The sequence below is a fragment of the Mercurialis annua genome, linkage group LG1-X (genome assembly GCF_937616625.2).
Source record: "Mercurialis annua linkage group LG1-X, ddMerAnnu1.2, whole genome shotgun sequence".
Taxonomy (NCBI): domain Eukaryota; kingdom Viridiplantae; phylum Streptophyta; class Magnoliopsida; order Malpighiales; family Euphorbiaceae; genus Mercurialis; species Mercurialis annua.
In genome coordinates, this window is record NC_065570.1 from 67,745,543 (window position 1) to 67,800,701 (window position 55,159).

General features: G+C 30.8%; 6 protein-coding genes and 1 long non-coding RNA gene across 14 annotated transcripts in view; 3 read left to right on the forward strand and 4 right to left on the reverse strand.

Moving 5' to 3' along the window:
• LOC126665202 (pentatricopeptide repeat-containing protein At4g30825, chloroplastic) overlaps positions 1-977 on the reverse strand; it is a 3,207-nt gene extending 2,230 nt beyond the window's left edge. The window contains exon 1 of the mRNA XM_050357924.2: positions 1-977. This exon is cut by the window's left edge and continues 2,230 nt beyond it. Within this exon, the coding sequence (XP_050213881.1) occupies positions 1-790 (790 nt within the window). The 5' untranslated portion in view covers positions 791-977.
• Positions 978-2,337: 1,360 nt separating this feature from the next.
• LOC126664697 (serine carboxypeptidase II-2) lies at positions 2,338-8,709 on the reverse strand. The gene is made up of 10 exons (XM_050357207.2): positions 8,219-8,709; positions 7,955-8,062; positions 7,380-7,475; positions 7,151-7,243; positions 6,646-6,731; positions 6,285-6,548; positions 4,176-4,309; positions 3,417-3,512; positions 2,986-3,091; positions 2,338-2,643 (listed from the first exon to the last, which is right to left on the reverse strand). The coding sequence occupies exons 1-10, from the start codon at positions 8,508-8,510 to the stop codon at positions 2,482-2,484; spliced, it is 1,437 nt and encodes a 478-aa protein (XP_050213164.1). The 5' UTR covers positions 8,511-8,709; the 3' UTR covers positions 2,338-2,481.
• A 2,544-nt stretch (positions 8,710-11,253) lies between these two features.
• On the reverse strand, positions 11,254-17,038 carry LOC126664528 (mRNA cap guanine-N7 methyltransferase 1). 3 transcript variants are annotated; one of them, XM_050356955.2, is made up of 14 exons: positions 16,937-17,038; positions 15,918-16,370; positions 15,272-15,396; positions 15,123-15,191; positions 14,955-15,026; positions 14,557-14,658; positions 14,259-14,315; positions 13,507-13,645; positions 12,725-12,792; positions 12,598-12,648; positions 12,361-12,423; positions 12,063-12,186; positions 11,887-11,948; positions 11,254-11,764 (listed from the first exon to the last, which is right to left on the reverse strand). In XM_050356955.2, exons 2-14 carry the CDS (start codon positions 15,991-15,993, stop codon positions 11,669-11,671), a joined length of 1,104 nt encoding a protein of 367 aa, XP_050212912.1. In that variant the 5' UTR covers positions 15,994-16,370; positions 16,937-17,038; the 3' UTR covers positions 11,254-11,668. The 3 variants fall into 3 exon arrangements, with proteins under 3 accessions (XP_050212912.1, XP_050212911.1, XP_050212913.1); XM_050356954.2 differs by having other exon boundaries at positions 16,822-17,013; XM_050356956.2 differs by lacking the exon at positions 16,937-17,038 and adding an exon at positions 16,466-16,740.
• A 9,872-nt stretch (positions 17,039-26,910) lies between these two features.
• On the forward strand, positions 26,911-39,342 carry LOC126683445 (autophagy-related protein 11). Of its 5 annotated transcripts, XM_050379385.2 has the most exons (7): positions 26,921-27,069; positions 27,656-27,709; positions 27,795-28,785; positions 29,959-31,627; positions 32,937-33,157; positions 33,598-33,811; positions 33,930-34,492. In XM_050379385.2, the coding sequence occupies exons 3-7, from the start codon at positions 27,842-27,844 to the stop codon at positions 34,344-34,346; spliced, it is 3,465 nt and encodes a 1,154-aa protein (XP_050235342.1). In that variant the 5' UTR covers positions 26,921-27,069; positions 27,656-27,709; positions 27,795-27,841; the 3' UTR covers positions 34,347-34,492. The 5 variants fall into 5 exon arrangements, with proteins under 5 accessions (XP_050235319.1, XP_050235342.1, XP_050235327.1 ...); XM_050379370.2 differs by having other exon boundaries at positions 26,921-27,709; XM_050379354.2 differs by having other exon boundaries at positions 27,656-28,785.
• A 2,263-nt stretch (positions 39,343-41,605) lies between these two features.
• On the forward strand, positions 41,606-42,536 carry LOC126683482 (uncharacterized). Its single transcript, XM_050379395.2, has 2 exons — positions 41,606-41,669; positions 41,771-42,536. Exons 1-2 carry the CDS (start codon positions 41,646-41,648, stop codon positions 42,296-42,298), a joined length of 552 nt encoding a protein of 183 aa, XP_050235352.1. The 5' UTR covers positions 41,606-41,645; the 3' UTR covers positions 42,299-42,536.
• A 2,727-nt stretch (positions 42,537-45,263) lies between these two features.
• On the forward strand, positions 45,264-46,995 carry LOC126665005 (uncharacterized). The gene is made up of 3 exons (XR_007637501.2): positions 45,264-45,409; positions 45,882-46,091; positions 46,654-46,995. It is a non-coding gene; the product is annotated as an uncharacterized LOC126665005 (long non-coding RNA).
• A 4,333-nt stretch (positions 46,996-51,328) lies between these two features.
• On the reverse strand, positions 51,329-54,860 carry LOC126664578 (uncharacterized). 2 transcript variants are annotated; one of them, XM_050357039.2, is made up of 6 exons: positions 54,537-54,860; positions 54,034-54,315; positions 53,758-53,931; positions 53,545-53,651; positions 52,933-53,267; positions 51,329-52,292 (listed from the first exon to the last, which is right to left on the reverse strand). In XM_050357039.2, the coding sequence occupies exons 1-6, from the start codon at positions 54,690-54,692 to the stop codon at positions 51,679-51,681; spliced, it is 1,668 nt and encodes a 555-aa protein (XP_050212996.1). In that variant the 5' UTR covers positions 54,693-54,860; the 3' UTR covers positions 51,329-51,678. The 2 variants fall into 2 exon arrangements, with proteins under 2 accessions (XP_050212996.1, XP_050212995.1); XM_050357038.2 differs by having other exon boundaries at positions 54,034-54,318.
• Between the last annotated feature and the right edge of the window lie 299 nt (positions 54,861-55,159).

Genomic DNA, 55,159 nt, shown 5'->3' on the forward strand with positions numbered 1-55,159 from the left:
GGTAAACCCCCATGAGCATGCCAAAGGTAGCAATGTTGGGCTGAACACCAAGTTCCAACATCATCCGAAACCATTTCCCGCTCAATTCCATGTTCCCTCTTTTAGAACAAGCATAAATAAGAGTGTTAAAAACTCGAAAATCAAGCTCACTACCTAGGCTACCATAAACTTCCCTAATCAACCTCTCAGCAGTCTCCCAATCTTCTCTCCTACCAAATACTCGAAGAACCACATTATAAGCAACCACATTCTTTTCTAACTTCCCATTATTCCTCATCCACTCGAAAAACCTCAAAGTTTTACTATCACCACTACACTTCTCAAGCCGTTTCAAAATCAAGTTACAATGTTGTAAACTCAATTTAGAATGAACAACACAGTAATTAACATCTAATTCGCCATCATACACTAAAAACTCCTCTATTTCTTGCTCAATATCATTCATTTTATAACTAAATTTAAAACCCACTTTTCTATTTACCCATTTCTTCAAACCACCCCTAGATTTCTTCCTAGTCTCATCTTTTGAATGCTCAATCAAATTCTCATGAACCGAATCATCAGTTGCTGATAAAACAATATCATCCTCAAACAACTCAGTGTCTATCCTAGAAACTTTAACAGGGCTAAATATATTAAAAGCAGTGACTACACAAGCTCTAGGTGAAGATATAGAACTAGAAATTGAAAAAAGTGAGGTAATAGTGGGAAATTGAAGTGGGTTTATAGAACAAGCTGGTTTGTTTGAATCAAATGAATGTAGAGTTATGGATAACGTAATTGAAGCCATGTGTTAAAACAATGGCCTGAAATGGAAGATTGTTGCATGTAGTAAGTGCTAAGATGAGAAAGCTAATACCTTTGTGACTGTAATTCTTGAAAGAGATAATGAAAGTTGAAGCAGTGGAGGAAAATCACAGTTTTTTTCTCTCTTCAGTTTTGTTTTTTTTATTGGGTGTAAGAGAGAAAACAAGAAATTTTAATGGGCAGATTTTATCTTTAAATGGTTGTGTTTGCTTGCTTAATAATTGACTACAATAAACTTGAAAAAAAACATGGTGCTAAGATTTATCTCAAAAATAATAATAAACCAAAATTGTGTTTGAAATATATTTTCAAATTTTTTGAAGCAATTTAATTATGTTCTACTTTGAAACTATGAAGTATTAATTCAACTAGTTGTAAGACCGTGCATTTGCACAGAATCTAATTAATAATTATTTACCAAATAATGACTAATATCTAATATCAACTAATAAATAAATATTTTCTTCAATTAAAAGAAATAATATGAATTACTTATTAATTATGACTTGTAGAATCTAAAAAAGTATTTTATTTAAATTTGAAATTCATAAAAATATTTATTTAGTATAAATATTTTATTCAAATTGGAAAACTAATGAATCTATCAATAACAAATTTTAAAAATTAAATAAGCGTTTTATCTAAGTTGGAAACTCATGAGAGTGCTCGTTTGGTCTTCTCAATTATATAAGTGCTAGTCGCAATCCCGCGTATTTGCGAGAAGTTACATTAATACTTAATTTAAATACTTTTTTTGAAAAAAACAATTGATGCAAAAAATATTCAATAAATCCTTATTTTGAAACTAATAAAATTTAATAAAATAAAAAATCTACCAATATTCTAACAATAAAGTTTTAAAGTATTGATATTTATGATATATTTTTTATATTTATCATGCCGGAATTTAGTCTTTTTCTCTCCTATAATTGTTTTCTACGTTTTCTTGCAAATTTACATGCATTTATTTATCATAATGAATTGTGAACCGGATAGCATAATTTTCCATATTTTATTACCTTCATAGAATATGCTTGTGTGATTACTTTAAAATTATTAATAAAATTAATGTTTCTTTTATATTATAAAGTACTAAAAAATTGGGTAAGCTTATCCTCTGTCAATTAGTGGAGGTATAGTTATGTAGGAAGACCATTCTTTCAAAGCAAAATAAAACGTATAATAATCAAATAATAAAACGTATAAAATAAAAGCACCTCCAGGAATGAATTGTGCTGGAAAGTGCAACTGTTAAATATTTTTAGAAAAATTACTTCCTTAATGAATAGAAATTGAAATTCAACTTTGAGGAAAATGGATGCAAAAACTGAACCAAACAATTTTCTATTATTAAAAAATGGCATTTGGGCGATTATTTGATAGCAATTAAAATCGATGGGAAGCTTAATGTGAGATTAATTTAAAGAGACCTGTTAATTTTTTAAAATCCACAGTTTGATTGTTAGAATTGTCAATATAAAGTGTCGAATGACATTTTATGGCTTGTTTGATGCTTAGCAATCCTAAAAATATTGTTTAATCTGAAAAATAAGATAGATTGAATAGAGATACAAAACCTTAACATTACATATTCAAGATAATGTAGTGATTAAAAATGTCAAGCAATGCCTATCAAGTCTGGAAAATTAAATTCCAAGGATGAGAAAAGAAACATCATGAGGAACTAACTAGGTCAAGAGTTGGCATTGATGTTCCTGATAAGAAAGCTTTGACAAGGGTAAGCGCAAGTTTAGGTTTATGAAGCGGGACTTCATGTCCTGCTCCCCTCACCACAACAAATGCAAGTCCAGCATACTCTTGGCTCCATCCACCCACCTGCATCATACATATTACATTTGTTACTACACGTTACCGTTTGTGTTGCACGGAAGTTCTCGAGTCCTAAGTTTCGGTATTTCATTTCTATTTCCGGAAACGCCTCTAAAACTCCGAAAACATTATACTTATAATCTATTTTCGTAAAATGTAATCTCATCATTTTCCGTTTTAGCATTTCCGTTTCCGTGCTACATTGGAGCAATATTTAGCAACACATGTTATGATTGTATGATCACAATGCTCAAGTAAACAAAATTCTACGACTACAGCATATTTTTCGTTAGAATGTCCATAAAGAGGAAGATTGAAAGTGATGTGCATTTTCTCTAATAAACTCACCTGTCCGTCATCGTACCAAGCATGCCAAGGCTTTGTAGTTGTGAGGTTGAGAGCATCTATGCTATACCGAGTGGACGTTACTGGGATAACAGCATCTGTATCGCCACTGTCATACACGGAGATAAAGAAAAGGAATACAAATATCATGTAACTGCCGTTGTTAAATGATTCTTAACACTGTCTGTGGACGAACAAAGAAGAAACTGCATTTTGATGGTGCATTACTAACTCATGCTATTCAATTATGTTAATGCTTTCTTGTAGCACATGGACATACTTGCAGTCATGTTCACGCTCAGAAAGAGGTGAAGCCATGTTTTCAAGTAGCATAACATCATTATTAATTTCCCATGCTCAATAATGACTCGTGACAGAAACTAGAAACAATAGATTTTATGATGAATCAAAAGCAACTATTTTGCAGTGAGTACCTGAATACCCATATACGAAGTCCGGATTCTATAAGCTCATGATAAACGTCCAGCACTGTCCTTGGAGAATCTTTCCAGTTGGTATTTATAAGTCCACTGCAAAGAGGGACATGCATTTATCGTAATTCAATTAAGGTAATCAAGTATGCAATGATGATGTACTATCCCTATATTTGAATTTAAGCTTTACACCGGTTTTCAAATTCCACGTTCCAACTTAATCTAAGTAATCACAATTTCCTCCATGCTATCCAGGTGAGTTCCAAAACTTTCCCTTATATTGCAGTCATTAGGGCTTGAAATAGAAATTTTTTTTTTTTAGTTTTGAGTTCCATTACTCGAACGCATTTACTGCAGTAAAGAAAGCACAAACACTTACCGTTTCGGCGCTTTATTTCCATTTCCATAAACACTTCTGAAATTTTGAAACTCAACTTTTATAACATATTATTGTGAAATATATTATTTCGATTCTGTTTTTCATTTCAGCATTTTTTGTTTCCGTGCTACATAGAAGAAATCTGGAAAACCTATGTAGTAAGAAAAATAAGCACATTTAAATTATTGAAGTTCACAATTAGTAGATTTCAACATAGTATTCTACCATCATATTTAATTCATGTAACAATAAAATCTAGTACTTGATCCTGAACCGGTTTGATGGCTTATTCCTTCCAATCACACAAACAGAATGCAAGTAGGGATGTTTCTCAGTGACCAGTTTGTAATATTTATATGAACAGATATAAACAGATATACCTGCAGGTCTCCCATTTAGATTCTGCAAATTCTGTTGAAACATGTAGTGCCTTCTGAACCTCGGGCAAATTGAAGTACATCCTTGAATGTGCCTCAGTGCATGGATCATACTTCTCACTGACATGACCAAACCTCTGTCATTTGAAACTCCATTTCAGTGATGGATGATGCAGAGAAATTCTTCTGAAATGAAATTATAAGACACGGAACACAAACCCAGAAATTTCAATTACAGAAAATACTCCATGGAGGAAAAGGCGATCCCCGAAAGTAAACAAAAAAAGACGACTTTCTTAATCGCTTAGAAAAGGTGTCTTCCAAGACAGATTAGAACAATCTATTTTCATAACTTCTTACGAATTGATGGGATTTATCAAAATTGTCAATTGCTCTTTTTTTTGAGTTGGGAGGAATACTAGTGTGAAAGATTTATGATTATCTGGACAATCGTTATCCTATAGATTGCTTCATTGTAATGAAAAACAGCTCTTTAATCAATGACAATAATTCTGCTTTCATTGTTATACAATGAATATAAACTAGGCATGAATTTTAGACTCATTGACTTTTAATTGACAAATTAAAACATTTCTGACCCATTTTAAAAGAGCCTGAAAGTAAGATAACCCTGCATCAATAAGATAGTTCCATATAGAAAAATTGATCATAGTTAAACCACATAGATTTTGACAATTTGTCGAATTACATGCCATTTAGATAAAATATTAGAACACCAGTACACTGGAAACATTTAAGATGAAATAAACATTTCTAAGACCAATGTCATCTTATGTCACACTTAGGGTTTAAACAGTCCTGGTTTACTCTTATTGACAAGAAACAATAAAAGCAAAATTTCATTCAAGGATGACGAAATTAGTTTCTTATAGACAGGCCATATGTAGCACGGAAACAAAATGTTGAAATGGGAAATATCGAAACAGGAAATGAGCGAGACAGTATTTTGTACAAATATAGAATTTCAAAGTTTCAGAAATATTTCTTGAAACTAATCGAAATACTGAAACGTAAAACTCAAAAACATTCGGGCAATATTGGTCCATATTTGAACATACTAGTACTTAAAAAAAGTCTTGTAGGCTGCAGCCTCAAATGCAGCATATTGAGTATGTTTTAAATTAGGTCTAATGCCTCAAAAAAAAAAACCCGACCTTTTTGCCCCTTTTTTATCCTACCCTGACGTTGAAAACTGGTCAATTTTACCCTATTTTACATTTTTGTGTTTCAATTGTACCCTGAAATATAAAAGTGACGTTTTTTTCGTTTGGAAAAAATCAAAAAACATTCTCCATATCTAGCATATATTAATTGTATATGTTGAAAATTTATTTAGATTTAGTTAAATTAATTAGAATTTAAATTAGTTTTAATTTGATTATGATTTTTAGTTAGTTTTTAAAAATAAAAGACTTATTTGTACTTTTTTGAATGGAAATAAATTTAATTTTCTCTTTAAACTTAGTTAATTAAATGATTTTATCATTTAAATAAAAAAATTGTGAAAAATTAAAAAATTAGGGTACAATTGAAACGAGAAAATGCAAAATGGGGTAAAATTGACCGGTTTTCAACGTCATGGTAGAATTGAAAAGGGGCTAAAAGGTCGGGGTTTTTTGAGGTATTAGGCCTTTAAATTATGTTAGAAATGAGAGGCTCTGTGGCATGTCAAACAACAAGTAATTGAAGGAAATTCTCAGAATCACCACTGCCACCAGCATACAAAGAAAATAATATCGCTACTTAATCAATAAAGAGACAGCCACTCAATTTCTGAATTTTTTTTATGCAAACAAAAAGAAGTAGAAAAAGTATTGTCCCTAAATGAAAGACTAGAAGCCAGTTTTTCTCATTCCCCATATTACGTTTTATCTATGTAGCAATGCCGAAACGAGAAATGATGAAACGATATTGTTTACAAGAATAGATTATAAATATAGAGTTTTGGAGTTTAAGGAGCGTAAGTTTCTGCGCAACATAACCATTTATCGTACACAAATATGTAATTATATTTTGGAGATGATGGAATGCAGACTCACATAAAGAGGCAAAAGTAAAATTCAGCGGGGAATTCATGAAGAAAGCACTTACATGCATCTTTTTCAGCAATTGATTAGACCCACTGACATTTCTAGCGCAGGAAGGAGTGTATATGCTATATGGATCAATGTTTCCAAGTTCTTTACTAGCAATGTCTAAAATATCTTCACATGCATCTGAATCGTGGATAAATGATTGATTACCACATAACAGATTGAGTTTCTTGTATGTTTGGTCAGAAATCAAACCAGATGTCCACATAAATTCAAAAACCCCCAAGCGATCATGGTAATCGTCAGTCAGAGCATTTCCCACCTGCATTAAAGATTTCTCAGTCTTTTAAGTTCCTTTTTTTAAATGATTAAAATTACAGGTAAGCAATGCTATTCCAAGAATAGTTTATACTTCATACCATGTAACCCCTTAGATTAATTGTCCTTCCTTTTGTTTCTTTGTTGTGCCTTACAATGGCTTGGCTTAGCTGAGGAACATAATGTCCTGGAACATCATTCCAATATTAAGAACAATAATTTGTCTGACCCGGCCTCAAAAAAATAGAGAAAAAAGACAAAAGGAAACTTCTTGAGCTTGAAAGAATTTTGACCTGCACGGTTTGATTTTTTCCGGATTTAAGTTATCCAATTTAATGGAACAAGACATTCAATACTACCATTTGTACATAAGGTTTCATTTCAAAATAAAAGCGACCCGAACACATAAAATCAGATTCAGTCCAAAATGGACCGACTGTGACCCTTTTACAGCTTACAAACCAGAGTTACTAAGTGAATTTCTAATTAAACCAAAGGCACTTATATTCATTAACAAATGAATTCCACAAAATTTTCTGTAAATCATTTGAACCAAACACGGCATTAGAATGAGAAGAACAAGAGAGCAATAAAGTGATCACCTACCAGCATAGCTCTCCCCTGTGATATAGAAATCCCTTCCTTTAAATTGAGGGAAGCGATCAAACCACCTAAGCAAAAATGCAAGCGAGTCTGCAGCTGCAAGAAGGATAAGAAGGAATAAGTGGACAAGCAAGCAAAAATTATCAAATATTTTACAGGTGCAAAGCGGTGCAGACCCTTGCTACTAAAGTGAAATATGAAGATACAAATTGCAAAGTGGTTCAAGTAGTACCGGTTCTTTTATCACCATTATTCAGCAAATCGGATGAAGTTTTTGAGTATGAATAACCAACTCCAACAGGGGAATCAATAAACAAAATATTAGCAACTGCAAGAGAGCAAACATGCTTAGATGGGATCGCCATGGCCCATGATTATAATTGAATTTATAAAACTTAAATTCCAAAATCCACAACAGGATGATATGATTTAGATTATAAAAACCAACAATAACTTCCTTACAGCAACTCGAGCATAACGAATGAGATCATAGCACTCTATTTCAATTTGACAATCAACTACAGTATGATTAGCGCCAAACAAGGCCAAATTTGGTGAATGCCAATAGGAAATATCTTGTAGATTGATGTGTTTCAGTTTCTAATGTACTTAATGCAAGTTTTCATATGTAGACTCTGGTAGTTTCTCATAGTAATACTCATATACATAGGCTTTTATCAAACTTAGTTGAGAAATGAGAACAATCACTGATTACAAAACAAAGGCAGGAACCATGACCTCAACACTGTATTGATTTAGTATATGATGCAAAAACCGAACCAAATCGAATGAGAAGGGTCATTATACCTTGATTCCAAGAATAAGGATTCAAATAAAGAGTCTTGCCATCTTGCTGAATATGAAATGGGCCTATTTCTTCTGCCTCTCCATAAGCAATGGACGAACACCCAGGTCCTAAAGAAACATTTTTGGGTCAGTTAATCAATTCAATAGTCCATAACAATGTTGGACAACAAAACTGAGACAGAACTGAACAACAAAAAAGCAAATAACAGAGTTAGACAAATTAATATGAACAAAATAAAAAGGTAAAATTGTCAAAGAGCAGACCTCCATTGAGCCAAAGAATAAGGGGCTTAGAATGAGGATCAGCAGCAGCCTCAAAGAACCAGTAGAAAAGATTCCTCCCGGATTCTTGATTAACAGTGACATAACCAGAATAATGCGCAAAGCTAACATTAAACGATTGACCTGGCAGCTCAACAACTCTGTCTAATTGCTGCTGAGCAACTGGGTCAGTCAAAGTTGAGGCAAAAACACAAGTACCCACATAAAGCTGGATGAAGATGAAGATGGTTATGAAAATCTGAAAATTAACCAATCCCCGTTTGAGTCTGGCCATTTTTTGGGGATTCGTTTTGCTGTAGAAATGTAGTTTAAATAGAGAGAGAGGGAGAATGATGACGCATTAGCTTCAGTGCTTTTTACTTGTCTTTCACTTCAACTTGGAAACAATGATGGGATGCTCTTCTCATTTGTTTACTTTCAGTTTATAATGTGTTGCTTAAAATCAGGGCATGCTGTTTCTACACACCAACAAAAGTTCGTTACTTATTTCGCCTGCTTCTTCTTTACCTCAATAATAGTTCTAAAGCACTAGTAGTGATAAGCTCTTTTATTAATAATTTAAATAATAATTTATGGTATACTTTTTTTTATTTATTATTAAATTTAAAAATCATATGAATAAAAGTAGTTTATTAATAGAATAATTTTATTATTATGAATCATTTTATTTAGTATTCTAATTTGTTCGACTTTAAACCAAAATTAAAATCTTAATGTAGCGATTTAATCTCGTTCTATAACATGTCCAATCACACATTCTAATCTTTTGCGCTTTTGCATTGTGTAGTGTATAGTCGTTTTTCAGCAAATATACAACTAAAAACGACGTAACAAAACGGAAATACAGCGCCACTTTATATAAAACGACGTAACAAAACGGAAATACAACGCCAAAAATTGAAAAGCTGGGATATGCAATTCAACGTATAAAAATAGGATTAACTCGTTAGGATTCAAATAACCCAATTTTTTTATACTTATAGAACATGAGTAATAGGAAAAGTTCAGTATTTAGATTGACAAGAAAAGGATAGTTGTAGTATTTTTAACCAATTCTTCATTTAGAAATGACCAGTTAAAGAGTTTTTCAATTGAAGAATTCCTTTGTTAACGTGGTTTAGATTTTGAGCTTTTGTAAGCGAATATACATTTATAAGATAGAACAAAATAATCTATACTATACTATAAAGCTGAGCTCTAAAAAAACTATCAACACAATTTTGCCAAGTGGTTTTCTCTTTTTAAGCCACGTGTACTCTTAATTTTAGTTTTGATGTCTAGCCTATGAGGATACCTCTTGAACTTCTATTAGATGTTACTTAATGGTCATCAATTCATAATAAACTTTTCATTTTTCTTTCATTAATAATAACAAAAGTTTTACATAATAGTAAACCCTTGCTCTTCTTTTCATTTATTTTATTTGATTGGCCATCAATTTACATCTACATTTTAATCTCTCTATAAATAATTTGGATCTAAAGAGCAATTTTTAGTTGCCTTCTTCTACACATATAAGACAATAAAGATGTTTTTAATTACAATCACAGATCTCTTTCTAAGGTTATTTGTATTCTCTATTAGATTTCAAGTGGCTGGCTTTATCTAATCACAAACTTCTCCCTTTTGATTTTTTTTTATATGTAAATGCAATCTTTATATGAAATGTCTATTTATGTAATGTATTGTATAGTTAGCTTCATTTCATGTTTTCATTTACAACACCTAATATGGATTTTAGTGGCTATTATATCCGAGCAGAGACTCGCATTTTAATAAATATATATAAATTTTTATAAGGACTTTACTTTTTGGATGAAGCCATAAGCTTTTTCGCCAAAAAGATTTCTTGTAATATCTTCTCTTCCACAATAAGTTAACTTTGCATTATGAAAGAGTAAAAAAAGTTTGTGAATGCAAAATTGATTCAGTTATGATGAAAGAAAAACCATATTTAAGCACTGCCTTAAAAATAAAAAATTTATGAGAAAAGCATCTCCATGGCTATGTTGATTATCTGCAACATTGAATTTGTTGCCATATGAAATTTGAAGAGTTTTAACTCATATTTAATATTTATAAACTATTTTAAATATTTAAAAAGTTATTCAATTGGAAAAATCTATCAATTTAATATATTAGAATGATTTTCTTCAATTATTTATATGCTTAATTATTATTACAAATTTATTTTTTCAAACTTTTACCATCGGTATCATTATTATTATTTGATTGTGCAAAACATTTGTCCTCGTATGATTATAAATACATTTAGTTTAATCCAACTATTGTATTAAATAAGACTATAGATAAATTAAAATAGCAAAATGAAAATTAAAAAAACTATTTATTTTCGTCCGCGCAACGCGCGGGTATCGACCTAGTTATAGTATATGGTAGGGGAAGGATGTGAATTGGAGTTCAGTCATCAGAACTAATTCATCAAACTTTAATTTGTTTTTTTAATGTTTCTTAATCTTATCATAGCCAAATAATAAAATCAAACTAAAATAATTGTTTAGTTCGATAAATTATTCAAACAACCAAATAACGGAATTCTAATAACATTATTAAGATAAAGGCAAAAGATACAAAAAAAAAAACCCTCATAATTTTCACAAAAATACAGATGATTCCCTTAATTTTTTTTTAATACAATTGAGCCCTCTTTGTTTTCAAATAAAATAATAATCTCTTTCGTCCAACACCATTAAAAACACTCATTACTAGCTGACATGTCTCTTGCAATCATAAAAGAGAAAAGTTCAAAAATAATTTTAATGTTTAATATATTTACCAAAAGTTTAGGAAGTAAATGTCCAAAAAGTAAGTTAAAAGGGTTTATTTGTTCAATTTTAAAACAACGAGAGTTTAATTGTTCGATTTTAAAAGCACGAGAGCTTAATTGTGCCAAAAAAATAAAAAATCTGAAAAAGTCAATGATTTTTTTGTACCTTTTGTCTTAAGATAATAATAAAAACATAGTATTAATTGTACATTACAATTTACAGACAATGTAAAGTATCAATTAACACACCTCTAGGCTGTGCTGTCATTTTTTTTTTCCATTTTTATTATTTTAACTGTTCTGTTACAAGACAGAAGATTACTGACTGACTTTTGATGCTGATCACCCACCAACTCGGTGCCAACAGAATAGTGTTATACTTCCTCAACTATAAATATTTCCGATACCTGGCAACAGAGCAGAGTGTGCAACCGAAAATGACGCTTCTCAAGCAGAGAGAACTGCTATACGTAACAGTTATTTAAATCTACAAAATTGAGTACCCCGACTATTTCTGGGGCTCAAAGAACAACACGAGTTACATGACTATTTTAATCGTTCAGCTCAGAGTAGTCTGCATTAGCCTCAGAAAACACTTGTTATTTCATTTGAATCCCACTTGTTTGGTCATTTGTTCTGTAGACTTATACATTATTAATGTACAAGATGTCCTCCTTTAATATATGCATCTTCCCTTTGTCCCGTTTGTTGCTAGATTGTTTCCGATCTGGTTGGCCACGCTGAGGAAACACAAAATTTAACTCTATTTATAAACAAACTTGAAAAAAAACATTACCATGTTAGTTAATACGTGCATGCGCTCCCGATTAACTGATACAAGGCTATTTTGAAGTAAGCTCACCTTCCTCAATACAAATGCCAAGTACAAGTAAGCCGCTTCCCATTCATCTGGCGACAGAGTGCCTGAATAGCAATGGCACAAAAAGATCAAAATTTTAAAAGTAATTACAGTGTGAGAAATAGGCATATACTTGTGCAACTCGATGAACAGATAAAAGTAAACAACAAGAAACTTACTCTGGTCTTGGTTACCATCACCCAAAGCACCCAGTCTTCGCATCAAATCAACATATTCTGGTTTTTTCATATACTCGTGAACAAATTCGTGAGCATTCTTCACAAAAACCAACTCTAAATCATACTGTCAAAATTTAGAAAGAATAAGGAAATTAAATTCTAAAGTCTACTGTCCAACAAATGTGCTGTTCACGCATTATAACCTTTCATCAAGCAAAACAAATTCATATATTGAGCTTCCATCAAAACTAGTTAAGATCACAGACTTTATTTAACGCACCATAAATCAATATTATACCTCTTCCGCCAATGATTTGAAAATATGGAAAGGGACAATCCATTCGGGACAATCAACAGCATCCTGCAATCGCCCAAAAGAAAGTCGGAAACAATCAGGACTTTTCTACATATTAATCAGCATCCAAAAAAGGATAATAAACTTGTACAGTGTGCATTTGTTATGAGATATAGGAGGAAAACAGTAGCAGTTCAAAAAGAAGCGTCCAAACAATGAGAGAAGTCCATAGAGGGATACCTCCAAGTGGAACTTATACTTGATACCATAAGGGGCAGAGTACTTAAATTTCTGATCCAAAGGAAAAAATAGTTGTCAGGTTACAAATTATTAGGTGGAACATAGGCAACGATAAAAAGGAATTCACCTTTTCAGAGTATCCTTCATCAAAACGTATCCAATAAACACTATTACCAAAGGCCATCCCGTTAGTAGCTGCATAATCAGATAACATTTGTCTTTTGTGTCAAAAGTGGTCTAGCAAGGTTGTCGAAAGCAAACACAAGAAAATCACTTACACATAGATCAGATATAATAGAAACTAAACCAGACAATTACTTGACACTCTTGGGAATTTAAGACTACAATTCAGCTTCTACAAAAATGAGCACCTCTCGTTCCCATATCAATCTTTCAGATTATTAAACTTTTCTTTTGCTGTTCGAGAATGATCTTTCATTAAAATTTTAAATTTTTACATATAAATCCTGGTATCATCAGATATCATATGGAATAGCTATAAATGCCAAGAAAAAACTTTATTTAAGCTGATTCAAATTGAAGAAAAAGATTCACGGTTAAGCCTCATTACAGCTAATTACAAACTACAAACAAGTCAGTGGAATTGTACAATAGATCAAACCAATTCACATTATTTGTTATATACCCTGCATGTCCCATAACATAAGGCTTCATATTCTATGATCAATATTCATGGTTCATCTAAATTTTATGTAAGCTCTATTAAATTGTGGACTTCAGCAGACAAGAGATAAAGATCTAATCATAGCGTGGATAACAATTCATAAAATAAGAAATTTTAAAAAAAACGCCTCTTTTTCCCATCACTTTCTTGATGCTTTTTTCTTTCCTTTTCAGAGTAATCATTCAGAAATACAAACAGGAAATTTAAAAAGCAGAACACAAAACCTTCTCTAAGTTTTTTAACAATAACATTAGCATCTGGCATTGTTCCAATGAAGGTGCCTCCTGGGCGAAGCAACGCTGATACATTGGCCAAGGCTCTTCTAGCACGGGCTTCAGTAGACCATGAATAATGTAAAGCAAACTGCGAAAGTTATGCCACGACTTTAGAACAAAGCAGAGATAGAAATAAAGGGTTCACCTAGTACACTAAGAGCTCCACGGCAATTGTAAGGTTAGAGGGAGGTGGGTGCATCTGAATGCATCCTTCCTCTAGCAAGTTAAAAGAGGAAGTTTTCATGCCCTGAACCAACAAATAAGCAACTAGGCTCACACTCAGAGAAGACACATAAAAATTTGAGGGAACAAACGCTTAATTTGGAACCTTTATGATTGGAACGCATCCTTCCTCTAGCAAGTTAAAAGAGGTTGTTTTCATGCCTTGAACCAGCAAATAAGCAGCTAGCTCACCCTCAGAGCAGACACATAAAAATGTGATGAAACAAACACTTAATTTGGAACCTTGCAGTAAGCAAAGAAATTAACAGTCATCTAAAGTTTTAGGAAATAAATAGACCCCAAGACATACAAGATAGCAGTAAATTCTGAAACATTGTTACGTATTCCCTAGATCTATCCAGTGAACTGTTAACATTCAATTCGCAGATGAAAAGAAAGCCTAGACAAGAAACTTCTGGGAGACATTCGGAATTGAATTAAGCTGAACTTAAAATTTTAAAAGAAATAAGACCACTCACCTGGCAACTGCAGATATCAAATGGAGCATCATCTGCCAGTACTTCATCCAAGCGAACCTGAATAGAAAGTCAGAATATAAATCTCATGTACATATGTAAAAGCAACTTGTGCAAAACGACATATAATTCAAAAGTTTGTATTAAATTCATAACTAAAAGGGGTTAAATCAAAGGATTGTTATCAGGTTTATACATAACCCATATAATTCATGAACATAGAAAACAATCCACGCACTTTGAGATTATACTCTGGTATTTCAAGTGTTGAATTCCATAAAATGCAGAGAGTGACAGTTACCTCATAACAATCCCCGCATATGAGGCGGGCAGGAAAAGAGAACTTTCTGCGACGCTGGTGATGATCAGCATCACCATTGTAACGTGTGCGGCAATCTTCTATCTGTTACAAGTGTAATACAAACAGTTAAAGCCCTAAACAAAATAAATAATAGTGAGGATTAAGCATTTCAAGATTAGCATGCAGCAGAACAAAAGGTAAAAAACAAAGCAACAAGAAAGGACTTCACTATATAAAGAGTTAATAATTAAATGAGTGCATGGTAGATATCCACACTCTACATTTAATGCATCCTTTAACCTCAAAATGTATAAAAATTGTAAAAATAACAAGAAAAAGAAGCACAATTACAAGTACTGATTTGACTCTTCATCGTCAATTGTAGGTAGAATGCTTACCGAGCCTTCAGCTATATCAATTCCAACATAATATCCAATTTTTGCTTTATCCCATTTGATAAGATCACCACCCTGGCCACCAAGAAAAAAGAATTTATAAGAGAGAAACCAAAAAAGGAGAACTAAATGATACAATTGATATTGATAAAAGAAAAATATATGTTTTACCTTCCCACAAGCAAGATCAAGGACCGCATCATCTCGACGAGCATAGAGTTGAACTAGAACACTTTTTATCTATCCAACGATAGCATTTATTTAATACAGCTGTTTACACAATGTAAAGTGTTCATCAAATGCATAATCACACAGCATACCCAGTTGTTAAGTTTTTTTAAATGGATAATTGGACTCGCTTCTCGCTCTTCCAGAGTCTGATTCGTTCTTGCACTATAATGATCAGCCACTTTTTGAACAAAATCCTCAGGAAAATGTGCATCACCTATATTCATTAGATTAACTTCTCAGCTTTTTATCTTTGGCAAAAAAAAAACTTCTCAGCTTTCAAAAGAACAACTAGTGTATGAATGACTGCAAGAGAGTAAAGGCTAAATAATAGATTATATACACGATAATTCAAACCCCAAAATTAAAAATTAACGAATCAAAAAACATATGAACATATGCAAAAATATCATAATACCAAAATGATGATACTTAAGTATAGACTTCTAAGTCATACATTTTGTTTCCATTTTTTTTCTTTCTGGGCTATATACCAGAAAAGAAATGAAATTTAAATTAAGCTTCAGTTATGAAGGCTACGAAAACATAAAACCCAGATCTAAAAGAACATCTACCAAATTATCAGTACATAAACTAGCACTGCTTCAGCATAGAAGAAAATTTATGCATTTGCGACCAAAATTGATAGAAAAAAAAGGGAAAGAAATGCAGCACGAGAACTTATAAACCAAAAACAACAACCAATACGAGCTCATTGAAAACACGCTAAAAGATTACCTTCAGGTGTATATCTGACTTTGGACTTAGGAGGGCCATCAGAGGTTGATGGTGATCCTGTGTATCCTCGTTTCATTTTCGATTTATGATATATAGGAGTTCAAAAACCTAGTTACACCTACTTTTTAGTAGTTGTTGATTACTATTATATATAGCTTTAGAGTATATGTATCTATGACAAATTCTGTTTTCCAACAAAAAAGTTAAAAAGATGAAATTCCTAATTTCGAGGTCTTGTTCAGTTAGGCTATACAAGGAATCAAAAGATATGTGCAACAGTTTGAAGCTTTGTTAATTCCCTATTCGAAAGTGCATCCTCTATAGTTCTTTAATAGTCAAGTAGCTCGCAGTGCAGCTACTACACAATCACACTTATGCAAGCTTCAAACTTATGATTGTAAAGCAATCCAGCTCTAATGATCCAATAGCAACTGTAAATCAGCTTAAAGTAGCCTGCATAAAAGGATAAAAAAAAAACAGTAAGACATTGAAACATTTACAAGAGCTAAAAGAAAAAACTAAAGAAACCATCAAATAGTAATATTAACTGCCAATTATGTTCCATCGGAAACAAACTCAAATTTCTTCTTATGAACATATAATGGCAATAAAATCGAACTGTATGAGTTATTTATATATTTATGCATCTAATATTGTTGAATTTACTTAAAACTTCAAAGTTTGTATAAACCCAAAAACATTATGACCACAGAACCCAGAAACGAAATTCCAATCTGGGTTCTTTTGGGATTTTTCCAAAATTGGGTTCTTGATAACGAGTTTAAAGTTATTCTATAGATTTGAAAAGTTAGAGAGACAAAAAAGCACAAACAGTAAAACATATAGAGAATAAACTAAGCAATTGCAAAAAGATTAATTCAGAAAAGATGGGATATATATGTACCAGCAAACACAAAGAAGAGGGGTAATTAATTAAAGTAGAGTGTTTTAAAAAAATAATGTCATAAATTAGGGTTAGGGTTAGTGAGATTATTAGTTTGCCTGAGAGAAGGAATCACCCAGCAAGAAGGGGCAATAGACGGAGCTCGGATGGACAAAAGAGCACGGTGGCAAGCCAACACTAGTAGTAAGGCGTTCAGTTTAACGGCGACGTATTACGTTATGTTTGGTAATGCCTTAAAAACCCCAACCTTTTAGCCTCTTTTCAATTCTCCCATGACGTTGAAAACTGGTCAATTTTATCCTATTTTGTATTTTTGTGTTTCAATTATACCCTGAAATATTAAATTGACGTCTTTTTCATTTGGAAAAATTTCAAAAAAAAAATTCATGTCTAGAATATAATAATTGTATGTATTTAAATTTTTTAAATTAGTTTTAATTTGATTATAATTTTTAGATAGTTTTTTAAAATAAAGAACTTATTTGTATGTTTTGAATGGAAATAAATTTACTTTTAGCCTTAAACTTAGTTAATTGAATGATTTCATTGTTTAGATAAAAAAATTGACAAAAATTGAAAAATTGAGGTATAATTGAAACTATAAAATGTGAAATAGGGTACAACTGACCAATTTTCAACGTTAAGATAGGAATAAAAAAACTAAAAAAACAGGGTTTTTTAAAAGTATTAGACCTATAATATAATAAAAAGTACATTTTTATAATTCAGTTAATAATGTTTTATAAGGTATATTATTATGAATAAATGTCAAAAGAATTTTGTAAAAAATATTTCTAAAATATGCTATTTCAACAAAAATAATATCAGCTTTTTTATAATTGAATTTTACGAAAAATAAATTGAAACATTATGTGCTAAAAACATTTTTTTATATAATTAGGGAGGGGGGAGCGCTTGTGGGAGGAATTGAACCCACGACCTTAACACTATGTTATAATAATATCTAAATATAATTTATAAATTGCTAAAATAATTGAAGAGGTAATTGTTTATGGATGTATTTTAACTTTATCATTTATTTTTATTTTTAAAACAATTACCAAATAAATTTAAATTAATAAATATTCACTAAAACTACTAATTTTACAAAAAAAAATATAAATAGTATATATACATGTATTAATAAAAATAGCATAGTTTTGCAATTCAATTTTTTATCAGCTCGGTTAACTAAAGAAGAACAATCAATCAAAGTCAAATTTATTTGCATATTTTAAACTAATTTTATTTAATTATTTTAACTAAATAAAAATAATTTTTAATTTGATTTGATTCAAATCAATTGTTTAGCTTGGCTTTCACTAAACCCTACGGGGCACTGTAAAAACTACAGGTAGCAATATATTGATTAGATTCGCCAACTCATCCGTCCAATAAAATATCCATCAAACTCGTTGATAAATTAAAGGAATAAATCCATAAAAAAATGACCATCATTGCACGTTTTTTTTTATTTTAATCACGTTCTTTAAAACGTGTCATATAAATTTATCACCTTTTATTTTTTTACAAATCTATCACCTGTGTAAAAATCTTGTGTCTTCTACTTTCTAAATAAATGCCCTAATCTTAGCAATGTCCTAATTTAAATAAAAAAACATATTCCTCTTTCTATATTCTTGTCAATTCCAGTTGTCGAGTTATCAAAAATACACCGAAATTTCATATCGGTTGTAAATTCGTAAAAAAATGAAAGGTGGTGATTTTATATGACAAACTCTTAAAGCACGTAATTAACATAAAAAAACGCGTAAAGATTGTGATTTTATACGGAATTTAAATTAATTTGGTTAAATATTCAAGTCAAACAATATGCATCTTTTAAGCGTGGGTTAAACATTAAAGTAAGATAATAGATCACTAAAATGTTACTTGCCATTCACATCATTCACGTCGTCCACGTTAGATACATTGCGTGCAGACCTTGTCATCATGACAGAATGATGTTGCATCCCGACGTTTCTAAGGCTTGTAACCTTCTCTTGCAAATTTAAAGTCATTCTCCATAAAATCTACATAACAATCCAACATATTATCTTCATCGAGGATAAAACTCTATACCTCTAGGCAAGCCCGACCTTAGGCATAGGCCACTAAAGCCGATGCTTAGGGCCTCTAATTTTGAAGGGCCCCATATAAATATGGGGTCCTTCAAAAAATATTAAATATTTTAAAATATATATCTAAAATTATTAAAATGTGTAGTTATTGAAATTTTTAGTGATATGTATTCAACTTTTTATTTTAAAAATTAATTATATACTCTAATAATTAAAGTTTTAAATTTTAAAGGGCCCCACATTTATCTTGGGGCCTTAAATATATATATATATATATCGGCCCTAATAATATAAATTATAAGTTTAATTTTAAAAAATTAAATAGACCTCTTAATAATACATATAGTTTCTGGCTAATACCAATTAAAATAATATTTAATTTATATATTTTCATCATCTAGGGCCTAATTTATATTTATTTATCTATTTAATAAAAAACAGATATGTATATGTTTTATTTTAATTCTTTATAAAAAAAAGTTTTTTCATCTTTTTTCAAATGTACTTTTAAAAATTTACCAATGATATATTAAAAATATATTCTTATAAAAATAAAAAGTGAAAAATGAACGTATTTTTATGAAAAAGTAAAGTAAACTTTTTTATAAATACTTTGATGAAAGTAGATATTTTGATAAGTAGTCCAAAAAGGTCGCCTAGGGCCTCATCTCGTCTAAGATTGGCCCTTCCTCTAGAGTCTTGGACTTTCCTCCTAACCAATTGAGTTAGGAGGTCATTGGTTACTTTAAATTTAAAGTTTAATATTTTTGATGTAAAAATAAATCAAAGATTTTTTAATAAAAAAAGTTAGTGACTAATATATATGAATTTGATCCAAAATTAAAAGCGTAGTAAAAATTTAGTTTAAAAGAGTATGGCTAGGGTTAAGAATATGACTAGAGTTTATTGAGAGGAAGAATGAGAGACAGATAAACCACATGACCATTTTTTTTTATTGGAAAGATATAAATCTTCATTGATGAGATCGACTAAAAATTCTCTCATCTCGAAGGGCTTTCTATAACTACTAAATGTACCACCCAATTACAATCTCGTTTAAGATAATTACAAGTAGTAGAATTCCTATTTGAGCATAAGTTCCTGCAGTTTTGAACAATAACTTCACAGCCATCTCAAACTTTGAGTTAAGGTTCATTGCGTCTATAATCACCTTAGCATCTCTTTCAAATATAGGATTTGTTATATTGAGCCTTGAAGCCAAAAGGATCGCTTCCCTTTAGTGCTAGAGCTATTCATTAAAGTTTCATATTTATCTCTTCAATTTTCCACATTTAAAACATTCACATTTAAATTTTTATTGAAAGAATAATTTCAGTTAAACAAAATTAAAACTTAAGATACAATTAAAAGTTTACGAAGAGAGAGGGAGTTTTTATCTTTAAGTAAAGGTGGATGATACATGAGGATCAGCTCCAATTTGTCCGTAAAGGGAATGCAAAAAAAAGACTTTAATTTAGTACCAAGAAGGTGCAAGGAAGTATCTCATTGTCTTTTTCAGCTTTTAATAAATATTTTTTCTCTTATAAAATAATTTAAAACAAATATTTTAAAAACTTTAATTTAGTACACAAAGTAAGTTAATTTATAAAAGTATCACATTTAATTTTATTTGCTATAATAATAAAATTTTTATGTTTTATCTTATTTTTAATATGTTCAAATTCAATTGATAATATATACTATATAATAATTAAGCATTCAAATAATAAATAATTATATATATTAATTATTATTATTATTATTATTATTATTATGCCTTTTAACTTGGAATGTATCAAATATTAAAGGCCTAATTACTTAAAAACCACTCACCTTATAACTTTTTTTCATTTATACCACGACTTAGGAAAATTTTCAATTGTACCCTATTTTCGATTTTTATGTTTTGTTTGTACCCCAAGAATAAATTTTTTGATTATTTAATTAATTTAAAGATGAAAATATTAAAAATAAGATACATAAATGATTAACATTAACGTTTTATTAGAATATAGGTTAAAAATAAAGGACTAATTTAAACTCTTTTTCAAAAGAAAATAGATCAATTCAACTCATTAGATAGAGATGAAACATAAAAATTAAAAATAGGATACAATTGAAATTTTTCCTATGTCATGATATAAATAAAAAAAAGTTATAAAATGGGTGGGTTTTTAATAATTAAGCCAAGATTAAATTGTCTGAATCACTACCACCAAAATTGGACCTACACTGTGTCCAAGTACATGGACTTTTTTTTTTTTTCGGTATCCAAGTGCATGGACTTGCATCCCAAGTTTGTAAGCACTCCACAGTTTGTATTCCCATGTTTAGCATTTTTCCACGAAAGTTACCACCGTGAAGTTCCTCTTGTAGTCAAGTGGAGGAAAAAAAAAGGGCAAATTATTTTCAAGTTTCTCATATTTGTCCTGATTATTAATTTTGTCATTTTTTTCAAAAAATTATCTTTCATATATTTTTGTTTAATTTTTTTAATAATTTAAGAAGGGAAAACACTTATAGAAGGAATCGAACGCACGACCTAGCAGTTTACTGCTTAACGCTTATATCATTTGAGTTATAACTCATTGGTTGTATTTTTGTTTAATTTTGATATGAGTTAACTAAATCATATAAATATAATTAAAAAATATTAAAATTTAATATAATTTTAAACTTATTATATATATATAAATAAAAATTATATTATTATAAAATTTTATAACTTAATTATCTCAATTTACTTTTTTTAAATTTATTAACATTTTAATTTTTAAAAAAACTTTTTTTTTATTTTTTTTATTTTTTAGTTTTAAAAGGATTTTACTATTCGCTTGCCCCCTATTTACTAGGTACTGTCCATAAAAATTATCATTTTGCCCTTTAACTTAAAAAAAAAAAAGAAACGTCCCCGAATGTCCCTAGGGGACGTTCCCCTTCTGGAGAAACGTCCCTAGGTGACGTTCCCCTTCTGGAGAAACGTCCCTAAGAAGGGGAACGTAAACGTCCCTAAGAAGGGGAACGTCCCTCGGTGACGTTCCCCTTGTAGAGAAACGTCCCTAGGGGACGTTTTCCCGTCTGGGCCGACGCGATCCCACGACGTCGGCTTATAAAATAATTAAAAATAATTAAAAAACGTAAAGACAGTAGAAACAAATTAACGATCACTTACTGGAGGTTTCCGTCCTCTATCTCGGCTAGATTCCAACATTTGTACTGCATATTGTAATATCCGTTCGTCGGGTTTGAATGAGTTGAGAGAATTTGAATATGATTTTTTTAATTTTGCAATAGGTTATGCGAAAACGAGGTGGACGTCGAGACAGAAGAAGCGCGAAGACTGGAAAAGGAGAATAGAGAAAGAAAAATACTTCAGAGGGAGAGAAATAGAGAGAGAAAAAAAATTGAGAGGGAGAGAAGTAGAGAAAGGAAAATTTAAGAGGGAAATACAGTCGACCCTCTGATAATTAATACACATGGTGGATCAAAAATTTATTAATTATTAGAATTATTAATTTATTGAGTTTATATAAAAAAAATTATAAAAAATATTTTAAAGCATCTAAATTAATAGACCTAATATTAATATTATATTATAAAAAAACTAACTAAATACACTTTACAATCACTCAATTTAAAAGAAATAATTTTATATTCAATTTAAGAGATATCAATTGATATCAAACTAAAAAATAATTATTAAAAAGTTGTATTCATAAAGTAAAATAATTTTTAATATTTTTTATACTAGAAATACTTTAATTACTTTAATTTGTTTATCTAATAACTTATTTTAAAATTTCTCAAAAGAATAAGAAAGTCATAATTTGATGGTATTTTAACTTCTACTTTATGAATTAAGGTTAGTATTGCCTCAAATAAATCATCAATTGTTATATATTTTTTTTAAAAAATCTCTCTAATAATTAATATTCATGTAGAATATATTTAAATTTTATTAATTATTAAATAATAGAATTATTAATTATCCGACGTGGAACGAAGTTGGTTCTCTCAATTTTCTATTAATTATTAGAATTATTAATTTATAGAATATTAACTATTAGAGGGTCGACTGTAAGTAGAAAAAAAAGAAAGAATTTGTGAAAGAGATAATAGTATGACAACTATGATAAAATAACCTAAAATGAGTTGAGCCCTTCATATAAAGTATGTATTTTTAAAAATAAGGTTTTAAATTAGACAGAGAGTAAAATAAAAAAAAAATGAAATTAAATTTTAAATTATATAAAAATTTCATTATTAATTATTAATTTATAATTAAGAGTATATGAGTAACCAATACCCAAACTATTTGTTACATATTTTTTGGAAAACTTGTACCTTTTGGAATGGAAACATTTTCGCATACCAAAGTAGCAGTTTTTTTAAATCAAATAGTTTACTTCTATTTGTTTTGATAATTGGCATAAGGGAAGGTTTGTGGACGATTTGAAATTACAATTTAATACTTTATTTATACCATTTGAAATATAACTCATTGATTAATTAAATAGTTTATTAGTATTGGAGTTTATGTCAAATTAGCAGAAACGCATCTCTAATTAAGTAATTAATGTAACTATTTAACTAAAAAAAAAGTAGGAGGTGTTTGGTTCAGTTTTTTGGTAGAATTTTTAGCTTTTTCTTTTCAAAAAACTTTACTAAAACGTTTGGTGAGATTATTTTAGGAGCTTTTTGAACCTCCAACAGCTGCTGTTTGAAAAGTTTAATTGTTACTGTTTATATATAAAAGGCCTTATTACTTAAAAACCACTCACCTTGTAACTTTTTTTCATTTATACCACGACCTAGAAATTTTTTCATTTGTACCATATTTTCGATTTTTATGTTTCGTTTGTACCCCAAGAGTAATTTTTTTGATAATTTAATTAATTTTATTAAAAACAAGATACATAAATGATTAAATTAACGTTTTATTAGAATATAGGTTAAAAATGAAGGACTAATTTAAACTTTTTTTCAAAAGAAAATAGGTCAATTCAACTCATTAAGGTAAAGATGAAACATAAAAATAAAAAATAGGTTACAATTGAAAATTTCCCTAGGTCATGGTATAAATGAAAAAAAATTACAAGGTGGGTGGTTTTTAAGTAATTAAGCCTATATAAAATGACTATAAAGGCATATTTTTGTATTTATTTATCAATTTATATATATATTATATTATATAATATTCAATATAAATATTAAAAATTATTTTTTTTATAAGACGGATCGTTTAGTTTAAACTTATTGATATATTTTTTGATATATTTATGATTTATTTTAAAAATAATTAAGTTATAGTTTTGTTAATATAAATAAATAATATTAGATAATTTATAAACAATTAGAGTATTTAAAAATAATTTAAAAAATTTTATATATTAAAAAATAATATATCCTAGTAGGGGTAATTTTGTCTAAATAATTAGAAATATTGAAAAAACCATCAGTTGTTGGCGAAAAACTTTAAAATGTAGCTTTTCAAAAAGCAGCTGTTGGAGGTTCAAAAAACTCCAAAAAACTTTTAAAAAAATATCATCAAACACTTTAGTAGTGCTTCTTGAAAAGCAAAAACTAAAATCTCCACCAAAAAAATGAACCAAACACCCATTTAGTATTTTGTTGGTTCTTGATGGACCCGTCAGTAAGGCGTCGTGCATTCATACTGATGCAAAATATTTTAAAATGATAGACTAAAAAATAATTGATAATATGTAATTATTTTATTTTATACTAAATAAAATATTAATAATATACATTAATATGCTAAATTATAAGTCGCGTGTGAATTACATATACCATTGATATCTAGATGTAAAGTGTTAATGGAGGGAGAAATTTTTTTATTCCAAAATAAATACTTTTAATTTCTTAATAATTGATAACGTTTTCTTGATGAATAATATCTAATAACTTAATTCAAGGTTTTAATTAATTGTAACATCAAATTATTTATTTAATTATTAAAACTATAATACAATTGAAATAAGAAAAGTAGTGAATTTGATTTAAATACGCGTATGAATTTAATAATAAAATATATTAAACATATTTTATATGCAATTTTTGATTTTTTCTTGAATATTTTAAAATTTATATTTTAGTTTTAAGTATATATTTTGAAATGTCTTTGTTTTTCCATTTAGTCCGAGTATTTGTTAAAAGTGACAATGCAATTAGTAAATTTTGCTAAAAATAGTAATCATTGTTGTAGAACTTATGAAAACAGTTTTAATTTAATTATGGTACACCAAATTTATGATCAAATCATTGTTCACTTATTAACAAAATTAGACATTGTTCACAAAATAATAAGTAGTATGAAAGTCATTTTTTGTTTTTTTTATTAAATTTGTTTTTAGTGAAATTAAGGAAAGTTTTTTTGTGTCAACCAAACAATTTTTCTCAATGTCGAACTTATTATGACTCCGGCTCTTGATTCTAGGACATGATGCCTCAAAATTACCATGATTTTATGAATTAAATTAATTATATTAGTATAGTACTATATTTGTAATACTATATATTGATAAAAATGTATAGTGTTTAAAAAAATATAATGTAACATTATAAAACCTTTGAAGAATAAATTGAATTATAACTTAAATACAGCTCATCCTCTAAGTATTAGTAGTATTTTTGATAACATTTGTACTAATTTTTAGTTTGTTAATCTTATGATATTTAGATATATAATAAATTACATATAACTATAGGTCAATAAATTATAAAAAAGTTAGATAATATTTTTAGCTAGTCTTGTATCGGCACAGTACCACAAAGTCATAATATTTTTGATATATTTCAATTTTTTTAATTAATTTTATAATATAAAAGGTTTTAAAATAAAATAAAATTTATAGATTATAAAAATATAAGAATTATAAAATTAAAAGTTTATGAATTTAAATTAAATTAAATTAGTTTAATGGTAACTTTTAAAAATATAAAAATATAAAATTAAATTAAATTAAATAAGTAAGTTAAATAAAGAGAAAATTTTCTATAGTACACTATATTGTATTTTATTTTCATATTTATATTATTTTTAAACATATTTACAAGTCGTACCTTTTTTTTTTCAAAAATACCTTCTTTTTAAGAAATTTTAAAATATATTTTTTCACTTTTTAATGATTTATGCTCTTTTTTATAGACTTTTTTCTAACATTTTTTTTATCGCATTTTTAATGTAACTATAATATTTTATAGTATATCTATAGCATTTTTTCAGTGTAACTTTAGCGTTTTTATAGTGTATATATAATATTTTTATAGTGTAATAATTACACTGAAAATATATCATAAATACTGCAAAAACTCCAGAAAAATATAGATACACTAGAAAAATACCAGAAATACACTATAACGTAAATACACCATAAAAATACTGTAAATACACCATAAAAATACTGCAAATACACTATAAATTAATTTATTTTTACAAAATCAGCAGCATCAAAATAAAAGAACAAATCTATGAATACGAGAAGCCAAAATAATTATATGAACAATAGAAGAAATTTATAAATAAAAAAATAATAGATCTACAATAGTCTCTTTATAAAAAATCTAAATTATCACAAAAAATCAAAAAAATTACAAAAAAATTTAAAAACGATATCGAGTAATTCATCGGAAGAAGCTCGGCGATGAGATGAAAAATATGTAAATAAATATGGAAAAAAAGGTATTTTAAAAATAATGTCTTAAATAAATAAAAGTTAAAGTTAAAATAATAAATAATTCAAAAACTCATAAAAACTATGTTATTTTATAAGAATTTTGCTAATACTTAATAAATAAGATAAAAATACAAATTATTTAATTTAAAATAATAGTATACTAACTTTCTTTAAAAACTCCTAGAATGCGAGGGAGTCCACGGCACTCCTTATTTACTTCTTTACGAAAGTCCAAGTACAACAAGGAGTCTGATCATAAAAAAAAAAAAAGCACAAGAAGGAGAACACTAAATAAACATGGAGAAGAAGACTAAATAAAAATTTAACTATAAAAACAAAAATCACTATAAAAAAGATAATCAATAAGTAAATTGTAATGATATAAAAAGCTGTATTTTTTCCTTTTCTTGTTCGAGTTTTCAACTGCTATAAACACACAACATAGACACACAGACCTCGTCTGCTTCCTGCAGGTGCTTGCTTCTCAAATAAGCTTCTCTACCATTTTTCTTTCTTTTTTTTGTTTATTTTTTTAATCCAACAGCACCAATTTTATTTATATTCTAACCCTCAAGAGAAAAATTTAGATTACAGAACAAGAACATTATAAAAAATTAAGAAGAAAATTAAAAGACGTTTCGTGGAGATAACCTTTTTTTTTAGATTTGTCTCATCTTATCTTCACGTAATTGCTTTCTGTTTTCTTTCTCTCTCTGTTCAAGTTTCGCTGTTAAAATTGTGAACGAAGCTGCCTATTTTTATTAATTTGGGTTTGATTTTTAGGATTTTTCTGAAAAATCCTAAAAGCGCAATCGGGGGTTTTGGGGGATGATTTTCGTGTGTGTTTTGTGATTTGGTGATTCTGATAGTGGGTCGGTGTTGCTTTAGGGTTTTATTCACATTTTTGCTGGTGGGTCTGCTGTTGGGAATTGGTGGTTTTTTCTAAGGGATTGGAAAGTTGGAAGCTTTTTTGGATAAATGTTTGGTGGGTGTCTGTTTTTCTCATGGTGAATTTTTAGCAATTGGTATCTTGTTGATTCAGTTCTCGGTCGGTTTCAGGCAAAGTTGGCTGTTTTACTGGGTAAGTACCTTGGATTGAAGCTCTTAAAGAAGGTAAGCCTTCCATTGGTTTTAATACAAATTTAGTGGGAAGTGTTTTTAATTATATTCTGGGCTTGATTGGGCAAAGTAACTGTAGATTTTAGCTCAAGGTCTTTGTTGGGGAATTCTGCTCCCAAAGATAAGATGAGTTCTAGCATTACTGAAGTTTCAGTTCATGAGGGTAAGCTTTTGGTCCACATAGCGGAAAATGGCCACTCCTATGAACTTGATTGTAATGAAACAACCCCTGTGGAGGCGGTTATGAGATATATTGAATCTGTCTCTGGGATTAGTTTCAGCGAGCAACTTGTTTTGTGTTTGGATATGAAACTTGAATCCCAACGGCCTCTTTCTGCTTATAAGCTTCCATCCAGTGACCGAGAGGTGTTTATCTTTAATAGAGCTAGGCTCCAGAACACTTCTCTGCCCCCTGAACCAGAACGAATTGATATTCTTGAAGTTGCAGATCCTTCATCGCCAGGATGTCCGCATGACCCGCACCCCTTAGATGATGCTTTGGACCCGGCTTTGAAGGCGTTGCCTTCCTATGAGAGGCAATTTAGGTATCATTATCATAGGGGTCATGCTATATATAGTAGAACCCATGCCGAGTATGCACATTGTGAGAGGTTCTTGAGAGAGCAAAAGGTGCAGGAGAGAGCAGTTGATGTTGCTAGGGGTAATTTGGATCAATACTATAGGATGATTAGTCAGAATTACTCAGATTTCATGAAGCGGTATACATTGCAGTACAGGATACATTCTGAACTGTTAACAAATTACAAGAGGGATTTAGAAAAACTGAGGTCTGTCAAAGTTCATCCAGCTCTGCAGTCCACATCACGCTCTTGTCTAGTAGATTTTGTTAAGGAAGAAAACTTGAGGAAGGCTGTGGAGAATTGTAGCAACTCTCATAGGCAGTTTGAAAAGAAGGTTTCGGAATTCAAGCAGATGTTTGGTGAAGTGAAGCGCAAGGTCGAGGAGTTATTTGCTTGCAGGGCCTCCTTTCCTATTAAAAATTTAGAGCTTACCATCAGAGAGCATCAAAAATTCATCAATGAACAAAAGAGTATAATGCAATCGTTAAGGTTGATTGACTTACTCCCTCATCGTTTTAAATTTTGAAGTAAAAATAATATTGTGATTATGCATTATTGGATTACAAAACATGGCTTTTGGACCTTTTTAAATATTTTCCCAGCTGATATTGTGTTATCATTATGGTACTCTTGTCTTAGTATTGATTTTAGTGTTATTCATGTTTACTCATTATGACTTTTTTTGGTTTGTCATATGAACCTGATGTATTCTTAATAATTTTATGCTTCTCAGTTTTCAGTACACTGAGCCAAGAAAAATATAAATGTTTTTCTTAAATTCACAGGTACACCACGGTATGCTGTGAGGTAAGTAGTACCTACTTTTGTAGATGCTGTATTATGATAGTGAAATATTAGTTAGACTGAGAGGCGGCTTGAAATAGGTTTTGTACTGAGGGTTTGGTTGAGAAAAAGAAAGGAGTTGGGGTTGCTTGGGGGCGTGGGGTTTGCCTGGTTAGAAAGATAACTTTGAGTTCCCCGTCACTAGTTAGTGCCCATTTGTTAGTTCTGAGTTGGATATGAGAATGTGACGTTACCTGTTTTTTTTCCTCCAGCTAGCAAGTATTTAGAGCTACTTTAGACTTTGACCATATAACTGATGGTCTTAATTTGATCGGATGACTGGGTACAGTGGGCATAGTGATTTAATTTAAAAAGCATGGTAAGGTACTTGCAGTTATAATTTCCTATCATTTTCTAAAGATATTTACTGGTCTCTTATATAGAAGATCTATGGCATTTGAAGACTGATGTTAGTTTTACCCTTTTTTGGTTTATTTTACAATAGATGGTTTTGAACTACCTTTCTTCCTGAACTTGTATAGAATATCTTATAGGCATGACGAAGACTCGGTTGTCCTGAGCTTTTTTTTTTGTGTGGGGAAATTTAGCTTTGTTTCATTAATATATTTTATTTTCAAGTCGAGTCCATAAATTTAAAGAATTTGAGTAAACAAGATTTTAGTTCATTAATTTTTTTAAGTTGCTGAAGGATACTCAGCAGTATAGTCCTTCAGTTAATCCCTTTAGAGTTGCAGAAGATTGTGAAACCCATCTACCTGCTCTTGTACTTTCGGGTCAAATCCTTCCTTTTGTATTACATTGCTTTTATCATATCGGAAGTTTAATGTACTTATGCGGCCATGTTTTTTATTCATGCAGCAAAGATGTAAACACGGTAAAGAAGCTTGTGGATGAATGTCTGTCCTCCCAATTGTCCTCCTCACTTCGCCCTCATGATGCTGTTTCAGCTCTGGGTCCTATGTATGATGTCCATGACAAGAATCATTTGCCTAAAATGGAGTCTTGTGGCCGTTCGATTACCAAGCTCCTTGAGTTTTGCAAGGATAAGAAAAATGAGATGACCGTCTTTGTACATAATTATATGCAAAAGATAACATATGTTTCGTATGTGATTAAAGATGCTAAGTTACAGTTTCCAGTTTTTAGAGAGGCAATGGTGCGTCAGGGTGATCTTTTTATTGACCTGAAGTTGGTTCGTGGAATTGGTCCTGCATATAGAGCCTGCCTTGCAGAAGTAGTGAGGAGGAGGGCTTCCATGAAACTTTACATGGGTATGGCTGGACAACTGGCTGAAAGGCTTGCTACCAAGAGGGATGTTGAGGTCAGGAGGCGGGAAGAGTTTCTGAAAGCACATAGTCTCTATATACCCAGGGATGTATTAGCTGCCATGGGACTATATGATACTCCCAGTCAATGCGATGTCAATATAGCTCCTTTTGATGCGAATTTGCTTGATATTGACATCTCAGACCTGGATCGCTATGCTCCTGAGCATTTGGCTGGGTTGCCCTTAAAGAGTGAGAAGCATGCAAGCCTGAAAGGTTCATTTTCAATGTCTAATGATAGTTCTCATTCGGCCGAGGGAGAAGAGATTGTTGTGGATTCTCTTGACAAAGACGATTCCGATCTCCTTGAAGGCTGTGAGTTAGTAGAGATCGCTGGAACTAGTAAGATGGAAGTTGAGAATGCAAAACTGAAAGCTGAACTTGCTTCTGCAAAAGCAATCATATGCTCCCTCAGTCTGGAAGTTGAATATGAGTCATTAGATGATAGTAAAGTGGAAAGTTTGTTGAGGGATGCTGCAGAGAAGACAGCTGAAGCCTTGCAGCTGAAAGACGAGTATGGGAAGCATATTCAATCTATGCTTAAGGCAAAGCAACTGCAGTGCTTATCATATGAGAAGCGGATTCAAGAGTTAGAGCAAAGGTTGTCTGATCAGTACCTGCAGGGACAAAAACTTTCAAGTAGTAATGTTGAATCTGACTTCGACAATCCATCTGTGAAATCCAATATCTGCAAACCCACTCAAAATGATGGAGAAGCCATTGTTCCTTATATATCAACGTCAGAGCCCATGGATGAGGTCTCTTGCATCTCTAATTCTATGGATTTGAAACTAGGGCTTCTCACTAGGCAACCGAGCAAAGGTCGAGATGGGGTCGATGAAAATATGATGGATTCCTCTGGAATGCTAAATACTCAATTGGATTCACTGATGACAGAGCCACATCGTGAAGAATTGGAGGTTAGTGATAAAGAGGGTAAAGATAAGTTGGTGGCACAGCTGGGCATGTCATTGGCCAGCAGTTCCACAGCTGAGAGCATGCCTGAACCTCAGAATATCCTTGCTTCAGATACTGCAGATGAGCCTAAAACTAGTGATGATTTGTTGGAGTTGCAAAGAGAACTTGATGAGAAATCTAATCAGTTGGGTGACACTGAAAAGAAGCTTAAAGCTGCGGTGGAGGATGTTGCAGTTCTTACTGGAGAATTAGAAATGAGCCGGAAGCTTCTTGATGAATCTCAGGTATTAGAACACTGGCCACTTCTAATTTTACTGCTGTTTCATTTTGTTATGTTCTTCCTTTGTCATAGTAAATCCGTGTTATTGTTGCTGTGTTTTGGTATTCTTTTAGTTTGATTTTTATAATCAACTACATTGTGAGTTAATTGGTAAAATGTGGGTAGAAATGCAATAGATATTAGAATTTGGGTAGTTTCTTATTTCTGCTGCCTTGTGCTCTTTTTCATTTACACTTATTTGGTGCACAAACTGTGGTAGAAAAAAGAAAAAGAACCATGTGAGTTAAATGAGGAGAAAATAAGAAAAGAAAATAAATATATATTTCTGGGACAAAAGTTTGAATAAGGACTCTGAATAAAGACTGAATTTTCATAACAAAAGAAATGATATTATAACGATTGATTTTACTGGCATGTTGATAACAAATAAATCGGAAGTATCTATAAATTGAAGTTTCCATCTTTAATATTCTGCATTCCCTTCTGTTTCTCATCAAACTAGAGTGAAATGTTATGGGGCTATATAGGGATGTTGGAAAATGCCGTTTCTCTTTTTTCCCTTTCTTTTCTTTCACCTTTTTGTTACGCAAACAAAAGAAAGTGCAACAATTACCTAACTTCTTTCTTTTCCTTGAAATAAACCAAAGAAGTGCCATATTCCTGTTTTTGTTTGGACTGCTAATATTATTTGAGTGACTTTGATCAAATCATGATGGCTTTGTGCATTCTCTTTTTCAAATGATTGGTTCAACAGGGCAGCATACTGTGTTTGAAAGGCTTATAGTTATGAACCTCTGCTGAATTTTCAATTTCAAAACTTTTTAATTGACTTGGCTATTTCGTATTTTGTGAATTGTCAAATGACCTCTTCTTATAGTTTCTTAGATGAGTTAAATACCGTAACTATCTATTTTTCTCATAATTCTCCTTGATAGCCATAATTATGTTGCTTTTTCATTTTTTTTTTTTAGGATTTGTGTATATCCATGTTCTATATTTTTGTTATGAATTAAATAATTGATTAAAAAGGCTTTGTGCCTAGCTTGATTTTTGTGCTTCTCTCTAGTTTAGTGCAATGATTTTGTTGTGTTTTTGTTCCACCTTTTGATTTTACATTATTACACCATCATTGCATGTAGCAGTTTTCGTAATTTTTGATGTCATGTTTTAACTTTATCAGATGTGGCTCTATTCTGATTTCGTGTGGCCGGTTCATTCCCTTGTTGAATTATGTTTGACTTCATTGTCTGAAATGATTCTTGAACAATGTAATGCACATGTTGTTATGAACTTTGCTTCTTTCCTTGTAACAGATGAATTGTGCCCACTTAGAGAATTGTTTACATGAAGCAAGAGAAGAGGCCCAAACACATCTTTGTGCAGCTGACCGCAGGGCCTCAGAGTATAGTGCCTTGCGTGCATCTGCTGTGAAAATGCGTGGCCTTTTTGAAAGACTTAAGACATGTGTATATGCACCAGTTGGCGTTGCTGCTTTTGCTGATTCCTTGCGCGCTTTAGCTCAATCTTTGGGAACGTAAGCTCTTTGCCACAGTTCTTTATATTCATCTATCTTCTCTTGATCTGCCTTGATATCTTTTTCATTTTTTGTTTAAATTACACCTTTTCCAATTTCAAAGAGGAATTTTCCCGGGTTTCTTTTTTGAGTTCCTGTCGAAATTTAATTGCATATTGATACTTGATAAGGATAGCATTGGCATCACCACTTAAGTTAGTTGATCTGTTAATCAAACACTTCATATCCTTGGTGTCATCTTAGAAGCAGAGATAAGGAGATGACCTTAAAGAAAAGGAGGGTTCCTCTCTGTCTCGGTGTCGTAAAATTTCAGTATTACTTTATGTTCTCTTGATATAAATCGGGATATGTTTATCCTTTTCCAAGTTGCAAGCTCTTAAAGTTTGGGTTTTGACATTAAATATGGCAATACTTTAATCGCTTCAATTTCAATTTTGCAGCACCACGAATGACAATGAAGATGATAGTACTGCTGAGTTCCGGAAATGCATCCGTGCTCTTGCAGAGAAAGTTAGTTTCTTGTCTAGGCATCGTCAAGAGTTGCTCGACAAGAATCCGAAACTAGAAGCTGCAAATGAACAGCTTAGAAAAGACCTTGAAGAAAAAAAGGAGCTTGTTACCACATTATATAAAAAGCATCAACTCGAGAAGCAGGTAGTCTCCCATTTAGCGCGACTCTATTTGTGGAATGCAACAATACTGAACTATATTTTTTCTGTTATTTTTCGTTTGGATCTCAAGTTTGATGCTTTTAATGGTGTTAATTCTACAGGCAAACAAGGAAAGAATATCTTTTAACCGGTTAGAAATTCACGAGATTGCTGCATTTGTTCTCAACGGAACGGGGCATTATGAGGCGATAAACCGGAACAGTTTTAACTATTATTTGTCTACTGAATCTGTCGCCTTATTTACTGACCATCTTCCGAGCCGACCGAGGTACATTGTTGGGCAGATTGTGCATATTGAACGCCAGACGGTGAAGACATCGCCTCCTACGTCGGCCAGGGCAGAGCACAGTAGGGCAAATCCAGTGGATCAGCTAACCTCTGATACAGAGACTGACCAATTAACCCTGAATTTGGGATCGATATCAAACCCATACAATCTTCCAATTGGGTGCGAGTACTTCGTAGTGACGGTAGCTATGTTACCCGACACCAGCATTCGATCACCGCCAACTTCCTGATCCCTGCTTCAGGCAGATAAGACATGACGGAAGAAACCAAGTGTATATATGGTTTAATTATATGCATATAAATATTTCTAAACCTTTTTCCTTTGCTCCTCTGTACAGCTGATTATCCAATCTCAAGTTTAACTCTCTTTTGTTTTTTTTTTTTGTAAATAAATTACCCTATTTAAAACTGTAAAAAAATGTGAATATTTCTTTTAATCCTAATTTTTTAATTGATCGGGCTCATTTGTTCCATCAACTTCAATCAGAAGTCTTGCGTACAAGTTTACAACTGTGCCATCCATCTCAATTACCTATATAGGTATTTTTTCGTGTGAAATTCCAATTGAAATAAACACGGGTCTTTTATTTTTAAAATTTCACAGGTACGGAAGAAAGTCCGCAATTTCGACATATAGAATTAGAGGAAATTAGGCGAGACACGGTAAAACGTATAAATAATCTCAGTTTTACGGTGTCGTTTCAATCCTTGCAAAACCAATATACAATTGAACGGTGCTCAATTTTATTTCTTTTTTCTTGCTTTTTTTTACTGTTGCTTCTTTTAATAATACGGTGGTGCATATTTCTCTTATATTTTTTTGAGTTGTATAATTTCTTATTTATCGACAAAGATGAGGAGACGAGATGACGCTGACGAAGACGACTGTGCCTGTTTTTCTCTTATTTTTTGAGTTGTATAATTAATGGATATTTCTTATTTTGATTAATGCCTTACTGCTTCTTTCTAATGGCGGACAAATACAGATTTTTGTATTTTCATGCTTTGAATGTTAGTTCAAGATAATGAGCATAAAATGTATGATAAAAGTATGGGTTAATTGCTATTGTCCCCATGAGGTTGGGTCCGAAATACTACTTTCCCCATGAGTTTTAAAAATCGACTATTTCCCCTTAAATTTTATGTTTCAACTAACTAAACCCCCTTATGGAGGGGGTTATTAGTTAAAAAAACACAAATGTCAGAGGGTAAACAATTGATTTTTTAAAACTCATGGGGAAAATAGTATTTTGGACCAAACTTAATGGGGTAATAGTAACTAATCCTAAAAGTTTTAACTAAACAATGAATTCATATTTACATATTTTGAAAACATACAGACGTGGTAAACCGAGAGTAAAAATTATGTCGAAGTAACCTATGATAAATGTGTGGTAAATTAAGTAAACTACTTTAGTTTGAATTTTATACATCTGATAACATAAACGTGTTTTTTCAGTAAACTAAAAGTAAACCGGTAGTAAACTAATAGTAAATATTTTTTTTCAGTAAAATAAAAATAAACAAGTTGAAACTTATTTATTACATATTTCTATAATACTGATAGTAACTAATAGTAAACTAAGCCATAATTTACTTTAACCTATATAATTTAAAAAGGCTTATTCACCAAAAAATGCCAAACCTTTGTGTTTCGAGTCAGATTTAGCCAAACCTTTAAAAACCACCAGATTTAGCCAAACCTTATATGTTGTGTTTCTTTTTTAGCCATTTTTGAATCGAACCGAATTTTGTGCCTACATGTCATCCATGTCACTGCCAACTTAGCAAAACTAGCTGACATAGCATTCCAAATCACTAATCCAAACCTAACCAAACCAAACACTAAATCAAACAAAATCAAATTCAACTAATTCAAATCAATTCAATTTTTATTTTAAATTATATTTAATTAAAATAAATATTAATTATCTCAATATTTTATTTTATTCCGATTAAAATTCACGCCGACTAATAAATTTAGTTAAATTTAATTAGTTAAATAAAAAATATAAATCATCTAAAATTAATATAAAAAAAATTAATTACCGCTAATTTTTTTAAAAATAATGTTATTAAAATTTTCGATGCTTAAATATTCTTTAAAAAAATTAAATAATTTTTTTTATCGAAATTCAGACCCACCGTGGTGGTGGATCTGTCAAAAAATGACAGACCCACCACCACGGTGGGTCTGTTCTCAAACAGACCCACCGTGGGTCTGTGAGAACAGACCCACCATTACCGGTGGGTCTGTTCTCACAGACCCACCACCACGGTGGGTCTGTTTGAGAACAGACCCACGGTGGGTCTGTTCTCAAACAGACCCACGGTGGGTCTGTGAGAACAGACCCACCATCACCGGTGGGTCTGTGACAGATCCACCGGTGATGGTGGTCTGTTCTCACAGACCCACCATCACCGGTGGGTCTGTTCTGAACAGACCCACCGGTGGTGGGTCTGTCATTTTTTGACAGACCCACCACCATGGTGGATCTGATTTTTTGTAAAAAAAATTTAAAAAAAATATTTAATTTTTTCAGAAATTATATTGAAAAAATTATTCCGGCGGTTGGTTTTTCGTATGCGTCTCGGTGGCGGCCGATTTTTGATTGATTAAAATTAATTAAAATGACGGTGAATTTTTTTTAATATTATAATATTGAGATTATTGAAATATGAGTTTTAGTAATTAATTAATAATTAATTTGATTTATTTGGGTTTGATGTTTTTGGATTTATTATTTGGTTTAATTAAGTTGGGTTAGTGAATGTGCCATGTCAGCAAATTTTACTGAGTTGTAGGTGACATGGATGGCATGTGGACAACAATTTCGGTTCGATTCAAAAATGGCTACAACTGACACATAACATATAAGGTTTGGCTAAATCTGGTGGTTTTTAAAGGTTTGGCTAAATCTGACTCAAAACGCAAAGGTTTGGCATTTTTTGGTGAATAAGCCATTTAAAAACTAGACTATTAGTAAATTTGTTTTTTTTTAAGAAAACTGATAATAAGCCGATAGTAAACTTATCTTTTAGTAAACCAGTTGTAAATCATTAGTAAATTTAAATTACTATTTTTTTTGAAAACCGTATTTTGGCAAATAAAAACCGTATTTTCAATTTTTTCCAGTTAAACCGTGTTTTTGCAATAATTTTGGTCAAACCGGTATTTTTGAGATTATTTTGATATTATGCGGGTATTTCTCAAAAAAAAAAAACCCATAGGATTGTGATAACTAAATTACGATACATGATATAAACAATTTATACATTTTATGTTCTATTAAGCATATAATATCATATTTAAAATTTTAATTTAAACAATTCTAGTACGTATATTATTATGCATATTGATGTCTACGTTAATCATTATTATTCTATGAACAATAACAATTACTGCCATAATTTTAATACTAAATCTTAACATATATATATACTCTGCTACCTCAGTTTGATTTGAGGTTTGATGTCAGTGCTAGCTCAGTTCATGTAATATTTGTCAAGCTCTAACTTACCTCGAGATGGCTCGTATATATTGCTCGGTATGCCAAACGAGTTATAGCTCAGGTTTTGTTCTAATCTTTTTTCATTTTTTACTTGGAATGACTGTGATATGATTGGTATCATGAGGTTTTTAAAACCAGTTCTGATGAGAATGTTTTTGACAGTTAACATCAGTTAGTTTGAAGGGTTTTGTCAGTTGTTTCAGTTGAATCTTTGACTTGGGTAGTTAGGTTTGAACTTTGAAACTTGTAAAATCATTTCTGTTTCTAGAAATCTACCCAAATTTGAAATATTATTACTACATTTAAGTCACTTTATCAAATTTTTAAAAAATGAGGTGGTATTTTAATTGAGAATGGTTTTTATTATTATTTTTTTGGTAAATTTTATTTTTTGTTTAAATTACACCTTTTCTAATTTCAAAGAGGAATTTTCCCGGGTTTCTTTTTTGAGTTCCTGTCGAAATTTAATTGCATATTGATACTTGATAAGGATAGCATTGGCATCACCACTTAAGTTAGTTGATTTGTTAATCAAACACTTCATATCAGAAAAGGAGGGTTCCTCTCTGTCTCGGTGTAGTAAAATTTCAGTATTACTTTATGTTCTCTTGATATAAATCGGGATATGTTTATCCTTTTCCAAGTTGCAAGCTCTTAAAGTTTGGGTTTTGACATTAAATATGGCAATACTTTAATCGCTTCAATTTCAATTTTGCAGCACCACGAATGACAATGAAGATGATAGTACCGCTGAGTTCCGGAAATGCATCCGTGCTCTTGCAGAGAAAGTTAGTTTCTTGTCTAGGCATCGTCAAGAGCTGCTCGACAAGAATCCGAAACTAGAAGCTGCAAATGAACAGCTTAGAAAAGACCTTGAAGAAAAAAAGGAGCTTGTTACCACTTTATATAAAAAGCATCAACTCGAGAAGCAGGTAGTCTCCTATTTAGCGCGAATCTATTTGTGGAATGCAACAATACCGAACTATGTTTTTTTTGTTATTTTTCGTTTGGATCTCAAGTTTGATGCTTTTAATGGTGTTAATTCTACAGGCAAACAAGGAAAGAATATCTTTTAACCGGCTAGAAATTCACGAGATTGCTGCATTTGTTCTCAACGGAACGGGGCATTATGAGGCGATAAACCGGAACAGTTTTAACTATTATTTGTCTACTGAATCTGTCGCCTTATTTACTGACCATCTTCCGAGCCGACCGAGGTACATTGTTGGGCAGATTGTGCATATTGAACGCCAGACGGTGAAGACATCGCCTCCTACGTCGGCCAGGGCAGAGCACAGTAGGGCAAATCCAGTGGATCAGCTAACCTCTGATACAGAGACTGACCAATTAACCCTGAATTTGGGATCGATATCAAACCCATACAATCTTCCAATCGGGTGCGAGTACTTCGTAGTGACGGTAGCTATGTTACCCGATACCAGCATTCGATCACCGCCAACTTCCTGATCCCTGCTTCAGGCAGATAAGACATGACGGAAGAAACCAAGTGTATATATGGTTTAATTATATGCATATAAATATTTCTAAACCTTTTTCCTTTGCTCCTCTGTACAGCTGATTATCCAATCTCAAGTTTAATTCTCTTTTTTTTTTTTTTTTTGTAAATAAATTACCCTATTTAAAACTGTAAAAAAATGTGAATATTTCTTTTAATCCTAATTTTTTAATTGATCGGGCTCATTTGTTCCATTAACTTCCATCAGAAGTCTTGCGTATAAGTTTACAACTGTGTCATCCATCTCAATTACCTATATAGGTATTTTTTCGTGTGAAATTCCAATTGAAATAAACACGTTTCTTTTATTTTTAAAATTCCACAGGTACGGAGGAAAGTCCGCAATTTTGACATATAGAATTAGAGGAAATTAGGCGAGACAAGGTAAAACATATAAATAATCTCAGTTTTAGGGTATCGTTTCAATCCTTGCAAAATCAATATACAATTGAACGGTGCTCAATTTTATTTCTTTTTTCTTGCTTCTTTTACTGTTGCTTCTTTTAATAATACGGTAGTGCATGTTTCTCTTTTTTTTTTTTAGTTGTATAATTTCTTATTTATCGACAAAGACAAGGAGACGAGATGACACCTACGAAAACGATTGTGCCTGTTTTTCTCTTTTTTTTTAGTTGTATAATTAATGGGTATTTCTTGTTTTGGTTAATGACTTACTGTTTCTTTCTAACGGCGGACAAATACGGATTTTTGTATTTTCATGCTTTGAATGTTAGTTCAAGATAATGAGCATAAAGTGTATGATAAAAGTATGGGTTAATTACTATTGTCCCCATGAGGTTTGGTCCGAAATACTACTTTTCCCATGAGTTTTAAAAATCGATTATTTCCTCCTGAATTTTATGTTTCAACTAACTAAAACCCCCTTATGGAAGGGGGTATTAGTTAAGAAAACACAAATGTCAGAGGGTAAACAATTGATTTTTTAAAACTCACGAGGGAAGTAGTATTTTGGACCAAACCTCATGGGGGTAATAGTAACTAACCCTAAAAGTTTTAACTAAACCATGAATTCATATTTACAGATTGTGGAAACATATAGACGTCTAAAACGTGGTAAACCGAGAGTAAAAATTATGTCGAAGTAACCAATGATAAATTTTTGGTAAATTAAGTAAACTACTTTATTTGAATTTTATAAATCTGAATAACATAGTAAACTTGTTTTTTCAGTAAGCTAAAAGTAAACCAGTAGTAAATTAATAGTAAATATTTTTTTTCAGTAAAATAGAAATAAACAAGTTGAAACTAATTTATTACATATTTCTATAATACTGATAGTAACTAATAGTAAACTAAGCCATAATTTACTTTAACCTTTATAATTTAAAAACTATACCAATAGCAAACTTGTTTTTTTTTTAAAGAAAACTGATAATAAGCCGATAGTGAACTTATCTTTTAGTAAACCGGTTGTAAATCATTAGTAAATTTAAATTATGATTTTTTTTGAAAACCGTATTTTGGCAAATAAAAACCGTATTTTTCAATTTTTTCCAGTTAAACCGTGTTTTTGTATGGTCAAATCGGTATTTTTGAGATTATTTTGCTATTATGCGGGTATTTCTCAAAAAAAAAAACCATAGGATTATGAAAACTAAATTACAATACATGATATAAACAATTTATACATTTTATGTTCTATTAAGCATATAATTATCATATTTAAAATTTTAATTTAAACAATTCTAGTACATATATTATTATGCATATTGATGTCTACGTTAATCATTATTATTCTATGAACAATAACAATTAGTGCCATAATTTTAATACTAAATCATAACATATATATATACTCTGTGCTACCTCAGTTTGATTTGAGCTTTGATGTCAGTGCTAGCTCAGTTCATGTAATATTTGTCAAGCTCTAACTTACCTCGAGATGGCTCGTATATATTGCTCGCTATGCCAAACGAGTAATAATTCAAGTCGTGGTTTCGATTCCTCCCACAAGCACTCTCCCCTCTCCAATTATCAAAAAAAAAAGCAAATCAAACTTGAACTTGACTTGCATTTTATTCACTTTAGTGCTTAATAAGCCGAGCTCTATTAAATAAAAAATAAATATTCGTAGTATTCAGATAATTTATATTTATATTTTATTACTTCTATAAAAGACAACTCGTGATTTTATAGTCAAGTTTTTAGTAAAATTAAATGAGTTAAATATCATTAAATTTAGATTCAAATAAAATGAACAAAAAAATTAAAGTGAAGTGCATTAAATTGAATGAACAAATAAAGTCGAGGCAAACCACACAGGAGCGGCTCAAGAGGCATTGAGTCCAAGTAAAAAGACAAGTGTTTTGTTTTTGCAGTCATCCAATGGCTACAAAATTCCTCTTCGTTTAATCATAATTACCTACTCAAATACTTCTCCGGAACCAAGACTCTATCATTCATTATTTATATATAAATTCATAAATACTAAATATATTATCGTATCATATGATAAAAGAATATATTTAAGATACTTTCTCATGGTTGATACTCACAATCACCAAGTTCGTTTTCTTCTTCTTGAGCTCTTTTTTTTTTCTTAACTCGAAACCGCTTAGTTTATTAATTTTTATTTTTTATTTTTTTGTGAAATTGTGAATTACAGGTTCCTCGTAAGAAGATGGACCTAATAATAGATCAAGACAAAATTGAAAAGAAGGAAATAATCATACCAAAAGACTACCAAATTGATCTACATATTCAAATTCACTTTGCAGAAGGGCTCGACAATCCGAATATATATCCTGACGTGAAATCAAGATTTTACAAAGTCGTGTTTTCGGTTAATTCCGAAAACGAATACGAAACACCGTACGAGATAGGATTGCCAAATCCAATATGGATCAATCAAAAATATCGAATTAGACTGAATAAGTTCATGGATATCAGGTTTTTGTATGTTGAAGTTGTGAGGTGTGGGGTTTCAGGTTCTGAATCCGATCCTGAAAGCTCTAATGGGCGTAGTGTAGTCGGTAGGGCTCGAATTCCTCTTCCGAAGGTGACGCGTAAGAAAAGCGGTCGCTACGGACTTGTTAGGTGTTTCTACGGCGAATGTAAAGCTGAAGGACACGTCGGACTCACATTGGAGATGAAAAAGATTGTCAAAAAAGAGAGAAATTATTACATATTTTGAAGAATCTCGCGGAGTTTTTATGAGAGAAGTTTATATCGATCCGACATAAATAAGTGATTTCCCGTTTAACAAATTGTGAACTTCCTAAAGTATGGCAGGGACGAGATTAATTTCAATTAGGCCGGCAGAAATTCTTATTACTATTGATTTTTCTTTTTAGTTGGTTATAGCCTTGCTTTTAGTCTAAATTAATTGTGTGAGAATTTTGTTTATTTTGGAATTTTATTGAAAATTTGATTAGGAGCATGAATGTTTCCTCTACACAGGCAAACTATAATCACCTATTGCAATGAATTTTGTAAGTTGGATTTCGTAGTATAGACAATTGGTAGGCACTTGGTCATGAATTAATGGATAACTGGATATTGGATCCACAAATAGGTCCCATTGATTTTTCTCATGAAAATAAATGTGAAAACGGTAATGGGACCATCGTTAATTGAGATGATAGAGTAGCATTAGAAGTAGGGATGGCAATAAGACGTTAATTGGGATACCAATCGACTATAATTCAAATGTTATAAATTGTAGTTTGATTCCTTTCACAAACGCTTTCTTTTCTTAGTTGTTAAAAAAAGATGATAAAATAATATTAGAGATTGAAATATTTATCCCACACAATAGATATGTCATTTTTACAAAAAAACCCAATAAATATTTTATATTTGCGATAGAGAATTTTTATTTACTGCTCATTTTTTATCATTTAATATTCCAACATGGAAAACGTCTCACTGATATGTTGCATGAATGACATAATACAACCGTTGTATTATATAATTATTCTAAAAATTGAGATAAATATAGGAGGGGAAGAGAATGGAAAAGCCATTTTCATCAAAAATACTCTTTGTTACAAAAGGTATCTTAATTCTTTTGAAATCATATTTTATTAAATTCTTTTAAACTTAAAAAACCTTACTAAATGTATAATTTTTAATTTTCATATATAGCTTGGTTTTTAATTTAAAGTTTTACAAATTTTTAATTCAAATTGATACATTATTTAAAATTACAAATTTGACCTTTCTATCATATAGACTTTTCACCAATATCCGCCATTTTATTAAATTTGGATGTGAATAATTTATTTTTATTTAAAATTTAACATTATAAAAAATATAAATTGAATTCTCTGTTAATGTCAGGTAAAAATTGAATTCTCATTAATGCGACTAATGTCATATGTATGATACATATTGTCCATGTCAGCATAAGTAAAGAAAATAAAAATTTATTAAAAGAAGGTCCAGTTTGATATTTTTTAATTATATTAGAGTCCAATGTGAAAAAATTATTAAGGTCCAAATTAGAAGTTTCTTTTTTTATAAAAATATATATTTTCAATTAAATGTTTGCAAAATACGCTCTTTTGATAGATTATTGATAGATCATTGGTAGCTTATTAGTAGAAGGCCTATTTTTGCTGGAAAAAAAAAGAAGTTAGAAAAAAAAAAATTACAGCAGCAAAAATCTATACTATATTTTCAGAAAAATTTCAAAAAAAGTGTGTGGGGTATAATTTTCTCAATTAAAAATCAAGACAAACATATAAGAGTCTAAATTATATATTCTAGCCCAAAAAAATAAAAAAATAGGTCACCGCCACTAATTCAGCAACTAAGTCAGATGCGTCAAAACCTATATATAAATATCCAGAGTTACATACTGGTTTATTCAAGAATCTGCGACCTGAGTAAAAAAACAAAACCTAGTTTGATTATTTACATATTATTAATATTGTAGTCCCTTTCTTTATTTTTGATTTTAATATGTTCTTAATTACTTGTTTGCTAAGTTATCTCTGAATTCTCATATATTGCGTTTAGTTTGATTATTTAATCCTATTGTGTTTATTAGCTTAAGCTGGGAACACAATTAGTTAGATTCAAAAGAATTCGATTTTGGATTTTCTTTTTGTCATTGAGGATTTTAGGTTCTCCAAAACCCTGATTTCTTGACAAGCACTCGCCAATTAAATTAGGTTGATTATCATATTTTAGAGAAATTCTTATGTAGACTCGGTCTACCACGTCATCTGTGGACTAACCAATCATATTATAGCACCTCATTAAAATGAGGGTATTTTTGTAATTTTATTTATTATTTGCATACACTTTTGAATAATGATATTACAAAAATACCCTCATTTTAATGAGGTGTTATGACATAATTGGCTTAGTCTACGGATGACGTGGTTGACCGAATCTATCTAAAAATCTCTCCATATTTTATTATACATGACTATATGTAGTAATAATTCGGTCTCTATTGCTAGCTTAATTGTGCGAATAAAGTCAATAATATTTAGTAAAAATTAGGGCAAAAGGGCTCAAAAACTACCCACCTTTCATTTTTTTTTCAATAGCACCCTGACCTTGTAATTTTTTCAATAGCACCCTATTTCGTATTTTTGGATTTCAATAGCACCCCGACCTTGTAATTTTGTCAATAGCACCCTATTTCGTATTTTTCGATTTCAATAGCACCCTAAATCATCAAATTAAACTCATTTATCGAGGACTTATTTGAATTTTTTTTAAGTTAAAAGGACTTGTTTAAATGTGTTCAAGTAGAAAAAAGTATAATTTCACCTTTAAATTTAGTTCTTTTGAAAATTTTCATCCTTATAGTAATCAAATCATCTAATTTTCTCAATTAGGGTGCTATTGAAATTGAAAAATACGAAATAGGGTGCTATTGACAAAATTACAAGGTGAGGGTGTTATTGAAAAAAAATTGAAAGCTCGGTAGTTTTTGAGCCCTTTTGCCTAAAAATTATCATATCTCCGAAATTAGGTCAAAATTAACGTTTTTGCCGCCGAATTCATTATTTTTCCACGAATTTCTAGAATTCGGAAGAGAAAAAGTAATTTTATTTGCCCTCAAGTGAAGATAGTAAATATTCATTAATATATAATTAGATTACTCGTGATTATTGTGATTTACAACTTATGATATATTTATAGATTCACATAATTTATTTAATTAGTCATCTATATGCTATGCAGGAGATTCTTGTAGCAATGCAGAAGGACACTTCAGCTGCTCCTACAAAAAGAGAGAACAAAATCAGAATTTGAAGAAATATCAAAGTCAGAATTCCATCAGGTGAAATAAAATTTGATTCTGAAACTTATTTTAACAAAGGGTCAACCCAGTCTTTTAACTTGCGATATAGGGTTAAATAACTAACTTTTAACTATTTTGATCAATTAAAGACAATACTCTCAATTAATTTGGTCATTTAAGGACAAAATTATATAATATAAATAAGTTCAAGGACTGAAAGGATCCACTTTTGTCCTTAATTAACCTAAAAATAGAGAGTATTGTACTTAATTAATCCAAAATTGAGAGTATTGTCCTAAAAATAGAGAGTATTGTACTTAATTAATCCAAAATAATTGAGTGAGTTATTTGATCCTGAATTACAAGTTCAGAAACCGGGTTTACCCTTCATTCATAAAGAAACTTGTGATTTTCTTTAATGACGAAGATAAGAAAATGCATAGATAGATATAGATTATATTTTTCATTCAAGAAAAGAAGATTTAATGAACTTAATTGCTTCTGCCTGTAGGTAAAACAAGTAATCAGAACAAAAGAAATTCTGCAGAAGCTGTTGAAAAGAACAGAAATCTAACTGTTACAGTTAATAAAAGTAAATCACAACCTACAAAAGTTTCATCTGCGGTTCCAGAAGGGACGCAACCTTTAACAGATTCATCTTCAAGAAGAAGGGAAAGTTCACCGGATCATCGGTCTGAAACACATTGGATTAAATGGGAAGGTATGTTCATAATTAGCAAAATAAATTTATCTACCGGCAACTATAGATCGTTTGCTAAATATTTTAATAATCTTTAAACTTTGTAAGTTTGGTACATCGTTTTTCTCGACCTTTGCCAAATATGCTCACCTCTCGTATAGAGGTGACATGGCGTAATGTTATAAGTCTGGAGTGTATAAGATTTATTCTACTAGGCATATATAAAAGTGTGCCGTACGCGTAAGTTTTACGAGGTATGAGTATATTTGGTAACTTTCCAAAAAAATAATAGAGCAAAACTGATAAGATTATCATGGTATATATGGCGAATGAGCTACCTTTATAAATAAGAGTTCTTTTAAATATGTGGAAAACTATGTGGACCCGAAATAAGAATGTCGAAATATGAAACATGACGAAACCTACTTTATAAGAATATGTTATAAGTAAAGAGTTTTAGAGTTTCATAAGATTTTCGGAAATGAAAACGAAGCATCAAAACTTAAAATTTGGGAAGTGTTTTTCGTGCAGTATAATGCGGAAGATTCAATAATTATAACAAAAATCATTGTTGATTTTATAGGTGATGATGATGAAAGTGACGATGATGATCAAATCGGGCATGTTTGTCCGCTTTGTGAGAAAGATCTTGCATACGCACCGACAGCTCCAGAGATAGAGTTGGAGGTTTATGATCTTCCGGAGGTTGCAATTCTTCCATGCGGTCATACATTACATACACAGTGTTTGGAGATGGCAGGGTACGACGGAACCTTAAAAGATCCAGATTGCTTTTTGTGTCATGTAGGATTGTGAACCATCGAAAAAATAACACAAACATCATACCATGATTTAGTAAAAAGTTAGATTTAATTTTTTAGTTTTTTCTTCTCTTCTATTTTTTTTACTGCTACCAAGGTGTAAATTAGTGATTAAATTAATGACATTAACTTGTTTGGACTAAATTTTAAAACATAGTTACAGACCTAGTTTGAAGTGAATAATTAACATTTTAAAAACTTTTTTCAGGACTGTTCAGGCCTATTCTTTGGAGTTTATATTATTTTTAGACCTGTTAACATAATGGTTTAAATGCTCCATTTTTAAAAGCGTTAGGGTTATTTTTGCACCGAAAAAAATATCAATGGCTTAAGTGAGACTCGGGTAAAATATTAGGGTCAGTTTTGCACCTTTAACTCTATGATATTATACCATATATTATAATTATATCAACTACTTACTTTGAATTACTCTTGAAAAATCATTTTCAAATAAAAATCCAAGTAAAACTATTATACTATACATGAATCCTAAATCGAAACTACGCACAAGTCTAAACGACAACAGCTAAATACTTACAGTGCTTGCCGTTTCTTAAACAAAAAGCAAAGCAAGTCGATGAAACGACACAGTAACTCATGGGTTAAGATTTTTGCAGTGCGTGTATATGGCAACTTATGGGTTAAGACTTGGCACTCTCGCCTAATAAGCCAAATAAGATGACAAAGTAACATGTTTGCTCCATATATGTTTTAGAAGTTATACTTCAATCCTTAAATATTATTTTTCAACATTTAATTGTTTTTGATTTTTTTTAATTTGATAAATTATGATATCTTATTAAATTATTAAAATACACGTGTTATGTTACTATAGTACAATAACTAATAGTTTCAAATAATATTTTCTATATGATCACTTTTATTAATTATGGACAAAAAATTAGGGTAATAAATTTAAGATAATGAAATATATTATATTTTTATTTTAAATTTTATGAAGATATTTCTTATATATTTATAATTTGATGTGTTTAATAAATTTCAACATACATACTATGTCAATAAATAAAATTCCACATATGTAAACGTTTAGGTTAAAAATGATAAAATAAGCTCCTAATTTGATACTTTCAACTACAAATGCAAAGTATCACTAAATATAATAAAGTGACGTGAGTATACGATAAAAACATATATATAAAAAATAAAATTATTTTAGCAAATAATGATCTTTATTTGTTTTTATGCATGTTTTTATTTTGGGTTAATTTTAATAAAATATCAAACCTTTTCAGTTTGTGTCAGTTATATCCAAACCTTTTAAAATTGTCTATTTTAGCCATTTTTGCGATATGTTAAACCTTTTTTAGCCATTTGCGGTTCGATTCAAAAAAATTGACAGCTCACATGCCACATCGTTGTCCAGTTAGCAAAATTCATCTGAGTTAAGCTTAGTTGGCATAATTTAAAAACCTATTCAAACCAAAAGACCGAACCACTAACCTACCCGACCAAAATCAAATCAAACCCTATGTTACTACTGAAACGATGTGTTTTATCCTAAAATTTCAGAAGCAAAACGCACCGTTTGTAAACCCTAATATGTTCAGCAACACCTTCGTCAAAATAGGAAAAATCCCACCTTCATCTCAGAAAAATCTTCATCTCTGAAAACCCTAAGCCATAACCAATGTCTATGTCATCAATCTCTGAATCATCACGCACTATAGAAAATGCGATGACTGAGTGTTCCTCCCGCCGTTTGTCTCTCCATAAACAGCTTCGAGCTGTTAAACGAAGAAGCGAGGGTTGATCAACGAGAAGAACTAAGACTTTGAGACGAGAACACAGACATTAGGGTTTTTCAGGGAAGATTATTGTGGAGTTAATCAGTTTTGACGAAGGTTTTCTAGAGAATGTGTTTTTCTATTTCGAATAAAGGTTTTTAGGGTTCAGAAACGCTGCGTTTTGCTTCTGCAATATAGGGTTTGATTTGATTTTGGTCGGGTAGGTTAGTGGTTCGGTCTTTTGGTTTGAATAGGTTTTTAAATTATGCCAACTAAGCTTAACTCATTGAATTTTGCTGACTGGGCAACGATGTGGCATGTGAGCTGTCAATTTTTTCGGTTCGATTTGCAAATGGCTAAAAAAGGTTTACAATATCGCAAAAATGGCTAAAATAGACAATTTTAAAAGGTTTGGATATAACTGACACAAACTGAAAAGGTTTGGTATTTTATTAAGATTAATCCTTTTATTTTAAAAATCATTACATGGGTTCTTCTTATAATAGAAATGGAAGTGAAAAAAATATACATAGTTAGAATAAAAAAGTAAAGAAAAATATTCAAGCGTCAATAAATAAACATTATCCTCATCATTTAAAATTTTATAAGAAAATTAATATAATATTTTGTTTGAGTTTTCTTTTAACCGATATTTGCTTTTTTGTTTGAAAGTTTTTCTTTCTTTCGCCAGTTTATTTTATTATCATCTGATGTTAAAGTTTTAAAAAGAAAAATAAAATTTAATTTAAATAGATATTTAAATAATAAAAATAAGAATATTTGTCCTGGGTAGTTTAATAATATCATCCTATAAAATATAGCTATTAATTTAGATATATAAAGAATAACAAAAATTATATACTACAAGTACATATATTTTTATATGGGTAACTATATATCTTATATCCGGTTAAACTATCAAATAATTGAGTAAAATGATTTTTAATATAAAACTACTACAAAAGTATTAACATCGTTATATAAATATTAATTAAATTATAATAAATAAATATTAATGTGTTTTGCACCAATAAAATACAGTCAATTTTCTTTTCATATTTAATAAATTAATAAATTATTAATTAATGTTTTTGTGAATCTAATAATATTTTATTTACAAAGTTTATCTCCAATTATTTTCATTATAAAAATTCTTTAAATGTATATAATTAATTTAAATTAACGATAGTTTTAAATTTATTTAGTTATTAATTTTTAATTTATTTATTTTTGATAATCGGAGAGGAGCGCTTGTGACAGGATTTGAACCCACGACCTAACAATTTGCTGTTATAATTCAATAGAATATATTTTTATTGATATTATTTTTCTTAATGAAATATAAAACTCTTATTAAGGTATATTATTATATTTTAATAAATGATATAACTTTTAAAATAAACGTTGTGTAATAAAATAAAATTGAAATGTTTAATTTTTTTACTTCAAATAATATATTATTTTAATACTAATTATTTGATTAAAATTAAAAAGTCAAAGCAACGCTTGACCATTTTATTTTATTTAATTAAATTTATTTAGGTAAAGATGGTCTTAATCATAAGAACTCTTCAATGGATATGTGTATATTCGTGGTGAAAGGCATTATAAAAACGTTGAATAGAGTGCATATGCTTACTAATCAAGATTTTGGTCATGTTATTGAAATTAATAATCAAATGCCAAAAGTTATAATTGTTGGAAATTTTATGGAGGACAAAAAAATATATATCTTGCTTTGCATAATACTTTATTGTAATCCGATCAAATACTTTTTAATTTTATAATAGAATAAAATATACTTACATATTATGAGACAAAAGTTTATAAATTAGTAATAATCATTAAAGATGTGATATAGTAATAAAAGATTATTAGGAAAAATGGGCAATAAATATTACTTTATCAGTATAATATCCAATTCCATTGTATTAATGTGTTTTTTTATAATTTTTTTTGATGTTTTACATACACTTTTATATTATATAATGAAAACCCGCAGCGTAGCGCGGGTGTTATGCTAGTTCAAAATAAGACAAAATATATTATTTTTGTTTGGTTAATATGGTTTAAAAATTGGTTTAGATATGAATACTCAAAATTTCTAGTTTTTGATTTTGATCATTCATTGTATATATAATAAACATCGATTTAGTTACCATATATAAATCATATTAATTAAATCAAATCAAACAAAACCGAAATAATAGTAAATTTTAATTAATCAAACCAAAAATTTAATTAAGCAAACCGAAATGTGTATGTATTAAATTTATTTAGATTTAGTTAAATTAATCAAAAATTTACATTAATTTTAATTTGATTATTGGATTTAATTAGAATTCATTTAAAGATGAAAGGACTTATTGAATTTTTCCAAATTGAAAAAAATGATAATTTTATTCTTCATTTGAATAATTTCATCCTTGAAGTAAATAAACAGTCTAAAATTCAAAATTTGGAACACAATTGAGTAAAATTGATATTTTGTCAACGACAAGGTAGAATCGAAAGATTTTTTTAAGACATTTTGCCAAAAAGAAAAGTTATAACAGTATATCGAAACAAATTCTTGAATAACAAGAAAAAGAAAATAAATTAAAGATCAATTCCCAGCTGAATCCATTGCATTGTAGATTAATGTTCACCAAGAACATCACATATACAGATAGAATTAGGACCACTGAAGTAAACAAAATAAGAATATGTACCATTGAATTTTAGTAAACAAAATAAGAATAAATCTATAGGCTAATTCCTGAAACTGGCAAGAAAGAAAAGCATGCAGGAGACGTGCAATTCATACTAAGCAATACTGCAACCAAGAAACACCTAACACCACTAGTAGAGATTTTTACAAGGAATATTTACAGGGATTCTTCATCAAAACAAATTTCTGAATCCCCCCACGTTTCAAATTTGTGCAAGAGATACATACACGACAATATTAGACCGCCAACGAACCTGCATTTTCAAAGGAGATAATAAAATAGACTCACTATTTCACATTTGGCACCTTCTGACAATCAAACAGCTACCTTATCGAGCTTGACTCTCGCCGTCATCTTCAGAAATGTTAAACAAGAACTTCGGAAGAGATGCAATTCGAGGGAGATGCAGCAACAGTTCCCCAAATGAGTCTTTCCTTGACATGCCAGCCACTTGCTTGCTGCCTGAAACATCCTTCAGGTTTAGCTCAGAGTTCTTTATACCACCTTTGTTTTTATTCTCATTCGGCGACTCAAAGACGCTGTTTAGCTCAACACCTTTCCCGTTATCAGATCCAGCAACGAAATTTTCTTCGTTAACTTGTAAGTTCTGGGTTGAGGTTGGCTCTTTCTGCAAGAGACAACACAGAGAATTGACCCGAGCCATGAGCCTTTTCTCATCAGACGATGTTGTTAGTTGGTTGTCATTGAGGAGGTACTGTGCAATGTCCTCTAAAACGTTCGCAGTTTCTGATCCATCCCCTGAAACAGGTGGATTTCCAGATGTGATTTGCTCCGAAATACAATTTTCTATATGATTCATAAGATCGGTCATCGACATAGACGGATGCAGGCCAGGCACTTTCATCTGGTCCCAATTTCTAGGCCCCTTTGAATCAACCGCATCACAGTTTCCACTCCCTTCAATTGTATGAGTATCCATCACTAGTAAAAGAGGATGAAGCAATGATCAATTTCAATTTGTAAGCATACGCACACCCACAACTGATTCAGCTTATACAAAGTACTCAAAAAATTTAGAGAAGGCAGATGATATCACTGCTCAAACCCTAGGGAAAAGAACCATGGTGAAAGTGCTACCAATGAATGCAATAATATCAGAATCAAACCGAAATTAATCAGACTAACATAGTGACCAATTACCCTCACGCACAAGATCAAGTATTTCATGACAAAACTAACATAGAATATAGCCAGACAGTTCTTCGAAAATCTACTACAGCCACCTAAAAGCACAAGTTTCTTACGCAATTAACAATATATTGGTTGGTTAAGGCCATTTATGTTCTACTAATTTATTAAGATGCACCCCCGACAACCAGAAAGAATACTAAAAGTAATTCAAACTGCCTAGAACAAGAAATATTTCCCCATGCTTTGGGGGTGTTGGGATAGTAGATTATATCTAATTCATTTCTCAAAAAAGTAATTCCTATGGTAGGTTTACCGACTCGTGTGAAACAGAAGATCCAATATCTAATAAAAGTTAATTAAAAGCATCTCTCATCTAAAACTATCAAATTAAACAGTTTTAATAAGGTTTCTAAAACAAAACTCATCGAACCTGAACTGGGTGAAGGAGCTTCTCGGGACATGTGCTCTGATGTTGTAACAGCATGATCCCCTATTTCAAACTCTAAAGAAGATGAGTGAGCAGCAGATGGTGATGCTAGATCTTGGAAGCTGGAAATAGATGATGCTTTGTTAGCCTCTACTTGACTATAATCTTGACATTTTGAGTCATCTGGATCCTCAAAAACAGAAGGCCGCTGTTCAAAATAAGGTGAATCCAAAATTATCTCTGGCTGGCGACTTAAAAAGTTCAAGCGCATGTCACACTGGATAAGCTTTTCAAAGTGTTTATTTAACAGCCCTTGTGGACATTGCAGGAAGTGTTGCCTACAGAAGCAAAATAGTGGACTCTATGTAAGTATCATTACCGCATAGGTAAACAATACCACTATCTTTGTCAGTCATTTATCAAAGGGGATATATTTAAAAGAAAGCATCTCATGGTATATTAAGAAATAAGCATAAGCAGCATAAAATTTAGAACATGAAATTCAGAAGATGGGCCTTACAAAAGCAAGTGTATGAACAGAAATAATAATAGGTTCGTCCAGTATAAAGATCCAAGTACCACTAAAGAGAAGAAAAGAATTTACAGTAAGTGTACCTGTGTATGCTGGCCTGTCCATTAGTAAAATCTGCAGTTGCCTGCCATAAGGTATGCTTTCTGGGCTGTGGATTAGTTTCCCTAAAGAAAAGAGGCTGTCTAGCCAACTGCAGTTAACAAGAAACCACAACTGTCCTTATGAATCACGACAAAGTTACCAAACAACACACATGCACAAACGTGAAGAGAATAAAACAGAAGTCAAGTCATTACCACAGCAGTCAATGTCCCAGGTTCATTATCAGGACAAGTAGCCTTTAAAGCCATAATATCAGACCACTGAATTTCAATCTTACTCTTAAGACCACCTTCAAGAACTTCCCAAACAAGCTTATGTTTCGCAAAATAACACTTGGCAACTAACTCCCCTTCATATCTCGACTTATACTGCCAACAAAAAACAACTTATATATTAATAACCAATAAAGGACCAATTTATAAATAAAACAAGCATGCAAAATCGCATTCCAGAATCTAACAGCAGAATACCTCCCAGCTACCAATCCTCAGAATAGAGGCAGGAAAGTTTGAAGCCTTGAGCTTGTCGATAGCGCCAGACGCAGCAGGAGCTTTGCTCTCTTTCTTAACTCCTCCATCTTTGGTATTATCATCAGTCCCTGGGGTTGAAGCACCCCCCTGAGAAAGCCTCATCTGGATTAAATCCAAAAGTGATGGACTCTTCCTTAGGCTCAGTCCCAAAGGACTCGGCTCATCGAGCGGATTATATTGTGCCGGTGGAACAGGATTACATGCATTAGCACCCGCACCCCACTGCTAAACAAAAATCATTAACACAATTACAGCTACATCATAACGATAACAAATTTCCCATCATAATCCATTTCGTAAGCAATCATTACCATGCCATCAACATTTAAATCATAGCAATTTCAAGAGAGTCGAACAAATCAGTAAATTAATAAAGTTGCGATCACAAATCTAAAACCCTAACTAAATTAATAAAAAATTGAACAAAATCAAAAGCGAATTACCTGTTGAACAGTTTTCGATTGCTTCAATCGCTTGTTAAAAGGAGCGTGTTCATCTTCGAAAGGATCCTCGACGATCTCCCTTTTCACCTTCGATGACCTAGACGACATCATTTCATGTTCTACCGGTATATTTCCTGGTTTCATTAAATGCACCATCTGAGTACAAGATTTGCGCAAGCAGCTCCAATTATTCCGGATCAAAATAGATAAAGATTCCACAAAAACCGAAACGAAATCCAATAAATCCAAATATTCCTTAATTTTTTTTGGATAGAGGAAATATCGGGGATTTTTATGTGAAAACCCTAAAAAAGAGGGGACAGATTGCACGTGAGAAATCCAATTTTGGATCAAGAACTCGCACGTGCCAGATTTATAATCTAAACGATGAAATGACCGAAATGCTCCTTTGTTAAGAGAAAGATATGAGGGGCTATTTTGTCTTTCAAAGAGTAATGTGAAAAAATAGCACGTGGTAACCGACACGTAAGAGTTACTGGATAAAATAGCGGGGTCTACCGTACTCTATAAAATGACGGCGGTTGGTGGTCCGAAGTGACAGATGCGTAAATGATTGAAATGTCTGGCTTTTTGAGCTGACACGTGGACTTTTTATAAAATGG

What these genes read in the sequence shown, in the direction of transcription:
- LOC126683445 (XM_050379362.2), top strand. Translation starts at nt 27,842, where the DNA reads ATGAGTTCTAGCATTACTGAAGTTTCAGTTCATGAGGGTAAGCTTTTG. An exon ending in AGCTTCTTGATGAATCTCAG is followed by an intron (nt 31,628 to 32,936) that starts GTATTAGAACAC and finishes TCCTTGTAACAG; the next exon opens with ATGAATTGTGCCCACTTAGA. An exon ending in AGCATCAACTCGAGAAGCAG is followed by an intron (nt 38,561 to 38,678) that starts GTAGTCTCCTAT and finishes TTAATTCTACAG; the next exon opens with GCAAACAAGGAAAGAATATC.
- LOC126683482 (XM_050379395.2), top strand. Translation starts at nt 41,646, where the DNA reads ATGGTTGATACTCACAATCACCAA. An exon ending in TTGATACTCACAATCACCAA is followed by an intron (nt 41,670 to 41,770) that starts GTTCGTTTTCTT and finishes TGTGAATTACAG; the next exon opens with GTTCCTCGTAAGAAGATGGA.
- LOC126664697 (XM_050357207.2), bottom strand. Translation starts at nt 8,510, where the DNA reads ATGGCCAGACTCAAACGGGGATTGGTTAATTTTCAGATTTTCATAACC. An exon ending in TATTCTTTGGCTCAATGGAG is followed by an intron (nt 8,063 to 8,218) that starts GTCTGCTCTTTG and finishes ATGTTTCTTTAG; the next exon opens with GACCTGGGTGTTCGTCCATT. An exon ending in TCTAAATGGGAGACCTGCAG is followed by an intron (nt 3,513 to 4,175) that starts GTATATCTGTTT and finishes CCCTCTTTGCAG; the next exon opens with TGGACTTATAAATACCAACT.
- LOC126664578 (XM_050357038.2), bottom strand. Translation starts at nt 54,692, where the DNA reads ATGGTGCATTTAATGAAACCAGGAAATATACCGGTAGAACATGAAATG. An exon ending in TGAGGATTGGTAGCTGGGAG is followed by an intron (nt 53,932 to 54,033) that starts GTATTCTGCTGT and finishes TTTTGTTGGCAG; the next exon opens with TATAAGTCGAGATATGAAGG. An exon ending in AGCTCCTTCACCCAGTTCAG is followed by an intron (nt 52,293 to 52,932) that starts GTTCGATGAGTT and finishes CTCTTTTACTAG; the next exon opens with TGATGGATACTCATACAATT.
- LOC126664528 (XM_050356955.2), bottom strand. Translation starts at nt 15,993, where the DNA reads ATGAAACGAGGATACACAGGATCACCATCAACCTCTGATGGCCCTCCT. An exon ending in AGTCAGATATACACCTGAAG is followed by an intron (nt 15,397 to 15,917) that starts GTAATCTTTTAG and finishes TAATGAATATAG; the next exon opens with GTGATGCACATTTTCCTGAG. An exon ending in TGTTAAAAAACTTAGAGAAG is followed by an intron (nt 12,793 to 13,506) that starts GTTTTGTGTTCT and finishes CTGATTATGCAG; the next exon opens with CTACTAACGGGATGGCCTTT.